Genomic DNA, 63400 nt, shown 5'->3' on the forward strand with positions numbered 1-63400 from the left:
CTTCTCCTTAGCCTTTTTCCTGTAAATCTGATACAGTCAGGGGTGGGCCCGGATTGGAGGGGGGAACGTAGTGGGGTAGCAAAAATGGAGCTCCAGCCCAGAGCACCCAATTTGCGCTGAAAGATGTTGAAAGAAAATGCAGAGCGTCCTGCATAAGCCACGCCCACAGTGTGGTAATAAAAATTTTGGTAGCCCTTCATGAATACAGTGTTTACTTTTCTTGGATTATCCAATGGTTGATTCATTTGTTGTGACAGGAAATTGACCGAATTGGTGTTGTAGGTTGAAAGAGTGACTGACTTTCATGCCTCATAACTCATAGTCAGTTCTACTTTCTAACCTGGGTTTTTAACCACTTCAGAAAGACCTCAAGTTACTACCACAGGGGCACTTATAAATTTCAGGCGTAAATCATTGCCGTCATAAATCAAGGCACCACGTGACAAAGATTGATTTTATGAGACTTTTTACAATGGTCTAAAGCAGCGGTTCTCAACCTCTGGGTTGCGACCCCTTTGGGAATTGAATGACCTTTTCACAGCCTAAGACCATCGGAAAACACATATTTCTGATGGTCTTAAGAACCAAGACACTGTTCCTCTATCTGTGTTCATGTGGGTCTACCCCCATACAAATAGACTACCACCCAAAAAATATATATGTATCTGTCCTATTCCCAGGCTTTCGGAGTGAAGCCACTGACTAAAACCCACTAATTTCAGCTTTAAATCACAGTCTTTATTGGGATACACAGCATTAAGCAGAAGGCAGTTTGTTAAAGTATTCAGGGTGTATTTTTTCTCTGCTGCGAAGTTATCACATTAGGTTGTGGGAAAGGCGACAGCTTTGACCTATTGGCATTCCAACGAGATAAGAAAGGGAATAATAGTAGTAGTAGTAGTAATAATAATAATAATAATAATAATAATTTATTGGATTTGTATGCCGCCCCTCTCCGTAGACTCGGGGCGGCTAACAACAATGATAAAAACAGCATGTGACAATCCAATAATAAAACAACTAAAAACCCTTGTTATAAAACCAAACATACACACAGACATACCATGCATAACTTGTAATGGCCTAGGGGGAAGGAATATCTCAACTCCCCCATGCCTGGCGGTATAAATGAGTCTTGAGTAGTTTACGAAAGACAGGGAAGGTGGGGGCAATTCTAATCTCCGGGGGGAGTTGGGGAATGCAGCATAGAATAGAAAAATCGGCTCACCAATTTTCTAACAGTAAAACAGCGTCTGGCAAACAGTTCTTACTAAGGCAGAAATCAGGTTTGGGGAGGGCATATTCAAGCATCCCAACTCTAACACAGCATCCATGAAGCAATGTTGAAACTCTACCCTGAATTTCTCCAAATCCTTTGCTTTTATACTTGCTGGGAGTGGCATCAAATTCCAAGAAGTAAAGCTGAAAGCTTATTTCCTTTTACCATACAAGTTCTGTTGTCTTCTCAGGAACCTCCTATATCTAGCATCTAAGTGGGTCATCCATTCTAATGTCTGCTTCATCCTCTGGCTTGGACCACTCCCCTATCAGCCCCCTCTGTTGGTTCCTCAGGTTCATCCAGGTCACTTTCTCCCTCCTCTGACTCTCTGCATCAGATGGCAACCTCACTGGCCCAGGGTATCCAGAGGGGCCTGGCTCATCCTCCTCAGAATCTGACCTTTCTTTCTTTCTTTCTTTCTTTCTTTCTTTCTTTCTTTCTTTCTTTCTTTCCTTCCTTCCTTCCTTCCTTCCTTCCTTTATTTATTTATTTTGTCCAATACACAATGAGGGTTTTAGTGAGTATATATATACAGTGATCCCTCGATTTTCGCGGGGGTTACGTTCCAAGACCTCCCGCGAAAATCGATTTTCCGCGATGTAGCGGTGCGGAAGTAAAAACACCATTTTTGGCCGTTCGCCCATTCGCCCGCCCGCCGCTCGCCCGCCCGCCCACCATTCGCCCGCCGTTCACTTGCCGCTCGCCCGCCGCTCGCCCGTTCGCCCGCCCGCCGCTCGCCCACCTGCCCGTTGTTCGTTCGCCTGCCCGCCGTTCACTCGCCGCTCGCTCGCCGCTCGCCCGCCGTTCGCTCGCCCGCCGTTCGCTCACCCGCCGTTCGCTCGCCCGCCGTTCACTCGCCGCTCGCCCGCCATTCGCTCGCCGCTCGCCCGCCATTCGCTCACCGCTCACCCGCCGCTCGCCCGCCATTCGCTCGCCGCTCGCCCGCCGTTCGCTCGCCGCCTGCCCGTTCGCCCGCCCGCCACTCGCCCACCTGCTCCACCTCTCTTTCTCCTCTGCTGCAAGAGAGGCGGGACAGGCATTCTCCGGAGGCTGGTGGGTGCACAGGCCGGCGCGTGAGAGAGAAAGAGGGGGGAGAGCAAGAGATAGCAAGAGAGAGAGAAAGAGTGAGAGAAAAAAAACAAGAGAGGGAAAGTGAGAAAAAGAGAGAGAGCAAGAGGGGGAGAGATAGAGAAAGAGAGAGAATGACAGGAAAGAAAGAGAGACAGAGAAGTGATTCTTGGTGATGACGTATGATGTCATCGGGTGGGAAAAATCGTGGTATAGAAAAAAAAACCGTGGAGTATTTTTTAATTAATATTTTTTGAAAAAACGTGGTATAGCGTTTCGCGAAGTTTGAAGCCGCGAAAATCGAGGGATCACTGTCTACACACACATATTAAAATACATAATGAAGGTTATAGAGGAGATACTCATAGTAAAATATATCTAAGAAATAATAGAAAAGAAGATATAGTAATAGAACATATCAATGAAAGAATAGAAGAAGAGATATAGGAATAGAAGAAAGGTATAGAAGATATAGGAGAGACAATAGGACAGGGGACGGAAGGCACTCTAGTGCACTTGTACTTGCCCCTTACTGACCTCTTAGGAATCTGGATAGGTCAACCGTAGATAATCTAAGGGTAAAGTGTTGGGGGTTTGGGGATGACACTATGGAGTCCGGTAATGAGTTCCACGCTTCGACAACTCGGTTACTGAAGTCATATTTTTTACAATCAAGTTTGGAGGGGTTAATATTAAGTTTAAATCTGTTGTGTGCTCTTGTGTTGTTGTGGTTGAAGCTGAAGTAGTCGCCGACAGGCAGGACGTTGCAGCATATGATCTTGTGGGCAATACTTAGATCTTGTTTAAGGCGTCTTAGTTCTAGGCTTTCTAGGCCCAGGGTTGAAAGTCTAGTCTCGTAGGGTATTCAGTTTCGAGTGGAGGAGTGAGGGGCTCTTCTGGTGAAGTATCTTTGGACATTTTCAAGGGTGTTAATGTCTGAGATGTGATATGGGTTCCAAACGGATGAGCTGTATTCGAGGATGGGTCTGGCGAAAGTTTTGTAAGCTCTGGTAAGTAGTGTGAGATTGCCAGAGCAGAAGCTACGTAGGATTAGGTTTACAACTCTTGAAGCCTTCTTGGCTATGTTGTTGCAGTGGGCTTTGGCACTTAAATCTTTTGTTATTAGTATACCAAGGTCTTTAACCGAGTGGGGGTTATTTGTGATAATTTGATTATTCAGTTCGTATTTGAAGTTCAGATTCTTCTTCCCAATGTGTAGCACAGAGCATTTGCTAGTTGATAGCATTGGACTTTTCTTTCAACCACACCCGACATCGATGCAGCTGAATCAGATAATGGGAATGAAGGTGTCTCCCATGTCCTACTTCCTGGGGACTCTGCACTTTTTCTTGGAGGCAGTGCCGGAGGTCTGGACCTCTGCTTTCCCCCTTGCCTGAACAATGCACGCGAAGAGACAGCAGGGAACAAGGGGTCTGGGTTCTTCCATTTTCAGGATTTGTTTGTTTGTTTTATTTCTATGCCGTCAAGGAGGTTCACATCAAGAAATACAACATCTAGAAATCTAAAACTAACACAGTGGGCCCACACCGACAAAATGATGTTTAACATCAACAAGAGCAAAGTCCTTCACCTAGGCAGAAAAAACCCTGGACACACATACAACTTGGGAGAAACCCCTCTTAGCAGTAGCGACTGTGAAAGAGACCTCGGAGTCTTGGTGGACAATCAACTAAACATGAGCCAACAATGTGCAGCAGCAGCTAAAAAAGCCAACACAATGCTAAGCTGCATCAACAGAAGAATACACTCCAAGACCAGGGAAGTCTTAATACCACTCTACTACGCCCTGGTCCGACCACACCTGGAGTACTGTATTCAGTTCTGGTCACCACACTTCAAAAGAGACATTGAAACTCTGGAAAAGGTGCAAAAAAGAGCAACCAAGATGATTAAGGGATTGGAAACCAAGACTTACGAAGAGAGACTGAGGGAACTGGGCATGGATAGCCTAGAGAAAAGGAGGGCCAGAGCAGACATGATAGCAGTCTACAAGTATACGAGGGGATGTCACAGACAGGAGGGGATCACTTTATTCTTCAGGGCACCAGAGGGCCGGACGAGGAGCAACGCTGGAAGCTGACCAAGGAGAGATTCAACATGGAGATAAGGAGGAACTTCCTGACAGTCAGAGCGATCAACCAATGGAAGCATCCTACTTGCTTTTCCTACCGTGTTTCCCCGATAGTAAGACATATGGGGGGTTTCAGGGGGGTCGGCTTATATAAGCCATACCCCGAAAGTAAGACATATGTCTTACTTTCGGGGAAACACGGTACTAAAAGCGAGGGAGGCGTCCGCTACTCCCGCCGCCGCCTTTGGTCTCCCCGCCGCGCCTGGGGCTGCCTGCCTGCCTGCTGCCGTAGCCAGGCTGGGCGTGGGGCATACTCGGTGTTGGGCAGCAGCGGGAGGAGCCGCAGCCTCTGGAGCCGGTCACCCCCAGGACGCGCATCGCAGACCGGCCCCGCCGCGGCGCAGGAGGGATGGAGGCCAGCCGCGCAACGCCGCCCGCCCGGAGGAGAAGAGGCCTCGCCCGGGCCGAAGCCGCCTTTGGTCTCCCCGCCGCGCCTGGGGCTGCCTGCTGCCGTAGCCGGGCTGGGCGCGGGGCATCCTCGGCGTTGGGCAGCAGGCAGGCAGGCAGCCCGAGGCGCGGCGGGGAGAGCAAAGGCGGCTTCGGCCCGGGCGAGGCCTCTTCTCCTCCGGGCAGCCGCGCCTGCCACGCAACGCCGCCCGCCCGGAGGAGAAGACGCCTCGCTCGGGCCGAAGCCGCCTTTGCTCTCCCCGCCGCGCCTGGGGCTGCCTGCCTGCCTGCTGCCCAACGCCAAGGATGCCCCGCGCCCAGCCCGGCTACGGCAGCAGGCAGCCCCAGGCGCGGCGGGGAGACCAAAGGCGGCTTCGGCCCGGCCCGGCGGGGAGAGCAGGCAGCCCCAGGCGCGGCGGGGAGAGCAAAGTCGGCTTTGGCCCGGGCGAGGCCTCTTCTCCTCCGGGCAGCCGCGCCTGCCGCGCAACGCCGCCTAACACCGCCTGCCCGGAGGAGAAAAGGCCTCGCCCGGGCCGAAGCCGCCTTTGCTCTCCCCGCCGCGCCTGGGGCTGCCTGCCTGCCTGCTGCCGTAGCCGGGCTGGGCACGGGGCATCCTCGTCATTGGGCAGCAGCGGGAAGAGCCGCAGCCTCCGGAGCCGGCCAGCCGGGCGCCCCCAGGACGCGCATCACGGACCGGCCCCGCCACGGCGCAGGAGGGATGGAGGCCGGGCCCGACGGGCTGCCGCGCAACGCCGCCTAACGCCGCCCGCCCGGAGGAGAAGAGGCCTCGCCCGGGCCGAAGCCCGAAGACGAGCCGGCCCTGGTGCCCGGGACAATATAACACATACCCCCAAAGTAAGACACAGTGGGGCTTTTGGGGGTAAAAAGATAGTAAGACACTGCCTTACTATCGGGGAAACACGGTACTGCCCGACCTCACTGCTCACCCATTTTGAGACTGTCAGAAATCACTACCCCTAAATCCTTCTCTTCTGAAGTTTTTGCTAACACAGAACTGCCAATGCAATACTCAGATTGAGGATTCCTTTTCCCCAAGTGCATTATTTTACATTTGGAAACATTAAACTGCATTTTCCATTGCTTTGACCATTTATCTAGTAAAGCTAAATCATTTACCATATTACAGACCCCTCCAGGAATATCAACCCTATTGCACACTTTAGAGTCATCGGCAAATGGGCAAACCTTCCTTACCAAACTTTCCCCTATGTCACTCACATATTAAAAAGAATAGGACCCAGAACAGACCCTTGTGGCACACCGCTTGTAACCTGTCTCTGCTCAGAATACTCGCCATTAACAATAACTCTCTGATGTCTATGCTTCAACCAGCTTGAAATCCACTGAACTATCCAGGGATTAAGTCCAATCTTCACTAATTTATCTATCAGCTCTTTATGTGGAACTGTATCAAAGGCTTTGCTGAAGTCCAGATAGGCAATATCCACGGCACCACCTTGATCCAACACCTTTGTGACATAGTCAAAGAAATCAATGAGATTAGTCTGACATGATTTGCCTTCAGTAAAGCCATGCTGATTTGGGTCCAATAAGTTATTGTTTTTTAGGTGCTGATTTATCCTCTTTTTGAATAGAGTCTCCATCATTTTAATTATAACTGATGTCAAGCTAACTGGCCTGTAGTTACCAGCTTCTTCTCTACTGCCCTTCTTGTGGATAGGCACAACACTGGCCATTCTCCAGTCCTCAGGAACATCTCCTGTTAACAGGGATTGATTAAACAAAGTCAGGGGGGTAGCAATGACAGATCTGGGTTCTTTAAGAACTCTGGGGTGGATGCCATCTGGACCCATTGCCTTATTTATCTTTAATCATTCAAATTCTTCTAAGACATGGGCTTCTAAGATCACTGGAGCTGAATCTGTACAGCTGGAAGCAATGCTATATCCCTCTATAGTGTTATTTTGTAAGGTGTCTTTTGAGAAAACTGAACAGAAGTAGCTATTGAAATGGTCAGCGATCTCCTGATAAAAATAAATAAAAATAAATAAACCATATGAATGTGTGGATTGTGGGAAAAGTTTCAAAAATAAAAGTCAAGAGTACAGTAGTTAGTTGTGGGAAGCCCATTCATTTCAAGCTATTCATCTATCAATAGCTCTTTAAGTTTGGCAATTTTTAAAAACTAAACTTCTGCAAATGTGGTGTGATAAAAATGCTGAAATTGAACAGACCAATGGCTTTTATTCAATTTGAGCAGCAACATGGCTGAGCACTCTTTGAGAAAACACTTTTCAAGCCAATGTCAACTCTGAAACCTTCAGGGCTGGCTCCAATGGCTTTCCCAAAATTATTCCTTTTATTTATTTTCACCATTTGTCACATCTCGTTTCCAATATGACTAAAATGACAGTAATTAAGCCCTGACCAGGAATTAACCCCAACAAGTGTCCTTAACTATTTTAATGTTAACTAAACATTAACAGAAGGAAACAATGATTAAATGGGCAAGGAATTTTGGTCATACTATAGAATTGGATAAATGGCAACAGCTTTGGGAAAGAAATTATAAACTGACAATGGTCACAGCATATAAAGAAAACTTGTATAAAATGTTTAAAGATAAATCTATGAAATGTTCAAAATGTCAGCAATTACCAAGTTATTTTTATTATATGTGGTGAACATGTACTGAAGCCAAAGTGTATTGGAGGTCAATTAAAATATGGATAGAAAAAATATTGAAACAATGTATAGAAACATAGAAGACTGACGGCAGAAAAAGACCTCATGGTCCATCTAGTCTGCCCTTATACTATTTTCTGTATTTTATCTTAGGATGGATATATGTTTATCCCAGGCATGTTTAAATTCAGTTACTGTGGATTTACCAACCACGTATGCTGGAAGTTTGTTCCAAGGATCTACTACTCTTTCAGTAAAATAATATTTTCTCACGTTGCTTCTGATCTTTCCCCCAACTAACTTCAGATTGTGTCTCCTTGTCCTTGTGTTCACTTTCCTATTAAAAACACTTCCCTCCTGGACCTTATTTAACCCTTTAACATATTTAAATGTTTCGATCATGTCCCCCCTTTTCCTTCTGTCCTCCAGACTATACAGATTGAGTTCATTAAGTCTTTCCTGATACGTTTTATGCTTAAGACCTTCCATTTTCGTAGCCCGTCTTTGGACCCGTTCAATTTTGTCAATCTCTTTTTGTAGGTGAGGTCTCCAGAACTGAACACAGTATTATTCCAAATGTGGTCTCACCAGCACTCTATATAGCGGGATCATAATCTCCCTCTTCCTGCTTGTTATACCTCTAGCTATGCAGCCAAGCATCCTACTTGCTTTCCCTACCGCCTGACTGCACTGTTCACCCATTTTGAGACTGTCAGAAATCACTACCCCTAAATCCTTCTCTTCTGAAGATATATGTATGGATGTATAGAATTGAAACCAGAGATATTCCTAGTGAGTATATTACCAGAGAAATTTAATAAAGAAAATACATCTTTAGTCACTTATATTACAGCAGCTAGAATTGCATTTGCGCAAAAATGGAAAGCAACAAAAACCCTATCTGAAAGGGAGGCGATTAAAAAAATGTTGAATTGTGCAGAAATGAACAGATTGACCATAAAAATTAAAGATAAGGAAGCCTCTGAATATTATAACATAAGGGGGAAATTTTATGATTTCTTAGAAAATCAATATAGAAGTAACAGTAAAGTAGAGTAGAATAGAATTCTTTATTGGCCAAGTGTGATTGGGCACACAAGGAATTAGGTAGTTGAGGAGGCAGCATTATGATAGTAGTAAATATACCTAGGAAAATATAAAATATATGTATAGATATACAGTGTTCCTTCGATTTTCGCGGGTTCGAACTTTGTGAAAAGTCTCTACCACAGTTTTTCAAAAATATTAATTAAAAAATACTTATCCGTGAATTTATAATAAGACATGCTGCAAAGAGTCTGCGGAGAGGGGCGGCATACAAATCTAAATAAATAAAATAAATAAAGAGGCAGCAGGGCCAGGGGGTGGGATGGAATTAAATGTTGTATCGTCCTTAACAGACAACCTACAATCGTACTCACAAACCAATAACCTAATGATCTGTTTATGTGTGTTTTAAATATGTATATAACTTAATAAAATTTATTTTTAAAAAAACAAAAAAACCTTTGCGGGTTTTTTCCCTATACCATGGTTTTTCCTGCCTGATGACATCATATGTCATTGCCAAACTTTCGTCCGACTTTAATAAATATTTTTTTTAATAAACTTTAATAAATAAACACGGTGAGTAATGATCTAAATGGTTGCTAAGGGAATGGGAAATTGCACTTTAGGAGTTTAAAGTGTTAAGGGAAGGCTTGGGATACTGTTCATAGCCAAAAATAGTGTATTTACTTCCGCATCTCTACTTCGCAGAAATTCGACTTTCGCGGGCAGTCTCAGAATGCATCCCCTGCGAAAATCGAGGGAACACTGTAGATACAGGGAAAAGAAAAAAACAAATTTAAGAGATGCACCAAAAATTAAATGTATTTAGGGACATAAATTACCATTCTGCTAACTATAATATGAGTAGACACATTCAGGGAAAGGTTAAGAGGGAGAAAAGGAAGTAGAGAAGGAAGGGGAAAAGGGGAGAGAAGTAGGAAAGTGGGAAGAGAGAGAAGGTAGAGGGAGGAGAGGTATTATTATTATTATTATTATTATTATTATTATTATTATTATTATTATTATATTTGTATGCCGCCCCTCTCCGTAGACTCGGGGCGGCTCACAACAGTGATTTTATTTATTTATTTATTTATTAGATTTGTATGCCGCCCCTCTCCGAAGAGTCGGGGCGGCTAACAACAATAAAGAAAACAATGTAACAAATCTAATATTAAAAAGTAATCTAAAAAACCCCAATTTAAGAGACCAATCATAAAAACAAGCATACCATGTATAAATTCTATAAGCCTATGCCTGACGACAGAGGTGGGTTTTGAGGAGCTTGCGAAAGGCAAGGAGGGTGGGGGCAACTCTGATATCTGGGGGGAGCTGGTTCCAGAGGGTCGGGGCCACCACAGAGAAGGCTCTTCTCCTGAGCCCTGCCAAATGACATTGTTTAGTCGACAGGCCCCGGAGAAGGCCTACCCTGTGGGACCTAACCGGTCACTGGGATTCGTGCGGCAGAAGGCGGTCCCGGAGATATTCTGGTCCGACAAAAACAATGCATGGTAACAAATCTAATAATTAAAATCTAAAATAACAGTTTTACATTAAAAAGTCTAAAAAAAATAGATAGAAAGAAAAAGTAGATAGAACGAAGGGAGGGATATGTTATAAAGGGGAAAACAGGCAGGTTATAAAAGCATAAAAGGTGCAGATTGGGATCTTGGTTTGTTTTATTAAATAGAAATGTATAACTATTTTGTTATGAATTAAGGTATGGATGTATTATGGAGAAAAAAAACTTTATTAAAAATGTATTTCAATGTTATTTTAACATGTGGTTCTGGCTCTCATCACACTACAGAAAGGCAGAAATGGCACTTATGACTGCTCAAAAGAAAGATCTTTTGCACATGAATAAAGGACATTCTATAATTCTTTCTGAAGCAAATTTCCACACACCAAACATTTGTTTGGTTTCTCTCCAGGTTGATTTTTGGGACAAAATAATAATAATTAAAAAAGGATTGTTGACTGTTGTGGTTAGCTCTGGCCCAGCTCCTGCCCCAAGGAATGTGCAGGTGGATGTGGGGGAGACATCCACATGCCGCAGGCCTGTTTTGCTCCCGATGGAATCTGCCGACGAAGCCTCCTCTGACCAAGGAAGCATGAGTGACAGGGAAGAGGGGAGTTTGGCAGACAGCCCAGGAGGAGATCAATCATCTGTATCATCCTTGGATTCTGAACAAGAATTAATGACACATCCACGCATGCGTAGAGTGATGCATAGGAGACAACAACTGAAGGATTATTACAAGATAAAATGAGGCCACCTGTGGTTGGGTGGGGCTCCAGTAATTAGGGCTGCTGCTATAAATAGCAGTGTGTGGGTTTGGCCGTTGTGAAAGTGTATCTGATCTTTTTCTGGATTTTTCATGCCTTTAAAACCAAAGCAGAGCAACGTGTGTGTGTGTGTGTGTCTTACTTCGTTGGAAGAAGAAGGGGTGTGAAGTTTCTTCACAGCTGCTAGCTAAGTACTTAATGACTGCTTAAGGTTAATTGTACAGACTACCCGGTTGTTTTGGGACGAGTGCTCTTTGCAATACAAAAAGAGTGCTTAGTTTATTTTGACTTTTGGGATAAAGGACATTGTTTTGAATTTTCAAACGTGTGTGTGTGTCTGAAATTTGTACCCTTGAATTTTCGGGAGGCTCCTACCAGACAGCCCGGCAGAACAGTTGACTAAAATTGTTCCCTGCTATCTGTCCATTCTAGTTGTCTCTGGCCTCAGTTCCACTCTCTAAGTCTAATATCTGCTTGATTCTTATTCCTGCAGAAAAATAACTGCAAAAGTCAGTTCTCTTCTTTCCCTTCTGTGATATTATCAGATCAGTAGCAACGTCTGGACCATATCTTCAGACATGAAGAACCTCCGCCAATGCTCTTTGAAAGGTATCCCTTATTTCCATTTTCTTTATCTTGTTCCCCATGATTTCCAAATTTTTCTTCTTTCATTTCATGTTTCATTATTTGCGATGTAAACACGCTCGACTTCTTTTTGTTCTCATTCTCCTGCAATGTTTCTTACTTGGAGCAAAAAGGAAAAAAACTCATTAGAAATGTAAGACACAAACTACAAAGATACAATATATTAATTTTTTTGACATTTTTTAGATATTTTTAAAATATTAGATTTGTTCATTGTACACTGTTTTGTTATTGTTGTGAGCCGCCCCGAGTCTGCGGAGAGGGGCGGAAATCAAATCAAATCAAATCAAACCAAACCAAACTCAAATCAAAATCAAATCAAAATAAATAAATAAATAGAAATAAATAAATAAATAAATAAATAAATAAATAATTGTATGAGCACACATTTCAAATCTATCCAAAGATGAATAAAATGGTGGTTCTACTGGTTTTTGAAGCAAAGCTGGACATTCCAAGCCTTTTCAACTCCAAATTATTAAAACTGCCCAGAACATCATTGGGCTCCAGCTACCCGCCCCTGGATGACATCTTCACATCTCTCTGTTCTAGGAAGGTGCATACCATTCTCAAAGACTCTTCTCATCCTGCTTACAATCTTTTTGAACTGTTGCCTTCTGGCAGAAGATACAGAACAACTAGAACTTGGACCACACGTTTCCTGAATAGTTTTTATCACAGACCTATACCCGCACTTAACAACTAACTAAAGGGTCACCATCAGTGAACTGTTGGACAATATTACTCGGTCTGTCATGTAGATGGCTGAGTGGTTCAGGGTGGGGAATTTGTAGTGGGTGGGACATTTTATTCTACTTTTTATTCTATTTTTTATTCCATTTTTAAATTTATCTATTCTGATTTTATTTATTTTATTTTATTTATTTATTGGATTTGTATGCCGCCCCTCTCTGCAGACTCGGGGCGGCTAACAACAGTAATAAAACAGTATATAACAATAATCCAATACTAAAAACAGTTAAAAACCCATTATATAAAAACCAATCATACATACAGACATACCATGCATAAAATTTTAAAGGCCTAGGGGGAAAGTGTATCTCAGTTCCCCCATGCCTGGCGGCAGAGGTGGGTTTTAAGCAGCTTACGAAAGGCAAGGAGGGTGGGGGCAATTCTAATCTCGGGGGGGGAGTTGGTTCCAGAGGGCCGGGGCCACCACAGAGAAGGCTCTTCCCCTGGGTCCCGCCAAGCAACATTGTTTGGTTGACGGGACCCGGAGAAGACCCACTCTGTGGGACCTAACTGGTCACTGGGATTCGTGCAGCAGAATGGTGGGACTGGTCTCTGGGTGTCACATGACTTTCGTTGCCAATGACAATGCGTTGTTTTGACAATGACAATAAATTTTTTATTATTATTATTATTATTATTATTAAATTTCTGAAAAAAGGATTTTCTCTTATTGCTGGAACTGTACTGATGGAACATGGCTGGAACTGTAAAATGACAAAACTTTAAAAACAAACAGAGCACTCATAACTGTGCAACACAAGCTCTGCCTTTTTTATATGCATAAACACACATACACATATACATATATGTTGTGGTTAGCTCTGGCCCAGCTCCTGCCCCAAGGACTGTGGATGTGCGGGAGACATCCACATGCTGCAGGCCTGTTTTGCCTCCGGTGGAATCTGATGATGAAGGCTCCTCTGACCAAGAAGACATGAGTGACAGGGAGGAGGAGAGTGTGGCAAACAGCTCAGAAGGAGATCAATTATCTAGCTCCTCCTTGGATTCGGAACAAGAGTTAATGATACAGCCACGCATGCGGAGAGCGATGCATAGGCAGCAACAACTGAGAGATTATTATCAAAGAAAATGAGGCCACCTGTGGTTGGGTGGGTCTGTGGTCATTAGTGAGGCTGCTATAAAGAGCAGCTTGTGGGTTTGGCCATTGTGGAGGATTATCTGATCGTTGTGTTTCGTGACTGCTTTACTGACTTGGACCTTTTGTGTGCTGATCTTTCCCCGCTTTGAAACTAAACCAGGGCAAAGTATGTTTCACTTTGTGAAAGAAGAAGGACTGTGAATTGCCTCACAGCTGCAAGCTAAGTATCACAGAACTAATAAGGGACTTGTACAAATTACCAGTTTGTTTGGAGACAAGTGCTCTTTGCTATCCCAAAAGAGGGCTTAGGTTAAGTGAATTTTTGGTATAAAGAACATTGTTTTGAATTTTCAAACGTGTGTGTGTCTGAAATTGTATCTGTGCATTTTTGGGAGGATTCTACCAGAGAGCTCAACAGAACACATATATGTGTATAAAAACATACGTTCATACCTAAATGGATCCTCAAATGGGATGTAAGATTACTGCTGGTCGTGAAGCTCTTTCCACACTCCATGCATTTATATGGCCTCTCCCCTGTGTGGATCCTTTTGTGGGACGTAAAGGATCCGTTTTCACGGAACCTCTTTCCACATTCCAAGCATTTATATGGCTTCTCCCCGGTGTGGATCCTTTTATGAATAGTAAGAGAAGTGTTTTCACGGAAACTTTTCCCACACTTGAGGCATTTATGTGGTTTTTCTCCTGTGTGGATTGTTTTATGGGAAGCCAAATGGCCGCCCCGGCTGAAGGTCTTTCCACACTCCACGCATGTATAGGGTTTCTCTCCAGTGTGGATCCTTTTATGAAGAGTAAGGGAGCCATTATTACGGAAGCTCTTTCCACATTTCCTACACTTATATGGTTTCTCTCCCGTGTGGATCCTTTTATGAGAGGTCAGTTGGATCTTTTGAGTAAAGCTCTTTCCACATTCTTTACACTCATAGGGTTTCTCCCCCGTGTGAATCCTTACGTGGGAAGTGAGTTGGATATTTTGAGTAAAACTCTTTCCGCACTCTATACACTTGTAGGGTTTCTCTCCGGTGTGGATTCTCTTGTGACAAGCAAGGTTGCTGGTTGTATTGAAGCTTTTGCCACACTCGGCGCATTTGTACGGCTTCTCCCCCGTGTGGGTCATTTTATGGGAGGTAAGTTGGATGTTCTGCGTAAAGCTCTTCCCACACTCCGAGCATTGATATGGCTTCTCCCCCGTGTGGATCCTCTTATGGTAGGTAAGTGAACTGCTCATGCTGAAGCTCTTTCCACATTCCACGCAGTTATACGGTTTCTCCCCTGTGTGGATCCTCTTATGGAAAGTAAGGGAGCTGCTTTCGCCGAAAGTCTTCCCACACTCCATGCATTCATAGGGTCTCTCTCCCGTGTGGATCCTTTGATGGGAAGTAAGCTGAGTGCTCCACCTGAAGTTTTTCCCACACTCCATGCATGTGTATGGCTTTTCCCCTGTGTGGATTCTCTGGTGTGAAGTCAACTGAACGTTTTGGGTAAAGCTCTTTCCACACTCCTCACACTTATATGGCTTCTCCCCCGTGTGAATCATTTTATGGGAATTGAGATTGACCTTCTGAGTAAAGCTCTTTCCACATTCATCACATTTATAGAGTTTTTCCTCTGTGTGAATTTTTTTATGGGAATTGAGATTCCCACGCTGGCTGAAACTCTTGCCACATTCCATGCATTTATAAGGTTTCCCCTCCATGCCAGTCCTTTCACTGGGAACAAGAGACCTGATCCCACTTAAATGTTTTCCATTCTCTGTACTTTTATATGACTTATTTCTCGTTTTGGCTTCTCCACATAAAGAAATTGCAGAAGTCCAACTGCACCTTTTTTCAACCTCTTGACCAAGATCCTCTTCTTTAATGTGAATTGCGTAACGTTCATATAAATCTAAGCTCTCTTCAAATGTTTCCACATTTTTCATTTTTGGATTTTCTTTCTGATTTCCTTTTGGAAGAAAGTCTTGAATTTCAATGGATGGGGAAATTGAACTCCTCTTAATTCCATTGTTTGACAATTTTTTTTCATTTTCTGTTGTCTCCATTGGGTATAAAAACTCATTTCTTCTCTCTTCATCCGTGAATGTTTGGAGGGTTTTCTTGTTCTCCTGAACGTTATTTCCTTAAGATAAAAGAATAAACAAAAAATAAGGCAAGATAGAGGAAGCAAACTTCTCGATCTTCACAAAGGAGGTAAATTTCCTAGTGAAAATCTATCTGCCAAGGATTCTCCACTGTTTTGACAGGGGTTCTGCTGACCAATATTAAATACTCTTATCAAAGCCTTACAAAAGTTGGACTTTTGTTATAACAGTAATATGAAGAAAACTGCACAATGTAATAATAAAACACTTCTTATTTTATGAGTTTCTTAAACGGTCACAAAACCCACTTATTTAAATAAATGAGCACATTTACACTGTTTTATTATTACATTGTGCAGTTACATAGAAACATGTTTCTATGTAACTGCACAATGTAATAATAGAACACTTCTTATTTTATGAGTTTCTTAAACGGTCACAAAACCCACATATTTAAATAAATGAGCACATTTACACTGTTTTATTATTGCATTGTGCAGTTACATAGAAACATGTTTCTATGTTTCTATGTAACTGCACAATGTAGTAATAAAACACTTGTTATTTTATGAGTTTCTTAAACGGTCATAAAATCCACTTATTTAAATAAAGGAGCACATTTACACTGTCACACATTTTACTCAATAAATTAATTTTGTTTACTACTCACAGCTGAAATTCAGTTTAAGAAAGTGAGGAATCAGGGAGAAGACGCTTGTAATATTTATTGCAGAGATAGGGAAGTGAGAGGATGGGAACAAGGAGCTGTGCTAACTACTGTGATTGGACACACAAGAAATTTGTCTTGGTGCATGTTGTGGTTAGCTCTGGCCCAGCTCCTGCCCCAAGGACTGTGGATGTGCGGGAGACATCCACATGCTGCAGGCCTGTTTTACCACCGGTGGAATCTGCTGATGAAGGCTTCTCTGACCAAGAAGACATGAGTGACAGGGAGGAGGAGAGTGGGGCAGACAGCTCAGAAGGAGATCAATTATCTAGCTCCTCCTTGGATTCAGAACAAGAGTTAATGATACAGCCACGCATGTAGATAGCCATGCATAGGCAACAACAACTGAGAGATTATTATCAAAGAAAATGAGGCCACCTGTGGTTGGGTGGGGCTGTGGTAATTAGTGAGGCTGCTATAAAGAGCAGCCTGTGGGTTTGGCCATTGTGGAGGATTATCTGATCCTTGTGTTTCGGGACTGCTTTGCTGACTTTGACCTTTTGTGTGCTGATTTTTCCCCACTTTGAAACTAAACCAGAGCAAAGTGTGTTTCACTTTGTGAAAGAAGAAGGACTTTGAATTGCCTCACAGCTGCAAGCTAAGTATCACAGAACTGATAAGAGACTTGTATAAATTACCAGTTTGTTTGGAGAGGAGTGCTCTTTGCTAAACCAAAAGAGGGCTTGGTTTAAGTGAATTTTCATTATAAAGAACATTGTTTTGAATTTTCAAACGTGTGTGTGTCTGAAATTTGTACCTGTGAATTTTTGGGAGGATTCTACCAGAGAGCCCGACAAAACAGTGCATATGCTCTCAGCGTACATAAAATAAAATATACATTTGTCAAGAATCATGTGGTACGACACTTAATGATTGTCATAGGGGTCAAATAAGCAATGAAGAAGCAATATTAATAAAAATCTTAGGATATAAGCAACAAGTTACAGTCATACAGTCAACATGGGAGGAAATGGGTGATAGGAATGATGAGAAAAACTAGTAGAATAGAAGTGCAGATTATCTTGAAATACTTGCTATTAACCGGGAAAAGAACAAGTATATGGTGAAAAGAGGGAGGAATTTGGGATACAGAAATAGGAGTCGACATAGTAACAACAGGTACATCTAGTGTTGTTAAATGAATTTTTAAACTATAAGATGATAGTTCTCCTGTTCCAAGCCAGGTAAAGATCATTTTATGAATTTTTAAAGGAGAAAAAATAACTGGCTCTACTTATTCATAAGGTATTTCTTCTAAGCATCTGGGAGCAGGGCAGGGGGCCTTACCCAAAAAGGCCACGTTTCTGGAGTTCTCCAGCATGACTTCTCTGTGAAGATCTTTCTGAACAGGATCTAGCCGAGACCATTCCTCCTCGGAGAAAAATACAGCCACCTCCTCTAAAGAGACCAGAACCTGAAACAGGCATACCCCCATCAGCAACCAAATGTTATGTGCAAAATTATCTCCATTTGATTCAAGAATCCTGAAGCAAAAAGATTTGCACTGGGTTAAGACGCATTGTACAAGGAAAAAAATTTGACGTGAAAAAGCTGTCAAGAATTCACTGTGTTTGGCTGAAGTAAGATTTATGGAAGTAGTAGATTATCAGAGGAGTCTTTAGATCTGTTTCAGTCAAGTTTCAGTTTGTAATAGACACATAGAAGACTGACGGCAGAAAAGACCTCATGGTCCATCTAGTCTGCCCTTATACTATTTCCTGTATTTTATCTTACAATGGATATATGTTTATCCCAGGCATGTTTAAATTCAGTTACTGTGGATTTACCAACCACGTCTGCTGGAAGTTTGTTCCAAGGATCTACTACTCTTTCAGTAAAATAATATTGATCTTTCCCCCAACTAACTTCAAAAGGGGATCTATGACCCACATTTAAAGTTCCGTTACGGAATTTTACGGACGTAACGGAACTTTAAATGTGGGTCATAGATCCCCTATTTCCGGTCGATTGTAACTTAGGTTGTAAATCAAGGCCTACTTATAAATATCTCTAGATCTCAATGATTACAAACTGAAACTTGACTGAAACAGATCTAAAGACTCTTCTGATAATGGTCACATGACCATATTTCAGGCCCACAGCAACATGGCTGGATTTACTGCTATTTGTAGCATCTAGCAGTCATGTGACCATAGTTTATAATAGTGTTTATTAGAAACCAGCACTTATTTCAGTTTTTGACAAAACCATTCCCATAACAAACAATGTGTTCACACAATAGTGGATTCTAAAACCCGGTTTACACTCTCTCTCACTCGCGTACATGCTTCTGTGCAGAAGCATCTGGAGTAAGTGGGCGGAGCCTCTCACTGTTGCTGGACCAAACTGAGACAACCCTCAGGTGGGTTCTCTCTAATGAACATTGTAATTCACTTAAAAACCAGGCATTTGGTCTCATAGATACAGTGATACCTCGTCTTACGAACTTAATTTGTTCTGGGATGAGGTTTGTAAGGTGAAAAGTTTGTAAGACGAAACAATGTTTCCCATAGGAATCAGTGGAAAAGCGATTAATGCATGCAAGCCCAAAATTCACCCCTTTTGCCAGCCGAAGCGCCCGTTTTTGCGCTGCTGGGATTTCCCTGAGGCTCCCCTCCATGGAAAACCCCACCTCCAGACTTCCGTGTTTTTGTGATGCTGCAGGGGAATCCCAGCAGGGGAATAAACAGGTGCTTTGCTGGCAATGGAAGACCGGAGATGGGGTTTCCCAGCAGCGAAATTGCAACATCGCAAAAACATGGAAATCCTCAAAACCCCACCTCCGGACTTCCGTGGTCGTAGGTTGAGGACTACCTGTAATCTATTTCGTCCCTGACATTTCTCCTCCTATGATACTCTAGATCAGGGGTAGGCAAAGTTGGCTTTTCTATGACATGTGGACTTCAACTCTCAGAATTCTTGAGCTAGCACGATTGGCTCAGGAATTCTGGGAGTTGAAGTCCACAAGTCATAGAAGAGCCAACTTTGCCTACCCCTGCTCTAGGTGAAATGGGCAGCACACAAATCCAGTAAGTAAAAAATAAAATAAATATACCTGAGTTGGAGGTTCGACTGTTTGTTCAACTCCGTCAGAAAAAGGAGAAGAACCTATGAATGTGGACCTTCCATTCTCTGTGAGTAAAAGTGACACAAGCAGAATTTTAAGAAACACCGTTAGTAAGACCCAAAAATAACGAGATTGCAAGAGTTTTCTCCCCAGGTTCTCTTACCGCAGAAGATGTCTTGACTTTGATCTTCAGGGAAGATCCCACTGGAGACCAACTCCTGGGAAGGATCTGAAAGATCCCTTCTTTCCTCTGTGGGTTCCACAGAAATAGACTTTAAGGCAGGCCTCTGAAAACGAAGGGCCTGGAGAAGCAAATAGAATTTATTGGGGTGAAATGAAGGGATTAGACTAGATATTAGAGTTGGAAGGGACCTTGTAGGTCATCTAGTCCAAACCCCTGCTCAAGCAGGAGTCTACACCATTTCGGACAAATGGCCGTCCAATCTCCCTTTGTAAGTCTCAAGTGTTGATGTTGTCACAACTTCCGCAGACAAACTGTTCCACTACTTCAGTGTTACCCAACCTTGGCAACTTGAAGATATCTGGACTTCAACTCCCAGAATTCCCCAGCCAGCATTCGCTGGCTGGGGAATTCTGGGAATTGAAGTCCAAATATCTTCAAGTTGCCAAGGTTGGGAAACACTGCACTAGTTGATCGCTCTCATTGTCAGAAAGTTCCTCCTTATTTTCAGGTTGAATATCGCACTGGTCATCTTCCATTCATTATTCCTTGTTTGGCCTTCTGCTGCTTTGGAAAACAGCCTGAACCCCTTCCTCTCTGTGGCAGCCCCTCAAGTATTGGAATGCAGTTATCATTTCACCACTGGTCCTTCTCTTCACTAGACTAGTCATGCCCAGTTCCTGCAACCGCTCTTCCTATGTATCAGTTTCCAGGCCCTTATCATCCCCATCCGCCTGATGCACCAGTTGCGGCCCTATCTGGACCGGGAGTCACTGCTCACAGTCACTCATGTCCTCATCACCTCAAGGTTCGACTACTGTAATGCTCCCTACATGGGGCTACCTTTGAAGAGTGTTCGGAAACTTCAGATCGTGCAGAATGCAGCTGCGAGAGCTATCATGGGCTTCCGTAAATATTTATTTATTTATTTATTTATTTATTATTTGGATTTGTATGCCGCCCCTCTCCGAAAACTCGGGGCGGCTCACAACAAATATGCCCATGTCACACCAACACTCCGCAGTCTGCATTGGTTGCCGATCAGTTTCCTGTCACAATTCAAAGTGTTGGTTATGACCTATAAAGCCCTTCATGGTATCGGACCAGAATATCTCCGGGACCGCCTTCTGCCGCACGAATCCCAGCGGCCGATTAGGTCCCACAGAGTTGGCCTTCTCCGGGTCCCGTCAACTAAACAATGTCGTCTGGCAGGACCCAGGGGAAGAGCCTTCTCTGTGGCGGCCCCGACTCTCTGGAATCAACTCCCCCCAGATATCAGAGTTGCCCCTACCCTCCTTGCCTTTCGCAAGCTCCTTAAAACCCACCTCTGTCGTCAGGCATGGGGGAATTGAGATATTCCCTTCCCCCTAGGCTTACAAAATTTATGCATGGTATGTTTGCATGCATGATTGGTTTCTTAAATTGGGGTTTTTAAACTACTTTTAATATTAGATTTGTTTATATTGTTTTTTACTGTTGTTAGCCGCCCTTTCAGTCAAATAATATTTTCTCATGTTGCTTTTGATCTTTCCCCCAACTACCTTCAGATTGTGTCCCCTTGTTCTTGTGTTCACTTTCCTATTAAAAACACTTCCCTCCTGGACCTTATTTAACCCTTTGACATATTTAAATGTTTCGATCACGTCCCCCCTTTTCCTTCTGTCCTCCAGACCAGTGTTTCCCAACCTTGGCAACTTGAAGATATTTGGACTTCAACTCCCAGAATTCCCCATCCAGCATTTGCTGGCTGGGGAATTCTGGGAGTTGAAGTCCAAATATCTTTAAGTTGCCAAGGTTGGGAAACACTGCTCCAGACTAGACAGATTGAGTTCATTAAAACCTTCAAAACATTATTAGGAAAAACCGCGATGACCCCCAACACACGGTTATTCTTCCATGTCCCCCTTTAAGCTTGCCAGCTGAAGGTCTCTCACCTGAAATTGGGCCTTCTCCTTCTTTTCCTCCATCTGGCTCAGGAGGAAAGCTTCCGCCAGGGCCACCGCCTGGGAACTGGTCTCTGCTCCACACTCCCGCAGCCAGCTCTCCATCTCTGGGGGCAGGAGAGCCAGGAACCGCTCCAGGATCACCAGGTCCAGCATCTGTCCCTTCGTGTTCTTCTCGGGTTGAAGCCACTGTCGGCAAAGGCGGTGGAGGTGGCTGCACATCTCCCGGGGGCCCTGGTCCCACAAGCTGGATGGCAGCGTGCGCTGAAATTATATGAAAAAGTTCACACGAGACAAAGAGAACAGAAATGTTTATTCTCTCTGGGTATACCAAAAAACCCCGGTTTGCAAAGCGGGTACTCTTCATAAGGGAGGAGACACTTGCACCGAAGCTAAAGAGCAAGTTATATAGGTTTTACAAGTCACAAAGGTACATAGAATTCCTCAACTTATCATAGGGGTACACAGAATTCCTTGCCTAAATATGGTCTACATCCTGTTTCTTTCTCCTGGAGATGAATAGTGCCTTATATGTTTATTGCAGTGTTTTTCAACCAGTGTGCCGAGACATGGTCAGGTGTGCCGCGAAAAAGGAAGCTCAGATTCCAGTCTCGCAACTTTTTGCTGAGAGAGAGAGAGAAAGAGTGAGAGAGAAAGAAAGAGAGAGAGAGAAAGAAAGAGAGAGAGAAAGAGAGAGAGAAAGAGTGAGAGAGAGAAAGCAAGAGAAAGAGAGAGAAAGAAAGCAACAGAGAGAGAAAGAGCTAGAGAGAGAGACAGAAAGCAAGAGAGAGAGAAAGAGAGAAAGAGAGAAAGAGTGAGAGAGAGAGAAAGAGAGAGAGAAAGAAAGAGAGAGAGAAAGAGTGAGAGAGAGAAAGCAAGAGAAAGAGAGAGAAAGAAAGCAACAGAGAGAGAAAGATCTAGAGAGAGAGAGAGAAAGCAAGAGAGAGAGAGAAAGAGAGAAAGAGTGAGAGAGAAAGAAAGAGAGAGAGAGAAAGAAAGAGAGAAAGAGAGAGAGAAAGCAAGAGAAAGAGAGAAAGAAAGCAACAGAGAGAGAAAGAGCTAGAGAGAGAGAGAAAGCAAGAGAGAGAGAGAAAGAGAGAAAGCAAGAGAGAGAGAGAAATGAGCAAAAAGGAGAAGAAAAAAAGAGAAATGAGAAAATGATTGAGACAGAGAATGAGAGGCAAGAGAGAGAAACAAGAGAGAGAGAGAAGTGACTCTTGATTTAAAGCATATGATAAAAAGCACCCAAAGAATAAAAGACAAAAAAACCCCAGCCCTCACCTGTTTTTGGAAATGGTTCAAGAGTGTGTATACACACACACACAAGGGTGGGGAGGAGATAGGGATGGAAAAAGAGAGGAAAGTGTCTTAGGGTGTCATTTTGGTTGGTGGTGTGCCCCAGGATTTTAAAATGTAAGAAATGTGCCGCGGCGCAAAAAGGTTGAAAATCACTGGTTTATTGGGTAAACAGCAAACATTTATCTTGTTAAACAGCAAACATTTATCTTGTTAAAAACAGATCCCAAAATGACAGTTCGCAAGATAAGGAAAAACAGGAAATCCTTATCTTGTTAAAGACAGAAACTACAGGCAGCAAATACTGATATTCTTAAAATAAGTCTGGAGGACCGAAGGAAAAGCGGGGACATGATCGAAACATTTAAATATGTTAAAGGGTTAAATAAGGTTCAGGAGGGAAGTGTTTTTAATAGGAAAGTGAACACAAGAACAAGGGGACACAATCTGAAGTTAGTTGGGGGAAAGATCAAAAGTAACATGAGAAAATATTATTTCACTGAAAGAGTAGTAGATCCCTGGAACAAACTTCCAGCAGACGTGGTTGTTAAATCCACAGTACAGTAACTGAATTTAAACATGCCTGGGATAAACATATCCATCCTAAGATAAAATACAGGAATTAGTATAAGGGCAGACTAGATGGACCTTGAGGTCTTTTTCTGCCGTCAGACTTCTATGTTTCTATAAAACTTAAATTATTTTATACACAATGGATTTTTCCTTCAGCGGCGTACCCACCTTCCCGTCGGTTGTTTCCCAGGTAACGTTCCCAAGGTCTTCCGCTTTCCTCCCTGGAGCATCCTTCAAAGAGGGTGCCTCCCTCTCCACCTGCAGGCTGCACCCGGCATGGTTTGGAAGGCCAGACTTTAAGTCAGTGGGGACCATCTTTCCTGGTGCAAAATGGTCCTGATGGGGGTCTTTGGGGGCGATCTCTGCAGGGACCTCTTGCCCCAGTTCTGACCCATCCAAGGATACTTTTGGGAAAGTGCCATTGGGAGCCTCCTCCTCCTTGCGCAAAAGGCGCAGCGCCTTCTCCAGCAGGGGGCGCAGCTCCCGCAGGGGCAACTCGTCCCCTCGCTCGGCCCAGCCTTCCTCCCGCAGGGCCTGGATCAGAGGCAGCAGCTGCTTCGGCCGGTCAGGTCCTTCATCCCGCAGCAGCGCTCGGACAGCCTCCCGCGGCCGCTTCTCCAGCAGCGCCTCCAGGGCGAAGCGCAGGGCGAGCGCGGCGTCCCCGGGCAGGCCCGCTCCCCCCTCGGCCTCCAGTCCCACCAGAGCCGCCCTCAGCGCCGCCGCGCCCGGCTCCCTCCCGCGCCTCGGTCCCGTCGTAGCCGACTCTGCGCCCTCGGCCAGCGCTTGGATGCCGCGCAAGAGAGCCATCTCCAGCCGCAGCAGCGCCTGCAGACGCTGCTGCTCAGCCTCCGACAGCGCCGCCTTCCGGGCAAGCAGGGTCTCGCGCCCGCGGCGGGCTTGGCTCAGCTGCCCGCAGAAGCGCTCCAGGTCCGGCGGCTCGTCCAGCTTCACCGCCCAACGCCAGCGGGCCTGGACCGGCTCCGAGACGCGCGCTGCCAGCAGCTGCTCCGCTTCGGCCAGTCTGCTCGCCAGCTGCTCCGGGGAGATACCCGACGCCGCCATCGCCCCGACGCCTGCGCCCCGCTCCGAGTGACCCCTCCTCGTATGGTAGCGCCCGGAACACACCACCCCTCCCCGCCGTAGCTGCCCCCCCCCAAACCCCTTTGATGGAGTGTCCCCAGCTTCCTAGCAACTGCTGGCCCCTCCCTTCCAGAAGTCTCCTCCCCAGAGGCGGGGCTTCAATGTCCGCGCCTTTTCCCTGACTTGGCGAAGTGGGGTCACTTTATACGCTCTTCAGCCGAGCGCCCCCAGGCGTCGCCTTGTGAACATGGTCAGCTGTTAGCACTTTATTATTAAAATTGGAAGGGACCTTGTAGGTCAACTAGTCCATCGCCGCCACAACCCCGGCTCAAGCAGGAGTCCCTACACCACTTCAGACAGATGGCCGTCCAATTTCCTCTTGAAGGTTTCAAGGAGAAATTTCCTGACAGTCAGAAGGCTTGATCAGTGGAACAGCTTGCCACCAGAAGTTGTGATTGCCCGAACACTGGAAGTTTTTAAGCATCAGCGGAGAGGGGTGGCATACAAATATTATTATTATTATTAATAATAATAATAATAATAATAATAATCTGTCTGAAGTAGTGTAGGGTTTCCTGCCTAAGCAGGGGGTTGGACTAGAAGACCTCCAAGATCCCTTCCAACTCTGTTATTATTATTATTTTTAAAATAATTTTTATTAAATTTCTTCATTAAAAAAAAAAATAACATACAATACAAAAAAAGCACAATACAATACACAAATATACATATATAAATAAAAAAACAAAAAAAACAAAAGAGAAAAAACCTAATCACAACAAACACTTAAGAACAGTATATTAATTTATACTTATTTTATACTTTGTGAGGAGAAAAAAACTACCGTAAATCTTTTTCTGGTCTTATTATCAATAAGATATAGCTCCATTTCCTGGAATTAATATATAATATTTCCTTCATCTGGCATTAACGCTAAAATTAAGAAACAAAGAAGACATCAACTATTATAAAATTTGGAAGTATTTTTATGATTGGTTTGCAAAAAGAAAACTAAAATTATAATGCAGGTAATAATATATCACTTAAATATATCATTTCTTTTTATTGTATTTTTGGAAATTACAATTAATTTCATTACTTATATATTTGTAATATATCTATAGAAACATTATTTTTATGTTATTAAATATCTAACACAAATTTAACATGAGGCGGTAAGAAAATTAGAGAATTTATGGACAAATCAATAATAAACCAAGACAAATGATTGAACACCGATTATTCAATGCCAGATGAACTCTGTTATTATTATTAAGTGTCTCACAACTCACCCACCCCCCAGGCAAGCTTTTCCAATGGTTGATCGCTCTCACTACCAGGAAATTTTTCCTTATTTCCAGGTTGAATCTCTCCTTGAGTCAGTTTCCACCCACCCTTGACTGACCTTCTGCTGCCTTGGAAAACAGCCTGACCTCAGCCTCTCTGTGGCTGCCCCTCAAGTGTTGGAACACTGCTATCATGTCAACCCTGGTCCCTCTCTTTGTCAGACTGGCGATGCTCTGTTCCTTAGATTCCTAATGCTACCTTCTCAAAACCTAGGTTATATCCGGGACCGCCTTCTGCTGCACAAATCCCAGCGACCGGTTAGGCCCCACAGAGTTGGCCTTCTCCGGCTCTCGTCGACGAAACAATGTCATCTGGCGGGCCCTAGGGGAAGAGTCTTCTCTGTGGCGGCCCCGGCCCTCTGGAACCAACTCCCCCCGGATTAGAACGGCCCCCACCCTCCTTGTCTTTCACAAGTTACTCAAGACCCATCTGTATCGCTAGGCATGGGGGAACTAAGAAACTCCCCCAGGCTTTTTATATTTCATGTTTGGTATGTATGTGCTGTATGGTTTTTAATTGTTGGGGTTTTTATATATTTTTAATTATCAGATTTGTCCCATTGTTACACTGTTTCTTATTACTGTTGTGAGCCGCCCCGAGTCTTCGGAGAGGGGCGGCATACAAATCTAATAAATAATAATAATAATAATAATAATTAATAATAATTAATAATAATAATAACTGCCAAGAGGCAGCTTTTACGCATCCCATTTTTGTCATTCATGACCCACAGAAACACTCTGCTGACAAAAAACTGGATGCAGAGGTGCCCCAAGGCCTTTGCGTGTCTCATTTTTGGCCTCCCTAGCCCCCAGAAACACCTCTGCCAGCCCAAAATGGCCTTCCAGTTCCAGCTTATTGGGCTTGCCAAAGTAAGGCTCAGCTGAAGGGTGGAGGCCAGCGGATGGGCAGGGCAGCCTCATGGTCTTGCACAGGCAGGATTAATGGCTTCGGTGGGCTGTATCCGGCACATGGGCCCTAGCTTGAGGACCCGTATAATAGAAGAACCACAAGAAAAAGTCCTTCACCTAGGCAGAAAAAACCCTGGACACACATACAGCCTGGGAGAAACCCCTCTTAGCAGTAGCGACTGCGAAAGAGACTTTGGAGTCTTGGTGGATAATCAACTAAACAGGAGCCAACAATGTGCAGCAGCAGCTAAAAAAGCCAACACAATCCTAAGCTGCATCAACAGGAGACTACACTCCAAGACCAGGGAAGTCTTAGTACCACTCTACTTCGCCCTGGTCCGACCACACCTGGAGTACTGTATTCAGTTCTGGTCACCAGACTTCAAAAGAGACATTGAAACTCTGGAGAAGGTGCAAAAAAGAGCAACCAAGATGATTAAGGGATGGAAACCAAGACTTACGAGGAGAGACTGAGGGAACTGGGCATGGCTAGCCTAGAGAAAAGGAGGGCCAGAGCGGACATGATAGCAGTCTACAAGTATACAAGGGGATATCACAGAGAGGAGGGGATCACTTTATTCTCCAGGGCACCAGAGGGTCAGACGAGGAACAACGGCTGGAAGCTGACCAATGAGAGATTCAACATGGAGATAAGGAGGAACTTCCTGACGGTCAGAGCGATCAACCAGTGGAACAACCTATCAGCGGACGTTGTGAACTACAACACTCTGGACATTTTTAAGAGAAGATTGAACTGCCACTTGACTGGTGTGCTATAGGATTCCTGCTTGGGCAGGGGGTTGAACTCGATGGCCTTCATGGTCCCTTTCAACTTTAATAATAAATAAATTGGACCCAAATTGATAAAGAAAATAAAAGACTTTAAACCTGGTGAAGGTTGTAGGTTTAAAAATAAATAAAAGAGAAAACTAAAATTCTAGTCAAAAACCTTACAGATAAACAGAAAAAAGATTTAATGGATTAGACAGTGAAAAAAGTAAAATATCTGGGAACTTATTTATCAGCAAGATGTGCAACTATAAAAGAAGATAATTATTTTCCAAATTAATACAGCAAATCAAATTTGACCTGGAAAAAGTGGGAAAACCTGCAATTATCATTGTTAGGAAGAACAACCACTATGAAATACAATATTTTACCGAGACTATTATTTTTGTTCCAAACAATTCCAATAACACGGAAATGAAATACTTTGAGGAATTAAACAAGAGTGTTGAAATTTATATGGCAAAGTAAAAAGGCAAGAATATGTTTGATAGTACTACAAGACGCTAACAATAGACGGTTTCGGGTTGCCAGACATGGAGCTATATTACCAAGCACCTGCACTTACATGGCTAAAACAATTGATAACTTTGAGGATAGACAGTAGATAATTATTAATTCTGGATGGACATGGTTTGCAACTAGGGGGCATGTTATTCTACGGTACAGGGATAATAAAATATATAAATATTTCCAAGAACATTATATTAGAAATGCTTTGTTCTTAGTATGGGCAAAAATTAAGGAAAAACACTACAGTGGTACCTCGACATACGAGTTTAATTCGTTCCAGACCCAAGCTCATAAGTCGATCAACTCGCATCTCGAACAAATGCTTTTAGACATTGTTTTTCGCACCGAGATAACCGGAAGCAAGGATTCCTGCGCCACCTAGTGGCGTATCCCGAATTTGAGCTCGGGTGTCGAACAGAAATTTCGCTCGCGTCGTGGCTCGTAACTTGGAATATTCGCATGTGGAGCAGCTCGTATCTAGAGGTACTACTGTATTTGAAAACACCAGCTTCACTTTCCACAATGGAGGTATTGATGCATCCAGACTTGATTAATATGGGGAAAAAATATAACATATAAAGATATCTTGAATGAAAAGGGGGAACTGAAAAACAAACAGGAATTGAATAGTCAAGGGATAGATTTAGCATGGTAGCGCATTTACAAATACAATCAAGATATGAAAAAAGATGCTAAAATGTACAATTTTTATAAAGAACCAACAAATTGGACCAGATCCTAACAGGAAATGAAGAGAAATTCATTTTTTTAAAATTATAACTATTTACTATGTATCAGAATTGAAGCAAGTAAAGGAAACAATGATTATGTGGGCTAAATTTTTTTATTACTCTGTAGCAGTGACAGCAAACCTTTTAGAGACCGAGTTCCCAAACTGCAAGCCACCATATTTTTCGGTGTATAAGAAGCACCATTTTCCTCCCTAAAATAAGCTGATAATTAGGGTGCATCTTATACACTGAATGTTGCTTTTTTTCCAGCCCTAACTAACTGCTAAGGATCTTCCCAGCTCTTACCTTGCAGTCTTTCATTGTTTCTCTCTGCAAATAATGTTTTCCAAGCCCTAAATCTTTGCAGGGTTTTTTTTAATTACTCTAACTTGCTCTGAGTAAATTTCTTTTTAGCCATAACCAGGTGCTAACAATGTTCCCAGCTCTTATCAGCTTGCAAGCTCTTTCATTGTTAATCTCTGCCAAGAGTGTATTCCAAATCCTGCCTTTGTTTTTTTTTTTAATCCTCTATTTGCTCAATGTTTCTTTCCAGCCCTAACCAGGTGCTAACAATGTTCCCAGCTTTTACCAGATTGCAAGCTCTTTCATTGTTACTCTCTGACAAGAATGTATTCCTGTATTTGTAGGGGGGGGGGGTTTCATTGCTTTAATTGCTCCAGATATTTCTTTCCAGTCCTAAGCAGGTGCTATTAATGTACCCAAGCACTTTCATTGTTACTCTCTGTGAAGAATGTTTTCCAAGCCCTAAGTCTTTGCAGGGTTTGTTTCTTTATGCTAACTTGCTCTCCACAAATCTTAAAGCTGTCAAGTTTGAAGACACCTGAGTTAGAGTTTGGGAGTGCAAGAGTCTTCAAACCAGGGAAGTTTAAGGCTTCTGGACTTCAACTCCCATTTCTGAGCTAGCCTGACTGGTGGAGGAATTCTGGGAGTTGAAGTCCCCAAGTCTTGAAACTGTCAAGTTTGAAGTTTGTAAAAAGTGTACATGGTTTTAAACAGTATACATGGTTTAAAAAGTATACATGGTTGAAAAAAGTATTCTGCTACACTGGTATGTTATTAAACAATAGAAACAATATTAAACAAGAAAGCTTAGAACTACGACGCCTAAAACACGATTTAAGTATTGCCCACAAGATCATATGCTGCAACATCCTACCTGTCAATGACTACTTAAGCTTCAACCACAACAACACAAGAGCACGCAACAGATTCAAACTTGACTGTAAAAAATATGACTTCAGCAACCGAGTTGTCGAAGCGTGGAACTCATTACCTGACTCAGTAGTGTCAACCCCTAACCCCCAAGATTTCTCCCTTAGACTATCCACAATTGACCTCTCCAGGTTCCTAAGAGGTCAGTAAGGGGCGTACATAAGTGCACTAGTGTGCCTTTCGTCCCCTGCCCAATTGTCTTTCCTTTATCTCATATATCATATATATTTTCTTCCTTTCATATATCTTCTCCTCTACTTTATATTTTCTTTATATATATTACCTCATGTCTATTCTCTTCTATATGTATTGTGTATTGGACAAAATAAACAAACAAATAAAAAATAATATAATGCTACCCCATTTGGCCCAGAATACTTTTTTCGTTGTTTTCCTCCTCTAAAATCTAGGTGCATTTTATACACCGAAGACTCGGGGCGTGTTGTAATCATAGATTTTTAAGCACTGGAATTTGGAAATAAAATATTGCTGGAGAGTGATGTTTTAAGCCTAAATTAGGTGCTGATTAAAATCTTAATTCTTCCTCTATGGAAAGGCAGCCCAGGCTGAGCAAGCATTCTGCAGAATCCATGACCACAAAGCAATTAAACCCATAGAACTTCCATATAAGGATGCATTACTGACATTCCTTTGCAATCACACAATCTATGGGAAAAGGCAAGGAATGTAGCCTTTGTTTATTACTTAAAGAAAAGCTTGCCTTATAAGGTACAAAAGTAAATAGTTGATGGAGAATGGTTTAAATGTATGTGGCGTTCGCAATTGGTTATTCTGTACCGCATGTCAGAACTGTGAATACACAATAAATAGGAGAGACCTGGATCCATTCGAGGTCGTCCTCCCATCGAGAAAACATTCTCTCTGTCATTTCATTCTGATGTGACAATCATGGCATGCTGTGCCTTCCCCGAGGGCGACCCACTGAAGGAGGGCTGCATGCCTTCATTTGGTGTCCCCGAGTGATCCAGATAAAGGACACGTGGCTCACAACAATAACAACCTAACCTGAATACTGAGGTTTTCATTTAGAAAAAACAACACATACATGTTTAACATATTTCATCTTTAAAAAAAATAACACAATGATACAAAAAAAATTATTGAAAGGTATAAAAGTTTGCATTTGGTATGTTTTGGGGTGTTTTTTTAAACTTTTTATTAACAAACCAACATATAAACAACATACAGACAAAATTAAACATTTGCATTACCCTTTTTGATTAATGTGACTTTTGCTGTTGTATGGCTGCTGATAATTTTTCTAACCTTGGCTCATACTTTGTAAAGTTGAGAGCAACACATGCAGAAGTCAAGTCATCTGTTAGTTTCTGTCTGGTGTCAGGTTTGATATAATTCAAAGCTGAAAACAACTGCTCACAAGCATAAGATGATCCAAACAAAGTAAGGAAAGCAATCCCAAGTGTTTTCATTGACTGAAAGTTATTTGGCAGAGAATTCCACGCTTTCAGGATTTCATTTTCAGAACTAATTGTGATGTCCTTTGTCATCCTTTCCATCTTCTCGAGTGTTTCCCGCAGGTCACAGAATTTATTTTTCCACAAAGAGTTTTCTTGAAATTCCAATAGCTCCATTTCCAGATTTTCTAAATCTAACCAATGCAAGCAGGAAAGATCAAGTTCTTCAAATTTGGCTTTATCTGGAGAAGTAAGAAAACACAGGGTCGTCTCCATCTTACGGAACTGGGAGAATCTGTTGCTCAAATTCACCTTGGCAGCTGCTACAATGCTAGAAAATTCCTTGCAGACATCCCGATGGCTTGTAGGATTGTTTGCAAATGTTGTAGAATTTTCTAAATGCACCTTTAGATTTGGGAAATATTTCAGCTGCCCATTTTCAAGGTGTCTTTCAAAAACCTGCAGTTTTCTCTCAAATGTTTTGATATCACAAAACATCCTTTCTGCTGTTTTCCCTACACCTTGTAGTTGTTTGTTCAGTACACTGAAAAGTGATGTAAAATCTGTAAAAAACATGAGGTTGGTAAGCCAGGCCTTATCAATGAGCTGTGGATACTCCTGGCCTTTTTCATTCATAAACAGCCTAATTTCATCCAAGCAGGCTACAAATCTCTCCAGGACTTGTCCTCTGCTCAGCCACCGGGCATTATTATACATAAGTAAATAATTATTCTGTGCCTGAAGCTCCTCAAGAAGTGCTTTAAACTGTTGAAAATTCGGAGCGTGAACCATGATATAATTCACAATTTTTGTGACATCTTTGAGGACATCCTCAAATTTTTTTCTGCTTTTCCTCGTACAAAGAGCTTCTTGATGGATAATACAATGAAAGGGAATGACTTGATGTTTTATTTCTTTAGCAAAGAACTGTATGAATCCAGATGTTGGCTCCACCATAGAAGGTGCCCCGTCGCTAATAATTGCAACCACTTTTTCTGGCCTTATGTCTTGCGACAACAAAGCCTCCGTCACAGCATTGTAGATATCTCTTCCTTTTGTTCTTTTAGGTAAGGAGACCAATTTCAGCAGCTCTTCTTTCATGATGTCACCAGCAGCAAAACGTAAAATTACTGCTAGCCTTGCATGATTATTTATATCTCTGCTTTCATCCAAGCATATGGAGTAACAGGCTGCCTTTTGTAAGTCAATGGTGAGCTGCTGATTAATATCCTTTGCCATGCATTGGACTCGAGCTTTGACGGTATTTCTGCTAAGTGGAATCTCGGAGATACGTTTCATAATTTTATCCCTGTTTGGGAAATCGTGGAAAAGGCCATTGCACTTAGACAACATGCCCATTTTGATAGCAGCTGCATCAGAGAGGGTCTTACCATGTTTTGCGATGCACAGTGAAATCTGAAAACTGGCAATTGTCAGGTGATTTGTTCTAGAGAGACGGTTAGAAAAACTAAGAGGCTGGGAATGGTGCTTCCTCAATGTTCCTTCAAGAAACTCTTTTCTTTCCGTTGGACCAAGCTGGGCAATCCTTTTGTGGTTGGTGTTAAAGTGCCGCTTGACACTCGAGGTGCGACACACAACACTTTCATTACACAAAGTACATAACGCTTTGCCGTTGTGTTCAATCATTCCAAACGACTCTATCCAAGCCTCTTGGAAGGGTCTTCCACTTCCAAAAGCAAAAGTCCTGGCCTTTTTGGCTGCACTCCTTTCTGGGTGTCCAAGACTTGGAGTCTACAAAAACACATTTAAAACAAAAACAAAAACGGAAACATCCAATAAAAATATAATATTATTACTTAACATTAATGAAATGGATATTCCCTGAATCAATAATCTCTGGCAGTGATTTTCAGCTGGGGATCTATCTATCTATCTATCTATCTATCTATCTATCTATCTATCTATCTATCTACCTACCTACCTACCTACCTACCTACCTACCTACCTATCATCTCTCTCTCTCTCTCTCTCTCTCTATCATTTCTCTCTCTCTCTCTATCTAGTCTATCTATCTATTTATCATCTATCTATCTATCTATTTATCATCTATCTATCTATTTATCTATCTATCATCTCTATCTATCTATCTATCTATCTATCTCTATCTCTCTATCTCTCTATCATCTATCTATCTGTCTCTCTATCTATCTATCTATCATCTCTCTCTCTATCTATTTATCATCTATCTATCTATTCTCTCTCTCTCTCTATTTATCATCTCTCTCTCTCTCTCTCTATCTAATCTATCTATCTATCTATTTATCATCTATCTATCTATCTATCTATCTATCTATCTATCTATCTATCTATCTATCCACAGTAACTGAATTTAAACATGCCTGGGATAAACATATATCCATTGTAAGATAAAATACAGGAAATAGTACAAGGGCAGACTAGATGGACCATGAGGTCTTTTTCTGCCGTCAGTCTTCTATGTTTCTATGTTTCTATCTATGTATGTATCTCTCTCTATCTATCTATCTCTCTATCTATTTATCATCTCTCTCTCTCTCTCTCTCTCTCTCTCTCTCTCTATCTATCTATCATATCTCTCTCTCTCTCTCTCTCTATCTATCTATCTATCTATCATCTATCTACCTATCTGTCTGTCTGTCTGTCTGTCTGTCTGTCTGTCTATTTTATTAATTAGATTTGTATGCCGCCCCTCTCCGTAGACTCGGGGCTGCTCACAACCACAGCAATAATAAAACAACATATGACAAATCTAATATTTAAAATTTTATTATTTATGTATTTTATTTATTTTTTCATTTGTCCAATACACAAATACATAGGAAGAAAAATAGACATGTAGTAATATATATATAAGGGTAAAGTGAACTTAGAGGAGAGGACGTATGAAAGAAAGAAAATATATATGATAAGTGAGAGAAAGGAAAGACAATTGGACAGGGGACGAAAGGCACACCAGTGCACTTATGTACGCCCCCTAACTATCTAAATAAATAACTAAAAACCCTTCTTAAAAAGCAAAACATACACACAAACATACCATGCATAAATTGTATAGGCCTGGGGGGGAAAGGAATATCTCAATTCCCCCATGCCTGACGACAGAGGTGGGTTTTAAGGAGCTTACGAAAGGCAAGGAGGGTGGGGGCAATTTTGATCTCTGGGGGGAGCTGGTTCCAGAGGGTCGGGGCTGCCACAGAGAAGGCTCTTCCCCTAGGTCCCGCCAAACGACATTGTTTAGTCAACGGGACCCGAAGTAGGCCAACTGTTTTGAATTTGCTGACAACCAGACCAAGGAGCAATTTTCCCCTGACTACCAGCTTTTGGCCTTCTCTGAAAAAAGGCATCTGGTTGCATTTCCTACCTTTGACTCACCTCCTCTGTACGTACATTGGACCTACCTCTTGGGGAATTTGCATAAATAAGATGCTTTTACATTTTATGTATGGTATGCGTATGTCGCATGGGTTTTTAAACTGTTTTTTAATATTAGATTTATTTTCCATTGTAACATTGTTATTATTATTGTTGTGAGCCGCCCCGAGTCTTCGGAGAGGGGCGGCATACAAATCTAATAAATTATTATTATTATTATTATTATTATTATTATTGTTATTATTATTATTAATTAGATTTGTATGTCGCCTCTTTCTGTAGACTCGGGGCGGCTCACAACATAATAAAACAATTCATAACAAATCTAATAATTTACAATTTAAAATTTAAAGTAGTTAAGAAAACCCCATTTTTAAGCAGACATACCTACAAACATACCATACATAAATTATATAGGCCCGGGGGAGATAATCTCAAATCCCCCATGCCTGACGACAAAGGTGGGTTTTGAGGAGTTTACGAAAGGCAAGGAGGGTAGGGGCAGTTCTAATCTCTGGGGGGAGCTGGTTCCAGAGAATCGGGGCCGCCACAGAGAAGGCTCTTCCCCTGGGGCCCGCCAACCGACATTGTTTAGTTGACGGGACCCGGAGAAGGCCGACTCTGTGGGACCTAATCGGTCGCTGGGATTCATGCAGCAGAAGGCGGTCTCGGAGATATTCTGGTCCGATGCCATGAAGGGCTTTATAGGTCATAACCAACACTTTGAATTGTGACCGGAAATTGATCGGCAACCAATGCAGACTGCGGAGTGTTGGTGTAACATGGGCATTTTTGGGAAAGCCCATGACTGCTCTCTCAGCTGCATTCTGCACGATCTGAAGTTTCCCAACACTTTTCAAAGGTAGCCCCATGTAGAGAGCGTTACAGTAGTCGAGCCTCGAGGTGATGAGGGCATGAGTGACTGTGAGCAGTGACTCCCTGTCCAAATAGGGCCGCAACTGGTGCACCAGGCGAACCTGGGCAAACGCCCCCCTCGCCACAGCTGAAAGATGGTTCTCTAATGTGAGCTGTGGATCGAGGAACGCCCAAGTTGCGGACCCTCTCTGAGGGGGTCAATAATTCCCCCCCCAGGGTGATGGATGGACAGATGGAATTGTCCTTGGGAGGCAAAACCCACAGCCACTCCGTCTTATCCGGGTTGAGTTTGAGTTTGTTGACACTCATCCAGGCCCCAACAGCCTCCAGGCACCGGCACATCACTTCCACTGCTTCGCTGACTGGACATGGGGTGGAGATGTAAAGCTGGGTATCATCAGCATACTGATGATACCTCACCCCATGCCCTTGGATGATCTCACCCAGTTATTATTATTATGAAGTAGAGGCAGAGCCAGAGACACGTGCCAGGAGGAGGAGGGGAAGGGGAAGGTTTTTTGGCGCAGGGAAGCAGCCAGAGCAGGGCACGGCGGGGAAGCCTTGTGCAAATTTGCACGGGCCAGGGAGGAGAATTGGCAACAGGGGAATGGTGAGGCTCGGTTGCCTTTGGGGCCCTACTCTCATACAGGCTTCCGTGGTGAGCAAAGTTTTGGACGGGTCGTTCCAGAGTTTGCCCGCACTTTCACCAGCCCGAGCATGATCCCGGCAAGCAGCAGTCACAATTCAAAGTGTTGGTAATGACCTTTAAAGCCCTACATGGCATTGGGCCAGAATACCTCCGGAACCGCCTTCTACCGCACGAATCCCAGCGGCCGATAAGGTCCCACAGAGTCGGCCTTCTCCGGGTCCCGTCGACCAAACAATGTCGTTTGGCGGGCCCCAGGGGAAGAGCCTTCTTTGTGGCAGCCCCGGCCCTCTGGAATCAACTCCCCCCAGAGATTAGAATGGCTCCCACCCTCCTTATCTTTCGCAAATTACTCAAGACCCACCTTTATCGCCAGGCATGGGGGAATTGAGACAACCTCCCCCAGGCTTTTATATTTTATGTTTGGTACGTATGTGTTGTATGGTTTTAAATTGTTGGGGTTTTAGATATGTTTTATTTTAATATTAGATTTGTTTCACTGTTATATTGTTTCTATTACTGTTGTGAGCCGCCCCGAGTCTTCAAAGAGGGGCCGCATACAAATCTAATAAATAATAATAAGAATTAATTGAACGGGTCCAAAGACAGGCTACAAGAATGGTGGAAGGTCTTAAGCATAAAACGTATCAGGAAAGACTTCATGAACTCAATCAGTATAGCCTGGAGGACAGAAGGAAAAGAGGGGACATGATCGAAACATTTAAATATGTTAAAGGGTTAAATAAGGTTCAGGAGGGACGTGTTTTTAATAGGAAAGTGAACCCAAGAACAAGGGGACACAATCTGAAGTTAGTTGGGGGAAAGATCAGAAGCAGCGTGAGAAAATATTATTTTATTGAAAGAGAAGTAGATGCTTGGAACAAATGTCCAGCAGACATAGCCTGGAGGACAGAAGGAAAAGGGAGGACACGATCGAAACATTTAAATATGTTAAAGGGTTAAATAAGGTTCAGGAGGGAAGTGTTTTTAATAGGAAAGTGAACACAAGAACAAGGGGACACAATCTGAAGTTAGTTGGGGGAAAGATCAAAAGCAACATGAGAAAATATTATTTTACTGAAAGAGTAGTAGATCCGTGGAACAAACTTCCAGCAGACGTGGTTGGTAAATCCACAGTAACTGAATTTAAACATGCCTGGGATAAACATATATCCATTGTAAGATAAAATACAGGAAATAGTATAAGGGCAGACTAGATGGACCATGAGGTCTTTTTCTGCCGTCAGTCTTCTATGTTTCTATAATAAAATAATAAATAATAATACCAAGCAAGTGAACGGGAGGGGGCTGTCACAGAATTCCTGTACTCACAGTAACTACGGCCACAGGAGGCAAGCGGGCGAGTTCCGGGAACAGCTGGGCCCGATCGGTGACGGCAGGAGCAACTGGGACTGATTGTTCAAGGCAGGTAAGCAGGCGAGGTCTGGTAACAGCAGGCAAGGACCGGGAGCAGTGGGTGAGGTCTGGGGGCAGCAGGCGAGGTCCAGGAGCAGATGGGCCTGGGCCACGTGGTCTGGGCGATTGGTAACGGCAGTCGAGTGGTCCATTTTTCCTCCCCTGTTTTTTAAATGGCAAGCCTGCTTTCGGACAGAAAGTAACTTGGCGTGGTGATGCTTGCCCACCGAGTGGGCCTTGCGTGCCACCTCCGGCATGCCTACCATGGGTTCGCCACCACTGCTCTATAGAATTGGATAAATGGCAAAAATGGTGGGATAGAAACTATAAATTAATAATGTCTATTTGCATATAAAGAAAATGTAGATACAGTAGTACCTCTAGATACGAGCTGCTCTACATGCGAATATTTCAAGATACGAGCCACGAGGGGAGAGACATTTCTGTTCTATTCCCGAGCTCAAATTCAGGATACGAGCCGAGCGTCCACTAAGTGGCGCAAGAATCCTTGCTTTTGGTTATCTCGGAGGGGGAAAACGACTTGTTCCAGATACGAGTTGCCTCGAGATACAAGCTCCCTTATGGAACGAATTATGCTCCTATCTAGGGGTACTACTGTAAAATGTATTATAGATGGTGAGACCCCATTTGGAATGCTGTGTTCAGTTCTGGAGACCTCACCTACAAAAAGATATTGACCAAATTGAACAGGTCCAAAGACGGGCTACAAGAATGGTGGAAGGTCTTAAGCACAAAACTTATCAGGAAAGACTTCATGAACTCAATCTATATAGCTGGGGTGGCGCAGCAGGTAGAGTGCTGTACTGCAGACCACTGAAGCTGACTGTAGATCTGAAGGTCAGCGGTTCAAATCTCATCACCGGCTCAAGGTTGACTCAGCCTTCCATCCTTCCGAGGTGGGTAAAATGAGGACCCGGATTGTGGGGGGCAATAGGCTGGCTCTGTTAAAAAATGCTATTGCTAACATGTTGTAAGCCGCCCTGAGTCTAATGAGAAGGGCGGCATAAAAATTGAATAAATAAATAAATTGAATAAATAAATAGTCTGGAGGACAGGAAGGGAAAGGGGGGACATGATTGTTGTAATCATAGGTTTATAGGCACTGAAATTTGGGATGGAATATTACTGGAGGGTGATGTTTTAAGCCTAATGGGTGCTGTATAAAACCTTAATTCTTCCTCTATTGAAAGGAAGCAAGAGTCCAGGCTGAGTAAGCAAGCTGCAGAATCCATGACCATGTGGAAAATAATTAACTTGATATACAGCATGAAGAAAACCTATAGCTAACTTCCATATAAGGAAATATATGCCTTATTCTCATTCCTTTGCTAATCACCAGTAAACACACAATCCAGGAAAAGGCAAAGAATGGAGCTTCCGTTAATTATCTATAGGGAAGTTACGAGGAGATTGCTTATACAGTGCATGAGTGAATGGTAGTTGGAGGATGGCTTAATGTATGTGGCATTCGCAACTTGGTTATTCTTTATCACATGTCAGGAAAAGTGAAATACTATAAAAGGAGCGATCTTGATTTAACCGAGGTCGTCTCGTTGAGAGAAAATTATCTACGTTGCTTCATTCTGATGTGGCAATCATGGCGACCCACTGGGGGAGGGCTGTTTGCCTTCACGTGATCAAAACATTTAAATATGTCAAAGGGTTAAATAAGGTCCAGGAGGGAAGTGTTTTTAATAGGAAAGTGAACCCAAGAACAAGGGGGCACAATCTGAGGTTAGTTGGGGGAAAGATCAAAAGCAACGTGAGAAAATATTATTTTACTGAAAGAGAAGTAGATGCTTGGAACAAACTTCCCGCAGACGTGGTTGGTAAAGCTACAGGAACTGAATTTAAACATGCCTGAGATAAGCATAGATCCATCCTAAGATAAAATACAGGAAATAGTATAAGGGCAGACTAGATGGACCACGAGGTCTTTTTCTGCCGTCAATCTTCTATGTTTGTATGGCACTTCTCACCTAGATTAGCCTTGTTCAAAACTATGTCTGCTAAATGTTGGAAGTGTAACCAGATTCCAGGGTCATACTACTATACTACAAGCCACTCCGAGTCCATGACGAGGGGTGGCATACAAATCTAATAAATTATTATTAATAATTATATGTGGTGGACGTGCCCAAAAGCAAAAATATATTGGACAAAAATACATACGGATAGAAAAATGGTAATGGAACATATAGATTTTAAACCAGAAATATGGTTGGGTATCATACCAGGCAAATATAATAAAGAGAACATGTATTTAATATTACATGTGTTAACAGCGGCCAGAATTGTATCTGCACAATGTTGAAAGGGTGAGGAGATCCCTACAGAATAGAAGATAATTTAAAAAATATTAGACTGTGCAGAAACGAATAGATTAGCTGTTAACACTTGAAATTAAGGAGAAGGAAGACACTCAATATTTTGAAATATGAGATTCCTTTTATTCATGTTTGAACAATAGAAACAGAAATTACAACCTTTAAAACCAAAAAAGAAGGATTAGTTTTATTACGACAGCTGATTAAAGTTGTTATTAACTTTGGTTAGTATTAATACTTAATGTGTATTAATTTTATGATAAAAAACATTGTTATTACAGCATAATTACTGAGGAATATTATTACAAACAGGATGGAGATTGCTCAAACTAATTGTAACCAGACAACACCCTGTTCATATGGATATTGAAAATGTTGCCGTTTCTACTTAAAAAACTTACATGAAAAAAGATGTGAGTCAGTTGTCAATCACGTGACTACTGGGATGTAAATCACGTGACCATGAGGATGCTGGGACAGTCATAAGTGTGAATCATAAATCACATTTTTCAGTGCGTTACAACTTCAAACGGTCACTAATTGAATTGTTGTAAGTCGCCCTGAGTCTTCGGAGAGAGGCGGCATACAAATCTAATGAATAAATAAATAAATAAAATAAAATAAATAAAGTCGAGGATTACCTGTAAACCTGCAGAGTATGAAAATGGACCACTTCTATTTTATGAGCTTCTTAAACAGTCACAAAATCCATTTGTTTAAATAACAAAATACATCTGCTCCATTGTACTCAATAAATGTGTTTTATTTATGGAATTCTACTCGTGGATGGGAATTCCATTTAAGGAAATAAAGTAGTGTTGGGCAAACCCGTTGAAGTTTGGGTTTCTTCAGGTTCGGATGAACTTGCCGTCGGAGTTTGGGTAGGTTCGCTGAACCCGAAGCCCAACACCTCTGGCCCGGCGAGAGGCGAAGCGCTGGTGGGGGGGGGGGATGTCAGGCTCCATCAAGCGGGCGATGGCCGGGAGCCGCTGAAAATCCCTGCCCCTAGTTCTCTCTCATTTCAGCAGCTCCCGGCCATCGCCCGCTTAATGGAGCCTGACCCCTCCCCCCCAGCGCTTCGGGAGGCAATTTCTGCCGGGCCAGCTTTTGAGTATCCTGGTGGGCAGCTTCAAGCGGGCGATGGCCTGGAGCCGCCAAAAATCCCTGCCCCTAGTTCTCTCTCATTTCGGCGACTCCTGGCCATCTGACACCTCCCTCCCAGCGCTTCGGGATCGCGGGCGGTAGTTTCAAGCGGGCGGTGGGCGGGAGGGGCAGGCGGGGAGTCAGAGCCCTCCCCGCCTCCCCCTCCCGCCCATCGCTCGCTTGAAACTGCTGGCCGGGATCCTGAATAGCCGGCCGGCAGAACCTGCCTCCCCACCCCTCTGGCCCGGCGTGACGCGAAGCTATTCAGGATCTTCGGAGAGGGGCGGCATACAAATCTAATAAATAAATAAATAAATCCTGGCCGGAGCTTCAAGCGGGTGGTGGGCGGGAGGAGGAGGGCTCTGACTCAGTCGCACCTCCTGCCCCCCCCAGCCGAGTCGGCGGCTTGAGCCTCGGAGCCCTCCCTGCCTCCCCCTCCCGTCCACCACGGTGTTCGAGCGAACGCCAAACCTGAACACAGACTTCTGAAAAAGTCCGGGTTCGGGTTTGTCACGGACCCAAACTATGCAAGTTCGGTTCGCCCAACACTAGAAGTAAGGAATCGGGAAAGAAGCTTGTAGTATGTATTGTAGAGGTGGAAAAAGAGGAGAATGGAGGCAAGGAGCTGTGCTAACTGCTCTAATTTGTTGCATGACTTAAAACGCCTACTAACCAGGAAAAAGGAATATATAGCAGTCCTCAACTTACAACCATTTGTTTTGTTTAATGATCATTTGAAGTTACAACACTGAAAAGTGATGAATAGAATAGAATACTATAGAATAGAATAGAATAGAATAGAATAGAATACTGTAGAGTAGAATAGAATAGAACAGAACTTTATTGTAACTTTGAATGTACACTAATTGGCATATATTAAAAATGAAATTTCATTGCATATAGCTCTTAAAGATCCATCTCCAATATTACACTGCATAAACGTGAGAAGATAAACAAATAAATAAATACAAAATTATATACAGTATATTCTCACATACTGTATATTATATTACACAGAGAAACAACGGTCTAATTCGGATGTACTGTATATCAAATTTGGCAGACTATAAGACACACTCCCAAAAGTAGGTGGAAATGTCTGTCCGTCTTATAGAGCAAATAAGGGCCTTTTTTTGGCCTCCCAAGCCCTCTGCGCCTCCCATTTTTTGCCTTCCCATCTCCCAGCACTCTGCAGGCCAAAACCAGACCTTGTTTTGGCCTACAGAAGCCTTCGCAGGTTCCATTTTTCCCTCTCCAGCATCCAGAAGGATTCTGCTGGCCAAAACAGGCAGAGTGCTTTTGGGGGCTGGGCAGGCAGAAAATGGGGTTTGGAAGGCCAAAAAGGGGCCCACTTTTGGCCTGCTGAGTGCTTCTGGGGGCTGGAGAGGCCAAACATGGGACACACGGAGGCCAAAGACTACTTTCTTTCTTGTTTTCCTCCTTTAAACCTATTTGAGTCTTATTAAAATCCATTTAATAATTGACATAGAAATGGAAGTTTTAGGTCTCAATTGTCATCAAAGTCTATCTGGAGTTTAAGGTCAAAACAGGGAGGGATTTGCAATGGTTGGTGAAGAATGCTGAGGCAGTCAGCTTTTTAAAATCTCTTTATTCTCGGCAGCAGGAAAGAACATTGCAATAGTGATTGGTGTAGTAAACATCTAGTGCCATTAAATAAATGTTTTACACATAAATTGACTGATAGAAACATAGAAGTCTGACGGCAGAAAAAGACCTCATGGTCCATCTAGTCTGCCCTTATACTATTTCCTGTATTTTATCTTAGGATGGATATATCTTTATCCCAGGCATGTTTAAATTCAGTAACTGTGGATTTATCTACCACGTCTGCTGGAAGTTTGTTAGGAAAAGCAAGTAGGATGCTTGGCTGCATAGCTAGAGGTATAACAAGCAGGAAGAGGGAGATTGTGATCCCCTTATATAGAGCGCTGGTGAGACCACATTTGGAATACTGTGTTCAGTTCTGGAGACCTCACCTACAAAAATATATTGACAAAATTGAACAGGTCCAAAGACGGGCTACATGAATGGTGGAAGGTCTTAAGCATAAAACGTATCAGGAAAGACTTCATGAACTCAATCTGCATAGTCTGGGGGACAGAAGGAAAAGGGGGGACATGATCGAAACATTTAAATATGTCAAAGGGTTAAATAAGGTTCAGGAGGGAAGTGTTTTTAATAGGAAAGTGAACACAAGAACAAGGGGACATAATCTGAAGTTAGTTGGGGGAAAGATCAAAAGCAATGTGAGAAAATATTATTTCACTGAAAGAGTAGTAGATCCTTGCAACAAACTTCCAGCAAACGTGGTTGGTAAATCCACAGTAACTGAATTTAAACATGCCTGGGATAAACATATATCCATTGTAAGATAAAATACAGGAAATAGTGTAAGGGCAGACTAGATGGACCATGAGGTCTTTTTCTGCCGTCAGACTTCTATGTTTCTATGTTTGTTCCAAGGATCTACTACTCTTTCAGTAAAATAATATTTTCTCACGTTGCTTTTGATCTTTCCCCCAACTAACTTCAGATTGTGTCCCCTTGTTCTTGTGTTCACTTTCCTATTAAAAACACTTCCCTCCTGGACCTTATTTAACCCTTTAACACATTTAAATGTTTTGATCATGTCCCCCCCTTTCCCTTCTGTCCTCCAGACTATACAGGGAGTGATTTGCAATGGTTGGTGACACTGTTAACTTAAAGGAAAAAAATAATTGGCTCTGTCTAACTGTAAAATATTTCTTCCAAGCATCAAAAGGCAGAGCAAGGGGGGCCTTACCCACAAGGGCCACATTTCTGGAGTTTTCCAGCATGACATCTCTGTACAGGGCTTTCTGAGTAGCATCTAGTAGAGACCATTCATCCTTAGAGAAAGACACAACCACCTCCTCTAGAGAAACAAGAACCTGCAAAAAAACCAAACAAACCCCTATGATCAAAACAATGGCATTTGCAAATTCTCTCCTTTCGGCTAAAGAATTCCCAAGCAAAGCTTTGCAGTGGGTTAAACAGGAATCTTCTGTAGGGTTAAAAGTCTGACGTGAAAAGACCTGTAAGAGCCGAAGTAACATTGGTAGAAACATGGAAACATAGAAGACTGACGGCAGAAAAAGACCTCATGGTCCATCTAGTCTGCCCTTATACTATTTCCTGTATTTTATCTTGCAATGGATATATGTTTATCCCAGGCATGTTTAAATTCAGTTACTGTGGATTTACTAACCACGTCTGCTGGACGTTTGTTCCAAGGATCTACTACTCTTTCAGTAAAATAATATTTTCTCACGTTGAATAATAAGTTTCTTTTTTGTACTTTGTGTTTGAAATACCCAATAAAAAAATTCAGATTTTTTAATCTTCTCCTTTGTTATTTCATTTATCCAATTCTCTACTTTGTTCCAAAATATTTTGTCTCTGAACATGTCCATGATAGTATGTACCAATTTCTTTTTTACATTTCCAACAAATAGGCGATACAGACGGAAACATTTTAGAAATTCTATATGGTGGAAGGTGCCATCTGTAGAACATCTTAATTTGATTTTCTTTATATTAGTTGCGGCTGGAATAGTATTTGCACAGAAATGGAAAGAAAGGACAATACCAAAAGACACTGAAGTATTTAAAAAATTATAGAATGTGTAGAACTAGATATGATGACCAAACGTTTAAATAATCAAACTGAAACAGAATTTTATAAAATATGGAATAAAGTATATGACCGGTGGAATTTTAAAAATGGTATAAACAATTAACTATAAGATAGAATGAAATAGTATATAGCATAACTAACTTAGAAGTGTATATTCTTTCATTTTTATTTTTATTTTTGTATTACTAATAATCTCTCCCTTTTCCTTTTGCATAAGTATAGAATATTTTAAAATATAAAGAAATGTAATTAATAAGTTTAATACTAAAAATATAGAGTTGAGTTCAACAAGAATGTAACTTACATGTGTGGCATTTCTGCTTTGATCTGACTACAGTTAGGATTTTTTATATTTCTGTATTAGTTAGACTTCTACGGCAAGCGGAGCAATGGTAGCTCCTTAAATATTTAGTGTTGTATGTCCTTGTCTGTCTTTTTGAAAATCAATAAAAATATTTTTTTTTAAAAAAATTCTCATGTTGGTTTTGATCTTTCCCCCAAATATTTTTCAGATTATAAGATTATAAGACACACCAGTGTATAAGACAAAGCAGGATTTCCAAGAGGTAAGTAAGAAAACTGCCCTTCCCGCAGCCTCCAGGAGCACTCCGCAGGCATCCCAAACCCTCTGTGTGCCCCATTTTTGTGAAAAATGGATTTTTGTCCATTTTTTTTTCAAATGCGGGTGCAGTTTTGACAGTCCCCAGGAGCACTCTGCAAACCTCCCAAGCCCTTTGTGCACCCATTTTTGTGAAAAACGGATTTTTGCCCCCCCCCTTTTTTTTTTTTTGCAAAAATGGGGACTCATGCCCTTCCCCAGCACACAGAAGTACTCTGCAGACTTCCCAAACCCTCCATATACAGTAATACCTCATTTTACGAACTTAATTGGTTCGGGAAGTAGGTTCGTAAGGCGAAAAGTTCGTAAGACGAAACATTGTTTCCCATAGGAAACAATGTAAAAGCGATTAATGCGTGCAAAAAGAAAAAAAAATCGCAAAATGGGGCTCCACTGGGCGCCGCTGCCTGGCTGTCACCTTTTAAAACAGCCGGGGGGCTTCTCGGCGTTCTCCCAAACCCAAACTTTTTGGGTTCGGGAGGCCGCCGAGAAGTGCCGCCGCCCGGCTATCACCTTCTGAAACAGCCGGGGGGCTTCTCGGTGTTCTCCCGAACGCCGAACCCGGAAGTTCAGGTTCGGGTTCCGAAGACCGCCGAGAAGCGCCGGCTGTTTCAGAAGGTTACAGCTGGGCGGCACCGCTCGGCAGAGCGCCATTTTTGCGATCGGCGGCGGCGTTTTCGGCCAATCTGGAGCCCATGGGCGGAGCTTTGACGTCATGAGGTTCGGGTTCGGGAGAACGCCGAGAAGCACCCTGGCTGTTTTAAAAGGTGACAGCCAGGCGGTGGAGCACCATTTTACGATCTGCGGTGGGTTCGTAAGCCAAAAAAAGTTCGTAAGAAGAGGCAAAAAATTTCCGAACCCCGGGTTCGTATCACGAGGTACCACTGTATATATTTTGCTTATTTATACCTGGACTATAATTAACTGTTGTACCTTATGATTCTTGATGAACTTATCTTTTCTTTTATGTACACTGAGAGTATGTGTCAATCAGCATCCGATGAGGTCCCACAGAATGGGTCTTCTCAGGTCCTGTCAGCCAGACAATGCCGGCTGGCGAGGGCTAGGGGAAGAGCCTTCTCTGTAAGGGCCCCGGCCCTCTGGAACCAGCTCCCCCCAGAGATTCGCACTGCCCCCGCCCTCCTTGCTTTCCGAAAAGGTTTGAAAACTCATCTTTGCCGCCAGGCCTGGAGCCACTGGATCTCCCCCCCCCCCCAAACCAACAAATGTGTTTAGAGTGATTATTGAGTGAATGATAAGTTGAATGTTTTTAAGTTTTTAGGATCTTTTTAAGTCTTTTAATTGTAATTAATCGGATCAAATTGTTTTACTATGTATTCTATCTTTTTTGTGAGCCGCCCCGAGTCCACAGAGAGGGGCGGTATACAAATCCAATTAATAATAATAATAATAATAATAATAATAATAATAATAATAATAATAATAATAACGTGCACCAAGATACTATACTATTCTATAGTAGATCACAACCATCAGGAACAATAAATTAGCAGAAGCATTAAGGGTGACGGTAAATGCAGCCCTCGCCAACGTGTTTCTCCATGCCGCTTCCTGCCGTTGTTTGCAGGAAACAGAAGTTTCCTTCCTACCGTTGTTTGCAGGGAAACAGAGGTTTTAGGGGTAGTGATTTCTGACAGTCTCAAAATGAGTGAACAGTGCGGTCAGGCAGTAGGGAAAGCAAGTAGGATGCTTGGCTGCATAGCTAGAGGTATAACGAGCAGGAAGAGGGAGATTATGATCCTGCTATCTAGAGTGCTGGTGAGGCCACATTTGTAATACTGTGTTCAGTTCTGGAGACCTCACCTACAAAAAGATATTGACAAAATTGAACAGGTCCAAAGACGGGCTACAAGAATGGTGGAAGGTCTTAAGCATAAAACCTATCAGGAAAGTCTTAATGAACTCAATCTGTATAGTCTGGAGGACAGAAGGAAAAGGGGGGACATGATCAAAACATTTAAATATGTTAAAGGGTTAAATAAGGTTCAGGAAGGAAGTGTTTTTAATAGGAAAGTGAACCCAAGAACAAGGGGACACAATCTGAAGTGAGTTGGGGGAAAGATCAAAAGCAATGTGAGAAAATATTATTTTACTGAAAGAGTAGTAGATGCTTGGAACAAACTTCCAGCAGACGTGGTTGGTAAATCCACAATAACTGAATTTAAACATGCCTGAATTTAAACATATATCCATCCTAAGATAAAATACAGGAAATAGTATAAGGGCAGACTAGATGGATCATGAGGTCTTTTTCTGCCGTCAATCTTCTATGTTTCTAATGTTTCCTGCAAAGCTGTGGGTGTTGTTGTGCCCCGCCTCCCCCGCTGTCTCTGAAAGGAACAATCTCCTGAAGGACACGGTCACATGTGAGACTCTGAAAAAAAGACCCCACCAATAGTGACAAGAAAAAGGCCACGGATATCTTGCGACACTTCCAGAAAGTCCAGTTGCCTCTTGAAAAAGCAGCTTTGGGACAACCGTGACTTGGATGACAGAATCCCCATAACCATCCTTCGCCAAGATATCAGTTTGGTCTATCGCAGCTTCTAATCTGGACAGTTGCATCAGAATACGCTGATGGGATCTTCTCTTAACATTTTAGCCAATGGACTAGGGGTCCTAATGGATCAATTTATTTATTTATTTATTTATTGGATTTGTATGCCGCCCCTCTCCGGAGACTCGGGGCGGCTAACAGCGACAATAAAACAGTGTACAATAGTAATCTGATATTAGAAATGATTAAAAACCCATTAATATAAAAACCAAACATACATACATACCATGCATAAAATTGTAAAGGCCTAGGGGGAAAGAATATCTCAGTTCCCCCATGCCTGACGGCAGAAGTGGGTTTTAAGGAGCTTACGAAAGGCAAGGAGGGTGGGGGCAATTCTAATAGAATAGAATAGAAAATATTTTTTATTGGCCAAGTGTGATTGGACACACAAGGAATTTGTCTTGGTGCAAATGCTCTCAGCGTACATAAAATAAAATATACATTTGTCAAGAATCATGAGGTACAACACTTAATGATTGCCATAGGGTCAGTGAAGAAGCAATATTAATAAAAATCTTAGGATATAAGCAACAAGTTACAGTCATACAGTCAACATGGGAGGAAATGGGTGATAGGAATGATGAGAAAAACATGCCTAGAATAAACCTATATCCATCCTAAGATAAAATACAGGAAATAGTATAAGGGCAGACTAGATGGACCATGAGGTCTTTTTCTGCCGTCAGTCTTCTATGTTTCTATGTAACATGTGTACAAATCTAATAGTTAAGAACTGTAAGCTAAAATCCCCTCACATTTAAAAAACAGTCAATTAATTGTTTTTTAACAGACATTTCCTTTCCTACCTGAGTTCGGGCTTCAGCTGGCTCTTCAACTTCACTAGAAACAGAAGAACCTACGAATACAGATTTTCCATTCCCTGCAAGTTAAAAGAGACATAAGCAGATTTTTTAGAAACTATCAGTTTGCAGCAATCCAACCAGCACACAAGTAAATAACTCAACGGGATTCATTTATATCAGAAATGTCTTTATATGCACTGCTAAAAAAAAATAAAGGGAACACTTAAAGCAACACAATATACCAGTATTTTTCGCTCTATAAGACGCACCTGCTGATAAGACGCACCTAGATTTTAGAGGAGGAAAATAGAAAAAAAATATTTTGAGCCAAAAAGGGGAGAGGAAGAGAGGAAGGAGTGAAAGAAGGGAGTGAGGGAGGAAAGAAGGGAGGAAGGAAAAGGAAAGCAAGAAATGGAGGGAGGAAAGGAAGGAAGGAAAGAAAGAAAGAAAGAAAGGGGGAAGGAACAGGAACAGAGGAAGGAAGCAAGGAAACTTATGAAAGGGGAGAGTAAGAGAGGAAGGACTGAAGGGAGGGAGGGAAGAAGGTAGGAAGGAGAAAGAAAAGAAGAAATAGAGGAAGGGAAGGTAAAACAGAGAAAGAAAAAGAGCAAGAAAGAAAGAAAGAAAGAAAGAAAGAAAGAAAGAAAGAAAGAGAGAAAGAAAATGAAAGAGAAATAAAAATAGAGAGGGGGAATGGAAGAAATGGAAGGAGGGAAGGAAGGAGAGAAAGAGAAAGAAAGAAAGAGAAAGAAAGAAAAAAGAATGAAAGAGCAAGAGAGCGAGAGAAAAAGAAAGAAAGAAAGAAAGAAAGAAAGAAAGAAAGGCAACTTCAAAGAAAGGCTCACTGAGCATCTCTCTCTCTCTCTTTCTATCCCTTTCTTTCTTTCTCTTCCTTTCTCTCTCTCCTCTTCCTTTATCTCCTCTCTCTCTCTCCCTCCCTCTCTTTCTCTCCCCCTTTCCCTCTCTCCCTCTCTTGCTATCTCTCCCCCCTCTCCCTCTCTCTTTCTCTCCCCCTTTCCCTCTCTCTTTCTCTCTCCCCCTCTTGCTATCTCTCCCCCCTCTCCCTCTCTCTTTCTCTCCCCCCTTTCCCTCTCTCTCTCTCTCTCCCTCTCTTGCTAGCTCTCCCCCCTCTCCCACTCTCTTTCTCCCTCTCCCTCTCTTTCTCTCTCTCCCCCTCTCTTTCTCTCTCTCCCCCCCCTTTCTCTCACTCTCTCTTTCTCACTATCTTGCTGTCTGTTGCTCTCACTCACTCTCGTTCTCTCTCCGTTCTTCTCAGCGGTGACGCGCGCACGCCCTGCCCGCCTCACCTTTGCCGAGAGCTCTCAGCAAGGGGGTTGTAGGAGAGGCGGGGCCGGCGGCAAAGGTGATATTCAATGTCGGGGGCGCACGGGCGGTTGCACGCGCTCCCTATCTCCCTGCTAGCCCACTCGGAATATTCAAAGTAAGAAAAACCTTAACCGGCAAAGGCTTTTCTTATTTTGAATATTCCGAGTGGGCTAGCAGGGAGATAGGGAGCGCGTGCAAACGCCCGTGCGCCCCCGACATTGAATATCACCTTTGCCGCCGGCCCCGCCTCTCCTACAACCCCCTTGCTGAGAGCTCTCGGCAAAGGTGAGGCGGGCAGGGCATTGAATATCGCCTTCGCCGGCCTCCGCTGAGAAAAGCCTTTGTCGGCATTTCCTCTCGGCGCAGCGGCGGGCGGAGAGAGGGAAGGGGGGGCAGCGGCGTCCCTCCTGGCCTTGGCGGGCCGCCCGACCCTCCCCACCTCCTGCAAACGCGGCGGGCGGCAGGTGGAGAGCGAGGAGCCGGTTCCGGCGGGCAGGGCTTGGCTGGCTGGCTGGCTGGCGGGGGGAGCGCCGCTGGTGGTGAGGAGGGAGACCCTCCTCCGGGAGGGAGGGGGCCAGGCAGCAGCTAGCCAGCCAGCCGGCGGGATGGCGCTTCCGACTTCGCAGCCTCCCCCCCCCCCCCCGCCTGCATCTTCGCTCCATAAGACGAGGCTGATTTTTCATCCTACTTTGGGAGGAAAAAAACTGCGTCTTATGGAGCGAAAAATACGGTAACTCCAAGTAAATCAAACGTCTGTGAAATCAAACTGTCCACTTAGGAAGCGACACTGATTAGACGATCAATTTCACGTGCTGTTGTGCACATTCAATTTTGTACACAAAAAAGTATTCAATGAGATATATGTTAAATATGTTAAAGGGTTGAATAAGGTTCAGGAGGGAAGTGTTTTTAATAGGAAAGTGAACCCAAGAACAAGGGGGCACAATCTGAAGTTAGTTGGGGGAAAGATCAAAAGCAACATGAGAAAATATTATTTTACTGAAAGAGTAGTAGATCCTTGGAACAAACTTCCAGCAGACATGGTTGATAAATCCACAGTAACTGAATTTAAACATGCCTGGGATAAACACATATCCATTGTAAGATAAAATAGTATAAGGGCAGACTAGGTGGACCATGAGGTCTTTTTCTGCCATCAGTCTTCTATGTTTCTATGTTTCTAATATTTCATTCATTCAGATCTAGGTGTTATTTGAGTGTTTCCTTTATTTTTCTGAGCAGTATACAATAGCATACAGCAGAAGTCAGAACCAGAACTCAGAACCCAGTGATCAGTGAACCTAAGCCACCCTCAGGCTTCAAGCCATCTGGTCACCGAAGAGTCCCCATTGGCTGACCTGTTACAATATCTATCCCAATTCATGAACTCTCCCATACAGACAGAAACATAGTTATTAAGACATGGGTTAGGATTACAGTGTTCCCTTGATTTTCGCGGGGGATGCGTTCCGAGACTGCCCGCGAAAGTCAAATTTCTGCGAAGTAGAGATGCGGAAGTAAATACACTATTTTTGGCTATGAACAGTATCACAAGCCTTCCCTTAACACTTTAAACCCCTAAAGTGCAATTTCCCATTCCCTTAGCAACCATTTAGATCATTACTCACCATGTTTATTTATTAAAGTTTATAAAAAAAATTTTTTACTAAAGTCGGATGAAAGTTTGGCGGGCCCCAGGGGAAGAGCCTTCTCTGTGGCGTCCCGACTCTCTGGAACCAGCTTCCCCCAGAGATTAGAACTGCCCCTACCCTCCTTGCCTTTTATAAACTCCTCAAAACCCATATTTGTCGTTAGGCATGGGGGAACTGAGACATCTCCCCCGGGCCTATACAATTTATGTATGGTATGTTTGTATGTATGTCTGCTTAATAATGGGTTTTTTAAAATATTTTAAATTGTAAATTATTAGGTTTGTCATGAACTGTTTTATTGTGTTGTGAGCCGCCCTGAGTCTACGGAGAGGGGCGGCATAGAAATCTAATTAATTAATTAATTAATTGATTAATTAATAACATATGACGTCATCGGGTGGGAAATACCATGGTATAGGGAAAAAACCCGCAAAGTACTTTTTAGTTAATATTTTTGAAAAACCGTGGTATAGACTTTTCACGAAGTTCGAACCCGTGAAAATCGAGGGAACACTGTATACAAAACAGGGCCCAGAGAATTTTTTTTAAAATCCCTTCTTTCCACAAGGAAACGTCTCTTACCTGAGGAGGTGGGCTGACTTGGATCTACATGGGAGATCCCATTGAAGAATGGCTCCCCGGAATAATCTGGGCAATCCCTTCTTTCCTCCGGATTCTCAGAGTTCAAGTTCAATCCTTGGAACTGATGGACCAAGAAAAGGAAAGACAAAGAAGAAGAAGAGACAAGTAAGTGCAAAGAAGAGCAACTAAAATGATTAAAGTCCTGCAGATTAAAGCGTATGAAGAACGGCTAGTATGGTTTGGCTAGTCTGGAGACATAAGAGTGGACATGATAGCAGTACAGTGGTACCTCTACTTAAGAACGCCTCTACTTAAGAACGTTTCTAGATAAGAACCAGGTGTTCAAGGTTTTTTTGCCTCTACTTATGAACCATTTCTACTTAAGAACCCGATCTCTGTGGCGGCCCCGACCCTCTGGAACCAGCTCCCCCCAGAGATTAGGATCGCCCCCACCCTCCTTGCCTTTCGCAAACTTCTTAAAACCCACCACTGCCGTCAGGCATGGGGGAATTGAGATATCTCCCCCAGGCCTATGTAGTTTTGTGAATGGTTTGTCTGTGTTGTGTGTTTTTTAAAATAAGCGGGTTTTAGATATTTTTAAAAAATTAGATTTGTTTCTTGTATACTGTCTTTAACGCTGTTGTGAGCGGCCCCGAGTCTGCGGAGAGGGGCGGCATACAAATCTAATAAATAATAATCATCATCATCATCAATCAATCAATAAATAAAAAGTAGAAAGATGAAGGGAGAAGAGAAGGAGTGGAGGGAGGGAGTGGAGGGAGGGAGGGTAAGGCAATGTTTCCCAACCTTGGCCACTTGAAGATATTTGGACTTCATTCGCTGGCTGGGGAATTCTGGGAGTTGAAGTCCAAATATCTTCAAGTGGCCAAGGTTGGGAAACACTGCTTTAAGGAACGAACTCACTTAATGACAGGCACCTCGGCATCTATGGTGGTCATAAGTCAAGGACCACCTGTCTAGTGATTTGCTTTCCAACCAAGGCAAGGAAGATCCTAACGCGGGCCAAAGCTCCCTCAACAGTCTCGCTTAACGACCTTGGTTTCCAATAGGGTCACGAGGGCTGCCTTAAAAAATGATGGGTTTTTTTAGCTGTTTTTTAATATTAGATTTCATTCTATTCTAACATTGTTATTATTATTGTTGTGAGACGCCCCGAGTCTTCGGAGAGGGGCGGCATACAAATCTAATAAATTATTATTATTATTATTATTATTATTATTACTGTTATTATTATTTCTACTTACACTACGAATAACTTTGTTGCTTGTATCTTTACAATTGATATTGTTTTACTTAGTTTCCTGGTGTGGTTTTTTTATTATAATAATAATAATAATTATTATTATTATTTCTACTTACACTACCAATAACTTTGTTGCTTGTATCTTTACAATTGATATTGTTTTACTTAAGTTTCCTGCTGTGGTTTATTATTATTATTATTATTATTATTATTATTATTATTTCTACTTACACTACCAATAACTTTGTTGCTTGTATCTTTACAATTAGTTTCCTGGTGTGGTTGTTTATTATTATTTATTATTATTACTACTACTACTACTACTACTCTACTACTACTACTACCACCTGTGCAGCCTTTCCTGACTCAGGCGGCTCCCCATGAAGCTCTGCCTCCTCCGGGGAGATCTTGGCCAAAGTCCTCTCCGGAGTTTCCTTCCGATCGGCCGCCGGCCACCTCCGCTCCCTGCGCACTAGGCGTAGCGCCCTCTCCAGCTGGGGACGCAGCTCGTCCAGCGGCAGCTCGTCCTCTCGCTGGGCCTGCAGGGCTCGGATCAGGGCCCGCCACGGCCTCCGCCACGGCCGCGCCCGCCCTTCCTCCCGCATCATCCACTCCAGCGCCCAGAGCGCTTCCCGCGGCCGCCTCTCCAGCAGCGCCTCCAGGGCGAGCTGCAGAACGACCGCCGGGTCCCGGGCCAAACTTCCGGGTCCCTCCAGCGCCGCCGCCAAGTCCAGCAGCGCCCGCCGCAGCGCCGGAGCCGCCCCCGGAAGGCCCTGCGCTTGGATGCGGCGCAGGAGAACCACCTCCAGCCCCAGCAACGCCTGCAGACGCTCCTGCTGGGCCGCGGAGAGGGCCGCGTCCCCGGCCAGCAGAGCTTCCCGGCCTCGCCGGATTTGGCGGAGTTCGGCGCCGAGGCGCTCCGCGTCCGGCGGCCCGCCCAGTTTCCAAGCCCAGCACCAGCTGGCCCGGATCGGCTCCGACACGTGCGCCGCCAACAGCGCCTCCGCTTCGGCCAACCAGCGCGCCAACTGCTCCGGCGAGAAGCCCTGCGGCGCCATTGTTGAACCCTCGCTCGGGGTTTTACTACCACCAGACGCTCGCGGGGAGCAGTAGGCGGGAGCCCCGGGGTTCTTGGCTGGCCCCTCCTCCCTGAGGGCGGGGCTTGGTAAAGCCCCGCCTTTCCGGGACCCCATTGCTCCGACCCTTCAACCGAGGGCCCGTGGGCGCCGAGGAATGAGGTTAAGATTACTAGAGTTGGAAAGGACCTTGTAGGCCATCTAGTGACAGGGGTAGGCAAAGTTGGCTCTTCTATGACATGTGGACTTCAACTCCCAGAATTCCTGATCTAGCATGATTGGCTGAGGAATTCTGGGAGTTGAAGTCCACAAAACTAATAAATAAAGTCATAGAAGACGAGCCAACTTTGCCTATCCCTCAACCAGCCAACCAACCACCGCCAACTAACTAGCTTTAACATCAAATTCAATCTTCCTGAATTTGTCATGTGTAAAAGAAACAACAAACAAATAAACATAAATTGTTCTAGTAGGACAAAAGAATGTTAGGTTGTGAGTGCACAGGGGGGGTCCTCGGCTGGCCCCTCCTCCCTAAGGGCGGGGCTTGGTAAAACCCCGCCTTTCCGTCTTTCTGAGAACCGGGACCCCCTTGCTCCGACTCTTCAACCGAGGGCCCGTGGGCACCGATGAATGAGGTTTAGATCAGTGTTTCCCAACCTTGGCCACTTGAAGATATTTGGACTTCAACTCCCAGAATTCCTGAGCTAGCATGATTGGCTGAGGAATTCTGGGAGTTGAAGTCCCCAAGTCATAGAAGAGCCAACTTTGCCTACCCCCATCTAGTATAACAACCCCCCGCCCCCAAAGCAGGAGTCCCTATACCAGTGATGGTGAACCTATGGCACGGGTGCCACCAGTGGCACTCAGAACCATATCTGCTGGCACGCAATCTATTTATTTTATTTTATTTTATTATTTATTTTATTTATTTATTTTATTTTATTATTTATTTTATTTATTTATTTATTTTATTTTATTTTATTTTAATTTAATTTTGTCCAATGCACAATAATACACAATGAAGGTTATAAAGCAGTGTTTCTCAACCTTGGCCGTGTTTTGCTGGCTGGGGAATTCTGGGAGTTGAAGTCCACACATCTTCAAACGGCCAAGATTGAGAAACACTGTTATAGAGGATATACAGTACTGAAGTAAAATATATTAGAGAAAGAATAGCTCAGCTCCAACATACCTGTGTGTCAACCAGCTGATTTTTGGCTCGCACAGAGGCTCTGGGAGGGCATTTTGGGTTTCCAGAGAGTCTTCGGAGGGATGGGGGAGGGCATTTTTACTCTCCCCCAGCTCCACGGAAGCCTTTGGAGCCCGGGGGTGGATGAAACACGAGCCTACTGTTCCCACCAGAGGTTGGGAAACAGACCATTTCCGGCCTCCAGAGGACTTCCAAGGTGGTGGTGGAAGCTGTTTTTGCCCTCCCCAAGCATTGCGTTGTGGGTGTGGTCACTAGTGCATGCACACTCTCTATTGGCACCTGAGGAAAAAAGGGACCTTGTGGATCATCTAGTCCAACCCCCCATCCCCACCCAAGCATGGGAGTTGGAAGGGACCTTGTGGGTCATTCTAGTCTAACCCCATACCAAGCAGGAGATCCTAGATCTCCCACAATCATTCCTTCCCTCACACACATGTGCACCCACCACTCTGCCCCTGGGCACAATCCCCCCTTCTCCATACATACACACAGGCCTCACTGAAGCCTGGGATGGTGAAAAAAACAGGCAAACAAGAAGTTCAGAAAAACAGACTTTGTTTGCCCATTGTGCTGTTTTTCGCACTCCGAGAGCTTCGCTGAAGCCTCTGGACTGTGAAAAACAGCACTCCTAACTTCCAGTTTGCCCGTTGGCTGAAGAATTCTGGAAGTTGAAGTCCACAAGCATTAAAATTGCAAAGGTTGGAGAGCCCTCCTCCAGAGGATGATGGAGAACATGAAGGCCTGGAGGAACTTTGTCCATGAAGACGCGATGGGTCGGACTCAAACTTTGCAACTAATAACAAAACTGAGACTCAACTGGACATGAAACATCGGAAAAGGGCAATTTTTCTAACAGGTCTGAAGGGAAATGTCTCAATACTTGAGCAATATGAGTTTTAGAAGAACAACATAAAGATATTTCTCCTACAAAATAACAGGGCTTCTGAATCCTTGACCTCATGGTTCTGTTCTAAAAGGTTTCCCTCAGTGATTAGGAAGCCACTTATCCTGGCTACCGCAGATCAAAATGGGTGAGCAGTGTGGTCGGGCAGGAGGAAAAGCAAGTAGGATGCCTGGCTGCATAGCTAGAGGTATAACAAGCAGGAAGAGGGAGATTGTGATCCCGCTATATAGAGCGCTGGTGAGACCACATTTGGAATACTGTGTTCAGTTCTGGAGACCTCACCTACAAAAAGATTGACAAAATTGAACGGGTCCAAAGACAGGGCTACAAGAATGGGGGAAGGTCTTAAGCATAAAACGTATCCGGAAAGACTTAATGAACTCAATCTGTATAGTCTGGAGGACAGAAGGAAAAGGGGGGACATGATCGAAACATTTAAATATGTCAAAGGGTTAAATAAGGTCCAGGAGGGAAGTGTTTTTAATAGGAAAGCGAACACAAGAACAAGGGGACACAATCTGAGGTTAGTTGGGGGAAAGATCAAATGCAACATGAGAAAATATTATTTTACTGAAAGAGTAGTAGATCCTTGGAACAAACTTCCAGCAGACATGGTAGATAAATCCACAGTAACTGAATTTAAACATGCCTGGGATAAACATATATCCATCCTAAGATAAAATACAGGAAATAGTATAAGGGCAGACTAGATGGACCATGAAGTTTTTTTCTGCCGTCAGTCTTCTATGTTTCTATACGAAGAGCAAAAGGTGGATAACGGATGAAAACCCTGAAGACAATGATCAACATTTAAGGAGACTTCAAGGAGAGAAAATACATTCATTCATTCATTCATTCATTCATTCATTCATCCATCCATCCATTCATTGTTAGAGTTGGAAGGGACCATGCGGGTCATCAAGTCCAACCCCCTGCCTAAGCGGGAACCCTATAGCATCCCAGCCAAATGGCACTCCAATTTCCTCTTTAAAATGTCCAGAGTATTGGAGTTCACAACGTCCGCTGGTAGGTTGTTCCACTGGTTGATGGTTCTGACCGTCAGGAAGTTCTTCCTTATTACCAGGTTGAATCTCTCATTGGTCAGCTTCCAGCCGTTGTTCCTCGTCCGGCCCTCTGGTGCCCTGAAGAATAAAGTGATCCCCTCCTCTCTGTGACATCCCCTCGTATACCTGTATACAGCTATCATGTCCGCTCTGGCCCTCCTTTTCTCTAGGCTATCCATGCCCAGTTCCCGCAGTCTCTCTTCGTAAGTCTTGGTTTCTAGACCCCTGATCATTTTGGTTGCTCTTTTCTGCACATATTTAAAGAAGCACCCTTTTTCAAAATTTTAGCTCAAGGATTATACCAAGGTCTAAATTTAAGGTTTAAATTTCAGAGCTGTGTTGGAAGAATTGTCCATCTGGGTTCAGTTCCAAGTGGAGACATGGAAACATTGGAAAGATGGTTTAATGGTGAAGCAGAACCACCAATCAAAGTGTGATTCTGGGTAGCTGGCCACTTGGTTTGATGAACACATGCATTTTTATAGTTTGTTCTATAGCATTTTGTAATTTAGAGGGATGTTTTGTGTATTTTGTTATTTGATTTTAAGTTTTCTGTCTCCAGAAGCCCACCACTGAATTGCGGTCTTGTTTAACAAATGTAATTAATCCTACATGCGGCAGGGTTTAAATTCTTGAATGAATTATCAAATCTACATTTCAAAATGTTGGGCCCTTAAATGTTCTATTTGGGGCAGAGCTGAGCCTTGAATGGATTACCAAATCTACATTTCTAAAGGTTGGTCCCATAAGTTTTCTACATGGGGCAGAGAGCTGAATTTCTGTAGTATTTCTCCTTTAGGGGAAATATAACATTCTTCCTTTTTTTAATATTTCCCAAAATATTTCATTCTTCTAAGACAGGTGAGAGCTAACTTTCTTCAGCTTGCAAAGGGCTAATTTTAAGGGAGTTTAAACATAGAAACATAGAAGACTGACGGCAGAAGAAGACCACATGGTCCATCTAGTCTGTCCTTATACTATTTCCTCTATTTTATCTTACAATGGATATATGTTTATCCCAGGCATGTTTAAATTCAGTTACAGTGGATTTACCAACCACGTCTGCTGGAAGTTTGTTCCAAGGATCTACTACTCTTTCAGTAAAATATTATTTTCTCACGTTGCTTTTGATTTTTCCAACTAACTTCAGATTGTGTCCCTTGTTCTTGTGTTCACTTTCCTATTAAAAACACTTCCCTCCTGAACCTTATTTAACCCTTTAACATATTTAAATGTTTTGATCATGTCCCCCCTTTTCCTTCTGTCCTCCAGACTATACAGATTGAGTTCATGAAGTCTTTCCTGATACATTTTATGCTTAAGACCTTCCACCATTCTTGTAGCCCATCTTTGGACCCGTTCAATTTTATCAATATCTTTTTGTAGGTGAGGTCTCCAAGGAATAAATTCAAATAAATTTGAAAAGAAGAAAAATCAGGAGAGAGCAGTTTTGATAAACTTTAATATTTAGAACACAATGAGACGCGTCCATTTTATTGGAACTTTAAGGTAGGTTAAGAATATAAATTGATGAAGCATATAACATAATGGGATTGTTCGAAAGAGGAAAGTCTCCTTTAAATCCTAAATCAATGATGGTGAACCTTTTTGGCGAGAGTGCTCAAACTGGAACATGCGTGCACACCAAAGTCCAGGAAACTCGACGACCAGCTGTCCAGTGCGCATACGGGTGACAGCCAGCTGGTGTTTGCGAATATCTCCAAGACCGCCTTCTGCTGCACGAGTCCCAGCGACCGATTAGGTCCCAGAGTTGGCCTTCTCCGAGTCCCGTCAACTAAACAATGTTGGTTGGCGGGCCCCAGGGGAAAAGCCTTCTCTGTGGTGGCCCCGACTCTCTGGAACCAACTCCCCCCAGAGATTAGAACTGTCCCTACCCTCCTTGCCTTTCGTAAACTCCTCAAAACCCACCTTTGTCATCAGGCATGGGGGAACTGAGATATCTCCCCCGGGCCTATACAATTTATGTATGGTATGTTTGTATGTATGTCTGCTTAATAAAGGGTTTTTTAAAAAAATATTTTAAATTGTAAATTATTAGATTTGTCATGAACTGTTTTATTGTGTTGTGAGCCGCCCCGAGTCTACGGAGAGGGGCAGCATAGAAATCTAATAAATAATAATAATAATGATAATGATAATAATAATAATAATAATAATAATAATAATAATAATAATAATAATAATAATAATAATAATAATAATAATAATAATATGATTGCTGTATCTTGTTGTGAGCCGCCCCGAGTCTGCGGAGAGGGGCGGCATACAAATCTAAATAATAAATAAATAAATAATAACAAATAAATAATAATGTGTACTGGTCAGCTGGCATTTCTGTTTCTGGAATCAGCTGGTGCACAAGAAACCAGGAGAGCAACTGGCGATGGTATGCATGCCGACAGAGAGAGCTCTGTGCCACCTCTGGCATGCTTGCCATAGGTTCACCACCATCACGAACCTCGGTAAATCTTTCCAGCAGTGGCTCAGCTAAAGGAAGCTGTGCTTCAACACTGGAGGTTTTTAAGAAGTTGGACAACCATCTAAGATCTCTGTGGCATTTCTTTTGTGAGCTGCTGTTTCCCTGCAAATGAAACAGAAGCTCACAAAAGGAAAATCTTTTTACCTCTTGGGTCTCTGCTGCGCAGGTACGCCTGTTCACACATGTACCTGTTTAGTTTGGGCACGTGCACATGTGCAGTTCGGGCACTCCGTGCCTAAAAGGTTCGCGGTCACTGGAATAGGGTCTCCTGCTTGAGCAGGGGTTCAATTTGAGACATCTCCCCCAGGCCTATATAGTTTTATTTATTTATTGTTAGAGTTGAAAGGGACCATGCGGGTCATCAAGTCCACCCCCCTGCCTGAGCAGGAATCCTAAAGCACCCCAGCCAAGTGGCAGTCCAATCTCCTCTTGAAAGTGTCCAGAGTTGGGGAGTTCACAACCTCCGCAGGCAGGTTGTTCCAATGGTTGATCACTCTGACCGTCAGGAAGTTCTTCCTTACTTCTAGGTTGAATCTCTCCTTGGTCAGCTTCCAGCCGTTGTTCCTCGTCCGGCCCTCTGGTGCTCTGGAGAATAGAGTGGCCCCCTCCTCTCTATGGCAACCCCTCATCTACATATATATAGCTATCATGTCCCCTCTGGCCCTCCTTTTCTCTAGGCTATCCATGCCCAGTTCCCGCAATCTCTCTTCGTAAGTCTTGGTTTCAAGTCCCCTAATAGAAACATAGAAACATAGAAGACTGACGGCAGAAAAAGACCTCATGGTCCATCTAGTCTGCCCTTATACTATTTCCTGTATTTTATCTTACAATGGATATATGTTTATCCCAGGCATGTTTAAATTCGGTTACTGTGGATTTACCAACCACGTCTGCTAGAAGTTTGTTCCAAGGATCTACTACTCTTTCAGTAAAATAATATTTTCTCATGTTGCCTTTGATCTTTCCCCCAACTAACTTCAGATTGTGTCCCCTTGTTCTTGTGTTCACTTTCCTATTAAAAACACTTCCCTCCTGAACCCTATTTAACCCTTTAACATATTTAAATGTTTCGATCATGTCCCCCCTTTTCCTTCTGTATTCCAGACTATACAGATTGAGTTCCTGAAGTCTTTCCTGATACGTTTTATACTTAAGACCTTCCACCATTCTTGTAGCCCGTCTTTGGACCCGTTCAATTTTGTCAATATCTTTTTGTAGGCGAGGTCTCCAGAACTGAACATAGTACTCTAAATGTGGTCTCACCAGTGCTCTATATAAGGGGATCATAATCTCCCTCTTCCTGCTTGTTATACCTCTAGCTATGCAGCCAAGCATCCTACTTGCCTTTCCTACCGCCCGACCACACTGCTCACCCATTTTGAGACTGTCAGAAATCACTACCCCTAAATCCTTCTCTTCTGAAGTTTTTGCTAACACAGAACTGCCAATGCAATACTCAGATTGAGGATTCCTTTTCCCCAAGTGCATTATTTTACATTTGGAAACATTAAACTGCAGTTTCCATTGCTTTGACCATTTATCTAGTAAAGCTAAATCATTTACCATATTACAGACCCCTCCATAATCATTTTGGTTACTCTTTTCTGCACCTTCTCCAGAGTTCCAATGTCTCTTTTGAAGTGTGGTGACCAGAACTGGATGCAGTACTCCAGGTGTGGTCTGACCAGGGCGTAGTAGAGTGGTATTAATACTTCCCTGGTCTTGGAGTGTATCCCCCTGTGGTTGCAGCTTAGGATAGTGTTGGCTTTTTTGGCCGCTGCTGCACATTCCACCAAGACTCCAAGATCTCTTTCGCAGTTATGCATGGTGTATTTGTGTGTATGTCTGGTTTTATAAATAAGGGTTTTTAGATATTTTTAAATATTAGATTTGTTGTACATATGTTTTTTGTTATTGCTGTGAGCCTCCCCGAGTCTGCAGAGAGGGGCGGCATACAAATCTAATTAATAATAATAATAATAATAATAATAATAATAATAATAATAATAATAAAAATAAAAATAATAAAACAGGGGTAGGCAAAGTTTTCTCGTCTATGACATGTGGACTTCAACTCCCAGAATTCCTGAGCTAGCGTGACTGGCTCAGGAATTCTGGGAGTTGAAGTCCACAAATCACAGAACAGCCAACTTTGCCTATCCCTGAACCAACCAACCAACCACCAACTAACCAGCTTTAACATCAAATTCAATCTTCCTTTTTTAGATGCTTTTTTAATATTAGATTTGTTTATGTTGTCACACTGTTTTATTATTGTTGTGACCCGCCCCGAGTCTTCGGAGAGGGGCGGCATACAAATCTAATAATTATTATTATTCCTGAATTTGCCATGTGTAAAAAAAAGAACAAAAGGATGTTAAGTTGTGAGCCCACACTTCAGCAGGTAACTTAGCCTGGCTCAGGGCTAGGCAAAGTTGGGTCAATCTATGAAATGTGGACTTCAACTCTCAGAATTCCTGAGCTAGTATGATTGGCTCAGGAATTCTGGGAGTTGAAGTCCTCAAGTCATAGAAGAGCCCATTTTGCCTACCCCTGAACAAGAAGACCTCCAAGGTCCCTTCCAACTCTGTTATTCTAGTTATATTTGGGGCGTCTGAACTGATAGTGTGGGTGGTGTCAGCTGGCTTGCTGCTTGCTGTCATGGAAAAGGTGGGGAGGAATCAGTGGAGAATTTTTCCTTGCAGCTTTGCAAGGCCTGGGTTCTGCTTATCTCTCCAAGGCCATTTCTGTTAGCTCTGTTATGCCGCACCGATTGCCTGGCTACAAGGGGGTTGGACTGTACAGTGTGTTTCAAGTTGCTGTTTCCGCCTGCTTTGCCTCGAAGTTTACTTGGGATTTCTTGTTCTCAGTTCGTTCCTAGTAAAAGTACTTTGCTCTAAATCTATGGAGCCAAGGATTTGCCCTTCCGAGGATACGGACAGAGGCCACCCTGGCACAGTGTCCAAGGGGGAGCTGCCTAATCATTTATTGCAGAAAACAAGAATAATAATAATAATTTAATAATAAT

General features: G+C 43.1%; 2 protein-coding genes across 3 annotated transcripts; both read right to left on the bottom strand.

Moving 5' to 3' along the window:
- Positions 1-10266: 10266 nt before the first annotated feature.
- Positions 10267-24332, bottom strand: LOC139159659 (zinc finger protein 708-like). Its single transcript, XM_070736976.1, has 7 exons — positions 23446-24332; positions 21400-21672; positions 19448-19586; positions 19273-19349; positions 17505-17631; positions 13843-15528; positions 10267-11636 (listed from the first exon to the last, which is right to left on the bottom strand). The coding sequence occupies exons 1-7, from the start codon at positions 24082-24084 to the stop codon at positions 11614-11616; spliced, it is 2964 nt and encodes a 987-aa protein (XP_070593077.1). The 5' UTR covers positions 24085-24332; the 3' UTR covers positions 10267-11613.
- Positions 24333-30947: 6615 nt separating this feature from the next.
- Positions 30948-54868, bottom strand: LOC139159657 (SCAN domain-containing protein 3-like). Of its 2 annotated transcripts, XM_070736972.1 has the most exons (6): positions 53966-54868; positions 52355-52475; positions 48798-48871; positions 43919-44045; positions 37541-37908; positions 30948-33066 (listed from the first exon to the last, which is right to left on the bottom strand). In XM_070736972.1, exons 1-6 carry the CDS (start codon positions 54809-54811, stop codon positions 31120-31122), a joined length of 3483 nt encoding a protein of 1160 aa, XP_070593073.1. In that variant the 5' UTR covers positions 54812-54868; the 3' UTR covers positions 30948-31119. The 2 variants fall into 2 exon arrangements, with proteins under 2 accessions (XP_070593073.1, XP_070593075.1); XM_070736974.1 differs by lacking the exon at positions 37541-37908 and having other exon boundaries at positions 53966-54864.
- Between the last annotated feature and the right edge of the window lie 8532 nt (positions 54869-63400).

This window comes from Erythrolamprus reginae, chromosome 2 (assembly GCF_031021105.1).
Source record: "Erythrolamprus reginae isolate rEryReg1 chromosome 2, rEryReg1.hap1, whole genome shotgun sequence".
In the NCBI taxonomy this organism is placed as follows: domain Eukaryota; kingdom Metazoa; phylum Chordata; class Lepidosauria; order Squamata; family Dipsadidae; genus Erythrolamprus; species Erythrolamprus reginae.

Coding starts and splice junctions, on each gene's coding strand:
- LOC139159659 (XM_070736976.1), bottom strand. CDS start 24,084: ATGGCTCTCTTGCGCGGCATCCAAGCGCTGGCCGAGGGCGCAGAGTCG. Junction 19,587..21,399: donor AGGAGAAGGCCCAATTTCAG/GTGAGAGACCTT, acceptor TTGCTTCTCCAG/GCCCTTCGTTTTCAGAGGCC. Junction 17,632..19,272: donor CAGTCGAACCTCCAACTCAG/GTATATTTATTT, acceptor TGCCTGTTTCAG/GTTCTGGTCTCTTTAGAGGA.
- LOC139159657 (XM_070736972.1), bottom strand. CDS start 54,811: ATGGGGTCCCGGAAAGGCGGGGCTTTACCAAGCCCCGCCCTCAGGGAG. Junction 48,872..52,354: donor AAGTCAGCCCACCTCCTCAG/GTAAGAGACGTT, acceptor TTTAACTTGCAG/GGAATGGAAAATCTGTATTC. Junction 37,909..43,918: donor CAGAAATGTGGCCCTTGTGG/GTAAGGCCCCCC, acceptor CCAATTCTATAG/AGCAGTGGTGGCGAACCCAT.